This window comes from Hirundo rustica (assembly GCF_015227805.2).
Source record: "Hirundo rustica isolate bHirRus1 chromosome W unlocalized genomic scaffold, bHirRus1.pri.v3 SUPER_W_unloc_1, whole genome shotgun sequence".
NCBI classification, from domain to species: domain Eukaryota; kingdom Metazoa; phylum Chordata; class Aves; order Passeriformes; family Hirundinidae; genus Hirundo; species Hirundo rustica.
Window position 1 is genome coordinate 408204 of NW_026690191.1, and position 72089 is coordinate 480292.

Genomic DNA, 72089 nt, shown 5'->3' on the forward strand with positions numbered 1-72089 from the left:
CACCCAACCAAACTTTGATTGGTGAATGGACTCACAAAAACCAAATCAGCAAACAAAATTCAAAAGAAAAGTGCTGACCAATTGGATCCAAATTGTAATTCAGAAATTTTTCATTGGGCCAAGTCAAAAAGAGTCGCTGTATCCCTGTTCCTTCTGTGGGTTGCAGCAGCCAAGGCTCTAGGTGAATTGGGCCATCTAGAGTGCTAGGTAGTCAAACAGGCAAATTTAACGTCCACCGCCATCAGCTCTCTCCTAGAAGATGAGGAAATTACCAGACAGGCCACTCTCCAGAACCATGCTGCTATAGATTATCTCTTGTTACTTCATGGACATGAATGCCAGGAATTTCAAAGACTGTGTTGCCTAAACGTGACCTCGAAAGCTCCAAACATCCATGCTGACCTTCGAAGCATGAACAGCGTGATTGGACAAGTAAAGCAAAAATCTGAGGACTGGATTAAAAAAGTAGCGACTTACAGGGTGGTGGACTTCTATAGTTAAAACAATTTTGTTTTATCTTGTTATTCTTTTCCTTGTAACAATAGCATTCGGGATCCTACGCTGTTTAATTTTCAAAGTTATCAATAGTCTCATATCTTCTACCTCAGAAGATGAGAAATTAGAATAGGCCAGACAGGAATTAAAAAGATTCAATGAACAAATTTAGGCTGAAAGAAAAGGGAGGGATTGTAACGGGTTAATGCTTTGTTCATTAAACTTGCAAACGCAGGATGACTCATGACTTTTAAGAGAACCTTTAAACTTGCAAACACAGGATGACTCATGACTTTTAAAACTTGCAAACACAGGATGACTCAGGACTTTTTAGACACATGTGCTATTGCTTAACAAGGCTTTTGAGTTCCAGGAGAAGGAACTGTAACTGTTTTCAGAAGATAGAAGACAGTCTCCTAACAACAAGATAAACCGACCGATAACAGAAGAAAAGAACTGTATAAAACAGAACTGAAAGACCGTAACCGCGCGGCAGTTGGCAGGGTGCAGACCCCCTGTCGCCCAGCGTTGTATTTGCTTATGCCCCGCTTGCTGTAATAAATAAAATTCTAATTGGGACTAAATCTTAAGTCGTGCAATTTATAACACATCTATGACAGCATAGCCTGATTTCCTTTTCCCTTCTAAAACTCAGGCTGATCCATCCACGAACCATTTTTCCCCTTCCTCCAGCTCTTCTTCCTCTAAATCTGCCCTAATCTTGGTTTGGAGTTCTATTATTTCAGCGCAATTGTGGGTGAGCCCTTCCGAGGCTTCTCCAAAGAGGAACTCGGCTGGGTTTTTGGCTGTGGTTGTTCTTAGTTCTAATTCAGGCACGTGGCTGAGTATGGCCTCGTATTTTAGGAGACTAGCATCGGTAAGCCATTTATCTGCTTTTTGCGGTAAAATGGTCCTCACGCTGTGTGGGGTATATACTATTAACGGAGACCCAAAGGTTATTTTCTTAGCTTCTTCCACCAGCAGGGCTACTGCCACAATTGCCTGTGGGCATGTGGGCCATCCCCTGCTCACTGGGTCTAGTAACTTGGAAACATAACCTACAGGTTTCTTGTCCCCTGCCTAATCTTGTGTTAATACTCCATGTGCTGTATGGTTGCTAACATCTATAAACAACTGGAATTGCCTTTTTACATCAGGGAGACTCAATACAGGAGCTGCCATCAAGTTCTCTTTTAAGTATTTAAACTCCCGTTCGTCTTGCTTGGTCCATTTCAACTTATCTGTGGTTAGTTTTTCATACAAAAACTTTACCTTTTGTCTTGGTTTTGAAAAGACAGGTGTCTGCTATGGAGAGGCAGGCCCCTCTAGGAAATGAGGAATTTGAATCCTTCCCTCCGTGTTATTATAATTTGGAAGATTAAGAATAAAACTTTTCAGTCAGAGCTATGGGGAAAAAGAATAACAGTCCTTTCCTAGTAAATATAACAGGACAGACAAAAAACAACAGCAATTATAACAATAGTAGAACAGAACTAAGAACCCCGAGGGCAAACAGTGGAAGCTCCGGCGCTGATGGCTGGAAGCCGGGCGCGGTGGACTGTCCTCCGCAGGCAGGGGGTGTCCTCGGCAGGCAGAGTTGGCAGTGCCGGAGAAGCCGCAGCGGCGGGACCCGGGCTCACCCAAAATCCAGCAGGACAGCGCGAAGAAACTCCGAATTCCTGGGCACTCCAACAGATGGTAGAATTCCCAGGACCAGACTCCTTCGTTAACCGTGGACTCTAGCAGCCAGCCGTGGCCCGATCGGTGCTCCCCCCGGAAGAAGAAAAGAGCCGCGAGATCCCCCCACCTTCAGCTCTCTCCGGGAGCTTTTTTCCCTCCCCCAAAACTAAGTTATCAGTTCTTTTGTCCAGGTTAAGCACTCAGCACTTAGTCTCCTAGCAACTTGGGAGGGGGAAAAAATTCTACAGGAGACTTAAACCTCAACATTATCTACCCCGAATTTTTTCCCACACCAACATATTATATTGAATTTAAACCTTTAAATAATATACATATATATACATGTGAATATAAATACAGACACAGTCACAGTGTTTACCGAAAAACAAGGTCCCCTTGAGGTATGCAGCGGGTCTCTCTATCCTTTTGCATCACCCACCATGTGCAGCCAGGTCCCTGAGCAAAAACAACCCCAGGAGCGGGATTGTCTTTGCTGGAGGCAGAATTAATCCAAACAGTTTTTCCCAGCATTCCTCTCATGTGTACTACCGGAACTTTATCTACATCTCTTGTTCTCAGGGGCTCAGATTGGGCGGGGCCTGCTTGGTTGGTGGAACCTTGAGTGTTCACTAACCAGGTGACCTTTGCTAAATTATTCTCCCAGTTCTTAAAAGTCCCCCCACGTAGTGCCTTCAAAGTGGTTTTAAGCAGGCCATTGCATCGTTCAACCTTCCCAGCTGCTGGCGCATGATAAGGAATATGGTACACCCACTCAATGCCATGTTCTCTAGCCCAGGTGTTTATAAGGCTGTTCTTGAAATGAGTCCCGTTGTCAGACTCAATCCTCTCAGGGGTACCATGTCTCCACAGGATTTGCTTTTCAAGGCCCAGGATGGTGTTCCGGGCAGTAGCATGGGGCACAGGGTAGGTCTCCAGCCATCCAGTGGTGGCTTCCACCATGGTCAGCACGTAGCGCTTGCCTTGGCGGGTTTGGGGAAGGGTGATGTAGTCAATCTGCCAGGCTTCCCCGTACTTATACTTGGACCATCGCCTGCCATACCACAGGGGCTTCACCCGCTTGGCCTGCTTGATGGCAGCACACGTCTCACAGTCATGGATAACCTGAGAAATACTGTCCATGGTTAGATCCACCCCTCGGTCTTGTGCCCACTTATAGGTGGCATCTCTGCCCTGGTGACCTGAGGCATCATGGGCCCATCGAGCTAGGAACAACTCTCCCTTGTGTTGCCAATCTAAGTCTATCTTTGACACCTCTATCTTTGCAGCTTGATCTACCTGCTCGTTGTTTTGGTGCTCCTCATTAGCCCGACTCTTGGGGACATGGGCATCTACATGGCGGACTTTGACAGGTAGCTTCTCTACCCGAGTGGCAATGTCCTTCCACTTATCTGCAGCTCAGATTGGCTTTCCCCTACGCTGCCAATTGGCCTTTTTCCACCTGTCCAGCCAACCCCACAGAGCATTGGCCACCATCCACGAATCAGTGTAGAGGTAGAGCTTTGGCCACTTCTCTCTTTCAGCAATGTCCAGGGCCAGTTGAACAGCTTTGAGCTCAGCGAGTTGGCTTGACCCACCTTCTCCTTCAGTGGCTTGTGCAACCTGTCGTGTGGGGCTCCATACAGCTGCTTTCTACTTCCGGTTCATCCCTATGATGCAGCAAGAACCGTCAGTGAAAAGAGTATAGCGTGTTTCTTCTGCTGGCAGTTGGTTGTATGGCGGACTCTCTTCGGCACGTGTCACTTGTTCCTGCTCCTCTTCATCTGTGAGACTAAAGTTCTCACCCTCCGGCCAGTTTGTAATTATCTCCAAAATCCCAGGGCGATTTGGGTTTCCAATGCGGGCGCGCTGAGTGATGAGGGCAATCCATTTGCTCCACGTGGCGTTGGTGGCATGATGGGTGGAGGGAACCTTTCCTTTAAACATCCACCCCAGCACCGGTAGTCGGGGTGCTAGGAGGAGTTGCGCTTCTGTGCCAATCACCTCTGAGGCAGCTTGAACTCCTTCATAGGCGGCCAAGATTTCCTTCTCTGTTGGAGTGTAGTTGGCTTCGGACCCTCTGTAGCTTCGGCTCCAGAATCCCAGTGGTCGGCCCCGAGTCTCCCCAGGCACCTTCTGCCAAAGGCTCCAGGACAGGCTATTGTTCCTGGCTGCTGAGTAGAGCACGTTCTTCACATCTGGTCCCGTCCTCACTGGGCTAAGGACTACTGCATGAGCGATCTCCTGCTTGATCTGGGCAAAGGCTTGTTGCTGTTCAGGGCCCCAGTGGAAATCGTTCTTCTTGCGGGTGACCAGGTAGAGAGGGCTCACAATCTGGCTGTACTCAGGAATGTGCATCCTCCAGAATCCTATAGCGTTTAGGAAAGCTTGTGTCTCTTTTTTGCTGGTTGGTGGGGACATTGCAGTGATCTTATTGATGACCTCAGTGGGAATCTGCCACCGTCTATCTTGCCACTTTACTCCCAGGAACTGGATCTCTCGGGCAGGTCCCTTGACCTGGCTCTGCTTGATGGCAAAACCAGCTTTCAGGAGAACGTGGATGATCTTCTCTCCTTTCTCAAACACTTCCATTGCCGTGTTCTCCCACACAATGTCATCGATATACTGTAGGTGCTCCGGAGCCTCACCCTTTTCCAGTGCAGCCTGGATCAGTCCATGGCAGATGGTGGGGCTGTGTTTCCACCCCTGGGGCAGTCGGTTCCAGGTGTACTGCACGCCCCTCCAGGTGAAAGCAAACTGAGGCCTGCATTCTGCAGCCAGAGGAATGGAGAAAAAGGCATTAGCAATGTCAATTGTGGCGTACTATTTTGCTGCCTTGGACTCCAGCTCGTACTGGAGTTCCAGCATGTCCGGCACAGCGGCACTCAACGGTGGAGTCACTTCGTTCAAGGCACGATAGTCCACAGTCAATCTCCATTCTCCGTCAGGCTTGCGCACAGGCCAGATGGGGCTGTTGAAGGGTGAGTGGGTTTTGCTGACCACCCCTTGGGTCTCCAGCTCACGAATCATCTTGTGGATGGGGATCACGGCATCTCGATTTGTCCGATACTGTCAGCGGTGCACCGTCGAGGTGGCAACTGGAACTCGTTGCTCTTCTACCTTTAGAAGTCCTACTGCAGATGGGTTCTCCGACAGTCCAGGCAAGCTATTCAATTTCTTAATGCCCTCTGCCTCCACAGCTGCTATTCCAAAAGCCCACCTGAGTCCTTTAGAGTCTTTGTAATAACCATTCCGGAGGAAGTCTATGCCCAAAATACATGGGGCCCCTGAGCCAGTCACAATTGGATGTTTCTGCCACTCCTTCTCGGTCAGGCTCACCTCGGCTTCCAACAGAGTCAATTCCTGTGATCCCCCCGTCACCCCAGCAATGGAAATAGGTTCTGTCCCCACATATTCCGATGGTATTAGGGTACACTGAGAACTAGTATCAACTAAAGCTTCATATTTCTGTGGCTCTGATGTGCCAGGCCATCGGATCCACACCGTCCAATAGACCCGGTTTTCCCGTGCCTCTCCCTGGCTAGAGGCAGGGCCCCTCTAGCACCGGTCATTATTCTCCTCCTGGGCATACATGGTAGAGGTTCCTTCACGGGGATCTGACATATCATCCTCACTTTTATAATACCTGGCAGCCTGGTCATGCGATGTCGAGGCTACCTTCATCTTAGTGGAACCCCCTCGGTTAGTGTTTCTCTCCTTGAGCTCACGCCCCTGTGCTGCCAGGGCAGAAGTGGGTTTCCCATCCCACCTTCCCATGTCTTCCCCATGGTCACGCAGAAAGTACCACAGGTCAGCTCGTGGGGTGTACCCTCTCCCTCTAGCTGGGGGCTGTTGAGCTCTGACTCTGGGGCCTGTAACTCGCACCGGTGCCACATGGGAACTGTTCCTCCTCATCTCCTCCCTCATCTCCCTCATCTCCTCTGTCACCTCCTCCATCCTCTCCCTGAGTTCCTTAGCCACGGCAGAGACCTGAGCCTGCATTGGGCCACTGATGATACTCTCATAATTTCTAAGCTTGTTGGCTACAGAACCCACTGTCTCTCGGTTGTTATCAGGATGAATTGTTGCAATGTATGTGGCGTACTGAGATGGTCCTAGAGTTGCCAGATTCCACAGCATTTGCCCTGTGCACCTGACTTTGTCGGGGTCATTATCATGCTGTCCACCCCTCCCAAAGAGTACCTCCAATACTGCCACTTCTCTCAGCTGTTGGATCCCTTCCTCAAGGGTCTTCCAGCGCATTCTATGATGGTGCTCCTGCATTCTGTCTCTGTGGACAAACCTCTCCCGTACACTCATTAAAAGCCGCTCCCAAAGGGAAAGGGGCCCTGGCTCCCTTACGAATACCTGATGCACACCTGAGTCCTGGGTTAAGGGTCCCAAATTCCTTGCCTCACTACTATCTAGTTGCACGCCTGTACCTATAAGGTCCCAGACCCGAAGTAACCAGGCTGTATAAGCCTCACGTCCCCGCCGTGCAAGATCTTTTTGCAGATTACGGAGACTTTCATATGTCAGGGACTCAGTGATGATCTTAACCTCTGACTCCCCCCCGGGTTGTGAGGGCCCTCCTTTCTTATCTTTGTTGCCTGGGTGCTCTGATTTCACCTTATACTTCTTTGTTTCCACAGGGGCCACTGCTGCTGGCTGTGGCTGCCCCTGTGGTTCAGCTGGAACCTGGACGGTTGTAATGTCTGTGGGTTCTGCTGCTGCACCATCAGACTCTCCTTTGTCGGGGCAGGGGGAGGGTTTCCCAGCAGCTGGGGCTAATGAGGCTACTACAGGGGAAAGGTACTCCCTCAGCATCTGGCCCATCTCACGGATCTCCTTCACCCAATCTGGGTGGTTTATTCCTGAGGCAGGCTGTGGGACAGTGTCAGGCTGTGGGATGGGGTCAGGCTGTGGGGCAGTGTCAGGCTGTGGGGCTGTGTCAGGCTGTGGGACGGGCTCAGGCTGTGGGGCAGGGTCAGGCTGTGGGGCAGGGTCAGGCTGTGGGACGGGCTCAGGCTGTGGGGCAGTATCTTTATTCTCTAGGGTAGGTATCAGGGTGGTTATCCGGGTCAGTCTCCCCTTATCTCTAAATGCTAAACAGAACAGGCATACCAGCAACACCAGCTACTGTATGATGTCATTAACATTCAGAGATTTGAACCCTTCAAAGACTGGTGGGGCAGGCCCAAAGAGCTGGGTGAAGGGTTGTGAAAAAATTTCCCCCGGTGTCATTTCTTCACAGTAGGTACCGTTGTTAAAGTAACCCCAGAAACACACCGTTAGTGTATGATAGCCCTGAATCCATGTGCCTGCCTTCCAGAGGAAATTAAAAATCCACGATTTCCTCACTTCGTTAACCCATATAGCAAAATGGATGACAGCCACAGTAACCTTAGTTACAGGGCCCATGTTTAGAAAAGGGCCTGCAAATGGGAGAAATACGGTCACCACCACATGTCACCCGAACCAGGTTAAGCCAGACCACATGATATCCAGTACACAACAATGTAGGCACTTAAGAACTGTTATTCCTTTTTCTCTCAATGCCCCACGTTGGGAACCAAATTCTGTCTTGGTTTTGAAAAGACAGGTGTCTGCTAAGGAGAGGCAGTCCTCTCTAGGAAATGAGGAATTTGAATCCTTCCCTCTGTGTTATTATAATTTGGAAGATTAAGAATAAAACTTTTCAGTCAGAGCTATGGGGAAAAAGAATAACAGTCCTTTACTAGTAAATATAACAGGACAGACAAAAAACAACAGCAATTATAACAATAGTAGAACAGAACTAAGAACCCCGAGGGCAAACGGTGGAAGCTCCGGCGCTGATGGCTGGAAGCCGGGGGCGGTGGACTGTCCTCCGCAGGCAGGGGGTGTCCTCGGCAGGCAGAGTTGGCAGTGCCGGAGAAGCCGCAGCGGCGGGACCTGGGCTCACCCAAAATCCAGCAGGACAGCGAAGAAACTCCAAATTCCTGGGCACTCTAACAGATGATAGAATTCCCAGGACCAGACTCCTTCGTTAACCGTGGACTCCAGCAGCCAGCCGTGGCCCGATCGGTGCTCCCCCCGGAAAAAGAAAAGAGCCGCGAGATCCCCCCACCTTCAGCTCTCTCCGGGAGCTTTTTTCCCTTCCCCAAAACTAAGTTATCAGTTCTTTTGTCCAGGTTAAGCACTCAGCACTTAGTCTCCTAGCAACTTGGGAGGGGGAAAAAATTCTACAGGAGACTTAAACCTCAACACCTTTTCACTATAACCCTCTATCCACTGTCAGCAATATCCAAGGAGCCCCAGCAGCTGTCTCACTTGTTTTTTGTTTTGTGGGGGAGGTAGTTCTATTATGCCAGCCACCCTCTCCGGGTCCAATCTCTTTTTCCCTTTTGTAGTCCAATGCCCCAAATATTTTACCTCAGACTCTGCAAACTGCAGTTTAGACTGTGAGACTTTTAGTCCCTTATCTCCTAGGAAGTTTAGCAAAGATATGGTGCAGGCTTTCACATCCTTCTCCTCCTGTCCTGCAATTAGCAGGTCGTCTACGTATTGCAAGATCTTAGTCCCCTCCTTCGGGGAAAATTGGCACAATAATTATTCTAATGCCTGACCAAACAGGTTAGGTGAGTTGACAAACCCCTGGGGAAGGGATGCCCATCTTAGCTGCTGCTTCCTATTTGTGTCTGGGTCTTCCCACTGAAAGGCAAAAATAGTCTCGGCTCCCTTCTGCCAATGGACAAGTCCAGAAGGCATACTTTAGATCTATTACACTATACCATATATCCTCGGGGGAAACCCGGTTCAAGAGGGTGTATGGGTTTGCTACCACGGGGAACCGTGTCTTGGTTCTTTCATTTACAGCCCTTAAATCCTGAACTAACCGGCAACTCCCATCTGCTTTCCGTACAGCCAGGATAGGTGTGTTATGTCGGGACATGCATGGTTCCAGGATCCCCTTTGCTATTAAATCCTCTATTATGGGCTTCAATCCTCGCCTCCCCTCCAGGGAGATAGGGTATTGTTTCACCCTTATGGGGTCTTCTGGTCTTTCAATTTCGATCGAGATGGGTTCCATCTCCAGCCTCCCTGCTTCCCCTTGAGTGTACCAAACCTTGGGGTTAATCTCTTTCTCATCCTCAAGGGTCAATTTATATAAACTCACTACCAATTTAGAATCTTTCACTGTCAAATTAATTCCTAACGCAACCATCAGATCTTGGCCTAATAAGTTATAGTCGGCCTCTTCAACTAATAGCATGTCTCCCAAACAAATCTTATTCTCAGACTCAATTTCCACATCCCTGACTACAGGTACTTTAAAGGGTTCCCCTTTGACCCCTATGACCATCATAGAATCTTTACTTATTGTATACCCTGGGGGCAATTGTTTAAATGTACTTTTTTCGGCCCCCGAATCCACAAGGAAATCCAACTCCTTCCTTTCGGGTCCTATTTTAAGTTTTACCACAGGCTCTTTAGATGTTATGGACCCCAAAATAAAAAGCCCTCAACACCCCTAGTCTTCTTGGGACATTTTCTCATCCTTTACCCTCTTTTTGCAATCCCTCTTCAGATGTCCCTTCTTTTTGCAATAAAAACATTCGGGACTTTCCCCTTGGTTGTTAGGGGTTCTCCTTGGAGGGGGTGCTGGCTTTTTCTGTGGGGCCCTTTTCATGGTTTTTCCTAAGTCATAAGGACGGTCCTGTTTCTGAGCTTCCCTATCTGCTGCCACCAATACCTTCTCCTGCATTTTCTGTTTTTCTTCATCTCTCCTCATGTAAACCTTCTGAGCTTCTCTCAGCAATTCCTGCAAACTCTTTTCCTGCCAACTCTCAATTTTCTCTAGTTTCCTCCATATATCCTCCCATGACTTCGCCATGAATTGGGATTTTAACAACACCTCCTCCACAGGGGAATTGGGATCCGTCCCGGAGTATACCTGGAGGCTTCTCCTCAGCCTTTCCAACAATTCAGTGGGGGTTTCATCCTTTCCCTGACATTCTCCAAACACTTTGCTCAGGTTCTGCCCCCTTGGCACCGCTTCCCTGATACCTTGGATTATTATGTTCCTCATATCAATCATACTTCTCCTGCCCTCTTCCATCTGAGCATTCCACCGGGGTTCCTGACTTGGCCATTTTTGGTCTCCAGGGGTGCTCTGGGGATTTTGGCGTTCCCACTCCCTTATTCCCGCTTGCCTTATCATTTCCCTTTCCTCGGTGTTAAACAGCGACCTTAATATTGCGGTAAGATCCTTGTATGAGTAGATGCTAGTGCCTAAAAACTCATCCAATCTCTCTGAGACCCCTAAAGGGTCGTCCATAAGTTTACCCATCTCCTTTTTGGAAGTCCTCACATCGCCTGTATTAATTGGTACATTTACGTATCCAATAATTCCCGGACCAGTGGGCACCTCCCGTAAAGGGAAAAGGTTATTTATCTCCCCCTCATTTTCATTTTCCATGTCATTTATCTTTTTCAGCTGCCGCCTAGTTCTCCTGGCAGGTGGGGTATACCCTGCTTCTTGTGGGTTCTGAGGTACCTGTGGAGCGGGGCTGAAGAAGGATGCCAATTCCAGTTCAGGCGATGAGGGATTGAGAAGCGGGGCTTGGGGTGTGGGAAGCTGGGAGCCCTGCCAGAAGGGCTGGGGAACTGGAATAAACGTGAAAGTGAAAATTAAGTTAGAAGATTAGATTACACCATTAGAATGTTTCTCTTAATAATCTTACATTTATATTGTCAGTTAGGTCAAAAGTGGGAAAATAATTTTTTAACCTTAGGGGAAGAAGTAGCAAAAACTACGTCCGGTTGGGTCCCCGCTCCGGGTGGGAGCTAACCCCCAGCTAGCTCGGGTCAACACAGACACAAAGTTTCCAGTTCGTTTTGGCTTCTCGGCTTGGCAGCTGGACCCAAAGGTGACAGTCAACAGCAGCAGAAGAGAAAAGGCTGGCTCTCAGCTTAGCAGGTTAAAGGATGTTTATTAGCAGAGATCTCCAAGCTCCGAGGCGAGCGGCTCGGAGCTTCCAGGCTGAGAACCCAGCGGCTGAGAGAGTTTGCTCCTCCCTCCCACCCCCTATAAGCGGGGGAGGGTCCCAGGGAGGATACAAAAAGACAAAATATCAGGGGTTTCAGGGGGTAACAAGGTGTGCCCACCCCCAAGCTTCAGACCACTAAAATCCAGAGCCAAAGGAATTTCCCCCAGGCTACCTATCACCTGAAGCTCTCTCACGGAGATTTCACAATCCGGGAGGGACCCCGGGAGTGATAGGCAAGCTGCCCCAGAGAGGGGGGTTGGGGCAGAAGGGATGTTACATGTCATGTGAGGTATGGGATGATTGACACAAAACACCTTATTATACAGACAACACAAAAGGGATACAGAATTGGGGATACAGTGAAACGAACCATAACATAAACTTCTTACAAAAATCTAATAAAACAGTTCTGCACCACTACAAAAAACCTTTAACCTTAGCAATTGTTAGGTCTGCAGAGGGTCAGGGGGACCTAAAGACTGGCCATGGGTGGCCAGCCCAGTCGAACCCAAATGGTGGGTTAGCACCCTAAGTGAGGTCCATAATGGAACAGGATTTTAAGATGAAGAAGGAAGTCCATGGCAGCTATATTCTTCTAAAAGAGGCATTTATTGTCTAAATAGAACAGGAAGCATATATATGGGGAAAAGTGTTTGTGGCTGGACTTTAAGTTTAGATTGTTAGCCCCCCAACTGCCCTCCTTATGGTTGTTCCAGATATCAAGGCAGATAGAATCAAACACATGTTAAGCTCACTAATAGTAGCTGGGTAAGGTGTTCCTTCCATAATTACCAAAAATATTTTGAATACTGTAAAGCAGTGGGGAAGGATAGGTTGTTTTTGGTTTTTTTTTTACCTTTTATTTTTAAGCTACCCCCAAGATAATTCCACAAGTAGGACACATGTTGTCTGTGACTATCAGTAGAAATGGCAACACCGGAATAGAACTCAGACCCTTTTTAATAGGTTCTTGTTCAGATCCAACAAAACAGATCTGGGATGTAACTGCAAATAGAAACCTTATGTGAGAGCTTAGAAATGCAATATTCCAACATCAGATAGTACTAGATTATTTATTAGCAGAAGAAAGAGGAGTGTGTGGCAAATTAAATGACTCAAACTGCTGTTTGCAAAGAGATGACAATAGAAAAGTAGTAAAACAAATAACAAAAGGAAAAAAAAGTTAGCTCATGTGCCAGTCCAAACATAAAAAAAAGATGGAATGGGACAGGTTTTCATAGTTACCCGGTGAACTATGAGTTAAAAAAATGTTTTTCTTTCCTCTTATGTGTTGTCGCAACTCTTATCTTTTTACCATGCATGATCCCTTGCTTAGTACAACTTATTCAACATTTTATCAAAGGGATGCGGGTAGTAGCCATGCCTACTGATCCAGAGATGGCTACAAAAGGACAGAAATTAATGTCATTGCAAATAATTGCAAAACCAAAAAAGACCCAAGAACAGAAAATTAAGTCAATGATAACTAAAGTTTGTAAAGACAATTATTAAAAATAAAAGAGGAAGGATTGAGAGGAATGACAAGATTTGTCTTTACAAACAAGCCCTGGGTCTGCTGGTAGATAAAACTAGCACTGAGAGATAAGAGAAACAATGGGAAGGATTCTATTGATTGATGAATGGAAAAGAAGATACTTGCCTTTACAAACAAACCATAAGTTTGTTTGTAAATGAAATTGAATATTGAAAGATGAAAACAACAATGGGGGAAAACCATAAATCCCACAAAATTAAAAAAATTAGGGAAGTTATACATTAAAAGGGGAATCTTAGGCATTTCGGGATGTCTGTACCTCTCAAGTACCTCAGCCAATGGGGAAAGAGAGAGGGAAATGCGGCCAGGAAAATAGGATAAAAAGGAGGCTGTGTCCTCCGAAAAACTGAGAGACCCCAGGGGAAATGCCCCATGGCCTCTCCCTTTATTCGAATAAAGTAAAAGGACTCCTCTGTGTCCTTTTTGGACATAAACTTCTGGTGTTCGTGGATTAATTTTCCTAACAGGGAGATTATTGATGTTTGTAGATTTCATCTATTCTGGGGAATCTTACAGGGCTGAAAGAGTTAATTTCACTCTGGCTTTGCATCAAATTGTCTCTCACTGTTGGTCATGTGATCTCTGCCGGACAGCTGCTCCAGGTGTAGGATTCCAGCAGCCGCGCTGGGGGGCGCCTGCCCCCAGCCGCCAGGGGGACCGGCCAAGATCTCAGTGGCCTGCACCGTGGCCCAGCCCAGCCCGGCCCCAGTGGCAGAGCAAGGCCCAGCCAGGCCTTGACCCCAGCAGAGCCAGCCCAGCTCCACGACTGCGGGTGGGGCTCAGCAACGGCAAAATTTCAGAAGCCCGAGCCACGGCTTGGCCAGGGCTTCCCTTCCCCCCTCATCCTGGAGGCCATGTGGGTCTGGTGCTGGCCAGCCTTACGGGGAAGGGGGGGGGAAAGGCGGGGGAAAGGCTTACACTCTCTTGCAGAAAAGCAGGAAATAAGAGAGCTTTTCACGCTTCTTCTGTTTTAAATATGGTTCATAGAGGTGTGTTCGGCTTCTCTAATTGGTTCTCTCAGGCACAAAGGAAGCTGTAATGTTCCTTACAGGGAAAAATGTCTTTGTGGCTGATGGATTTTTCCCTTAACTCAAAATCAAGTTATGTCAAATCATGACTGTCTGGGTTTAGGGACAAATTTGGGAGAAAACTCCTGAATGGGATCCCTTTGGGGAGTAAACTTAAATGGCCCTTCTCTCTTAGTAGTCCAGTAAAAAATTTCTTCGGAGAAAAGTGGAAAAAACTATTTTACTTAACAAACAAAGTGCATACAAGTATAAAGAATGAAAAATATGAAATAATAAAACCTCTTCTTCTGGAGTGAGACGGCAAATTGAGAAAGTTCTTGCTGTGGGTGTAGCTCGGCTCTCTCTCAGTATTTGATTAGTCTCAGTTCCTCTGGTGCTGCTGGAAAATGCTGAGGTCCAGGCCCCGGTGGGCTTCAGGTGCAAGCCCCGGTTCTCCCCTGGGTTTTTCAGTCCAGAGCAGGTTTAAACAGTTCCAAGAAAAAAGGAAAAAAACAGTCCAGGGAACTTCTCTGCCTTAGCTAGCTGAAACTAACTAAAAGTTAAAAAAAATTTCTGTCCTGCAGTTTCTCTAAGCCTCTGCCGAACACCCCATCCGGAGAAGAATGTGTAGGAGTCAGGCCGTTTTCTCAAAACAAACTCTGCACTTCTCCTTGCTCTTAGAACCAGTCTTAAAGGCACAGAACTCAATATACAGCACAAACAGAACAGATGATTGTGGATACAAGCATCATAAAGTCACCCTAGGACATTCCACCCCTTATCTCCATATCGTTAACTTACTAAAACTAATATATATATATTAGCTTTATACACACATACACTACGCATACATATATCTATATAAAAACAATATACAATATACAGCTACATACAGACAATGGTAGTGACATTTAGCACATAGTGATAATTACACACAGTTCTTACCCAATTATCCGATTTCCTTGAGGTACACATTGTGTGGTTTTATCTTTTTGCATTACTCACTATGTGCAACCTGGTCCTTGAGCAAAGACAATCCTACGGATGGGCCTGTACTTGAAGCAGAATTGATCTAAACTTTCTTATTTAATAAATTTTTTATATGTACTACTGGGTTTTTATTTCTATTTACTGTATGTAGGGATTTAGATTGGGCGGGGTCTGCTTTGATGGTGGAACCTTGGGTGTTAACTAACTAGGTGGCTTTTGTAAGATGCTGCTGCCAGTTTTTGAATGATCCCCCACCCAGTGCTTTCAGGGTGGTTTTTAACAGTCTATTGTGTCTTTCTACTTTTTTTGAAGTTGGTGTATGATAGTGGATATGGTACACTTACTTAATGCTATGTTTCTTAGCTTAGTTGTTGATGAGGCTGTTCTTGAAATGAGTTCCATTGTCTGACTCAATCCTCTCAGGGGTACTATGCCTCTAAAGAACTTGTTTTTTAAGGCTTAGAATGGTGTTCCAGGCTGTAGCATGAGGCGTAGGGTAGGTCTCTAGCCATCCCGTGGTGGCTTTTACTATTGTGAGTACATAGTGCTTACTTTGGTGTGTCTGGGGCAGTGTAATATAATTAACTGCTAGGCTTCTTCATACTTATATTTGGACTACTGCTCGCCATACTATAGGGGCTTTACTCGCTTGGCCTGTTTGATCCCAGCACACGTCTTACAGTCATGGATAACTTGAGAAATACTGTTCATGGTTAGATCTATTTTTTGGTCTCGTGCCCACTTATAGGTGGCATCTCTGCTCTGATGATTTGAGGCATCATGGGCTTATTGAGCTAGGAACAACTCTTTTTTGTGTTGTTAATTTAAGTCTATTTTTGATACTTTTATCTTTGTAGCTTGATTTACTTGATGATTGTTTTGGTGCTCCTCATTAGCCTGACTTTTGGGGACATGGGTATCTACATGGTGGACTTTCACAGGTAGCTTTTCTATGTGAATGGCAATGTTTTTTACTCATTAGCAGCCTAAATTGGTTTTCTTTTATGCTGCTAATTAGCCTTTTTATACTTTTCTAGCCATCTCCATAGAACATTGGTTGCTATCTATGAATCAATATAGAGGTAGAGTTTTGGCTATTTGTTTTTTTTTTAGTAATGTTCAGGTCTAATTGAACGGCTTTGAGTTCAGTGAGTTGGCTTGACTTACTTTCTCCTTTAGTAGCTTGTGTAACTTGTCGTGTGGGGCTCCATACAGCTGCTTTCTACTTTCATTTTATTTTAATAATGTGGTAGGAACCATCAGTGAAAAGAGCACAGCGTTTTTCTTTTGCCGGCAATTGGTTGTATGGTGGAGCTTCTTCAGCATGTGTTACTTGCCTTTGTTCTTTTTTATCAGTGAGACTAAAGTTTTCTCTTTTAGGCTAATTTGTAATTATTTCTAAAATCCCAGGGTGATTTGGGTTTCGAATATGGGTGCACTGTGTAATGAGGGTAATTTATTTGCTCTATGTGGCACTGGTGGCGTGGTAGGTAGAGGGAACCTCTGCTTTGAACATCCATCCCAGCACTGGTAGTTGAGGTGCTAGCAGGAGTTGTGTTTCAGTGCCTATTACTTTTGAGGCGGCTTGGACTCTTTCATAGGCAGCTAAGATTTTTTTCTCTGTTGGAGTATAGTTGGCTTCAGACTTTTGGTAGCTTCGACTCTAGAATCTCAGTGGTCGGCCTCAAGTCTCACTAGGCACTTTTTGCCAAAGGCTTTAGAATAGACTATGGCTCCCAGCTGCAGAGTAGAGTACTTTTTTTACATCCGGTCCTGTTCTGACTGGGCTAAGGGCTACCACATGAGCAATCTCTTGCTTGATCTGGGCAAAGGCTTGTTGCTGTTTAGGGCCCCATTGGAAATTGTTCTTCTTGTGGGTAACCAGGTAGAGAGGGTTCACAATCTGGCTGTACTTAGGAATGTGCATTCTCTAAAAGCCTATGGCACTTAGGAAAGCTTGTGCTTTTTTTTTTTTTTGTTGGTTGGTGGAGACATTGCTGTGATCTTGTTGATGACATCGGTGGGAATCTGATGCTGTCCATCCTGCCACTTTACTCTCAGGAACTGGATCTTTTGAGCAGGTCTTTTAACTTTGCTCTTCTTGATAGCGAAGCTGGCTTTCAGGAGAATCTGGATGATCTTCTCTCCTTTCTTAGACACTCCATTGCTGTGTTCTCTTACACAATGATGTCATTGATATATTGCAGACGTTCTGGAGCCTCACTTTTTTCTAGTACAGTCTGAATCAGTTCATGGCAGATGGTGGGGCAATGTTTCTACCCCTGGGGCAATCAGTTCTAGGTGTACTGTACACCCTTCTAGGTGAAGGCAAACTGAGGCCTGCATTCTGCTGCTAAAGGAATGGGGAAAAATGTATTAGCAATGTCAGTTGTGGCGTACTACTTTGCTGCCTTGGACTCTGTGTTGCTGTGTCCCTCACACCTAGCAGGCGTTGACCACAGGCTAGCTCAGTTCTGCACTGCAGCAGCGTGGATCGGTTGGGGTTACAGGCAGGGCAAGTAACCTCCTCCCAGTGGGTTCTTGGTTCCCCACAAAGGCGAGTGGACCTGACGGCATAACGACTGCTGCGACGGAAAAAGGGTCGACTCTCTTGAGCAGGGTAGAAGGTAGTTTATTAAGGGGAGTCTGGCAAAGAGCTCCACCTCAGACCACTGCTGCCGAGAGAGAGCATAGATCAAAGCCTTGCGGCCACTTATAAACAGGGGAGGATCCAGGGGTGGTGACAAAGGGTCAGCCAACCAGGGAACACAGAGTGTAACATGGGGTGTCAACTTCTGAACCATTAACAAATCACAGGAGGGGAGGAGGGGATTCCCAGGGCACCAGCCTATCACTCGACACCTCTCCTGGATCTTTCCAGAATCCAGGGAAGGGTCTCGAAGTGACAGACAGGGCGACGAAGAGGAGAGAGGGGGGATTGACAGGGATAGGTGCAGGGGAGGAATGATTGGCATAAAACGTCTGGTTATATAACTAACTCATAAGGGGGAAACTCTTACAGAACACAGGGGGGTACAGTGGACTGAACCATTACAAAAATAACTTATAATTCTTACAAAAATAACTTAATAACTCAATAAAACAATTCTTGCACCACTACAGGACTCCAGCTCGTACTGGAGTTCCAGCATGTCTGGCACAGCAGCACTCAATGGTGAAATTACTTTATTTAAGGCACGATAGTCTACAGTAATTTTTTTCTTTTTTTTCAGATTTACGAACAGGCGAAATGGGGCTGTCGAACGGTGAATGTGTTTTGCTGACTACCCTTTGGTTCTCTAGCTCACACATTATCTTGTGGATGGTAATAACGGTATCTCGAGTTGTTCTGTACTGTTGGTGATGCACTGTCGAAGTGGCAATTGGCACTTGTTGCTCTTCTATTTTCTGAAGACTTACAGTAGATGGTTTTTCTGATAGTCTAGGAAAGGTGTTTAGCTGCTTAACACTTTGTTTTACAGCTGCTATCCCAAATGCCCACCTGTATCTTTTTGTGTCTTTGAAATACCTGTTTTGGAGGAAGTTTATGCCTAAAATGCATGGAGCCTCTGGGCCAGTCACAATAGGGTGTTTTTTTTACTCATTTCTAGTCAGGCTCACATTAGCTTTTACTAAAGTAAAATCTTGCAAACTCTTTGTCACACTAGCAATGGAAACAGATTCTTCCCCCACATGTCTTGATGGGAGTAATGTGCACTGTGCACCAGTGTCAACGAAGGCTTCATATTTTTGTGGTTCTAATGTGCTAGGCTAACGAATCCACACAGTTTAAAAAATACGGTTTTCCCTAGCCTCTACCTGGCTAGAGGCAGGGCCCCTCTAAACCTGGTTATCTTTATTTTTTTGGGTAACTGGAGTTGCTTCTTTTTTGGTAGAACTTCCTCTTATAGTCTTGCCGTCCAACAATTCAGGCAGCCATTGTGCCAGAGCATCAGTAGATTCTCTATCTTAGCTTCTCATGTTTTCTTTACAGTCATGCAGGAAGGACCACAGCTTAGCTTGTGGGATGCTCTTTCCCTCTCTCTCTGGGGGATGCTTGAGTGTGGTGCTAGAACTTGACCTGTATTGCAGAGATTTGGAGAAAGCCTTTTTTAATCTTTTTTTATTTTGTTTTTTAATTTTTGCCTATGTGTTTTCAGAGCTGCAATTTTTGTATGTGTTGGACTATGCATGGCATTTGCATATGTTTGGAGTTTTTTCACCATATTAAGTATATTTTTTTCTGTGTCATCCCGCTTTATTATTGCTAATGCAGAAGAGTATTCTCGTGGCTTAAGTTGTACAAGTTTTTGCCACATTACAGGTGTACATGGTACTAAGTCAGGGTTTCTAGTGTTTAGGTTATCTGAGAAGACAATCTCTGCCACTGTTATTTCTCTCAAGCACTGAATTTCTTGTTTAATGGTCTTCCACTGGGTTTGTTGCATATAGAGATCATCTGCACAGATATTTTTGTGCCACACTTCCCAGGACCTGTTCCCAGAGACTGCAAGGGTGAGCGTCCCTCATCATTTCTTCGTTGATAACTGGATTATGTGACAGGGATCCTAAATGCTTTGCTTTAGTGCCATCTAGCATTGTAGCCTTGCCTGCAGCATCCCAAAGACGGACTAAATAATTATAGATTTGTCAGGTTGTTGAGTGTAATCCTTTCTTAGGCTACGAAGGTCCTTCAGGGAAAAAGACTCAATAGCAGTTCCTGATCTTGTACTAGTTGGTTGGGCTCTTGATTTTGTGCCAGTTGGTTGGGTTTCTGATTTTGTGTTACTTGGTTTGGCTTCTGACTGTGTATCATTAGTTGCTTCAGCTTCTGATTGTGTGTCAGTTGGTTCAGCTCCTGATTGGGTGTCAGGAGGCATTGAGGATCCTTCACCTGGATCATCATCCACTGGTCAATTGGTTTTGTGTGTGTGTTTTTTTCTTTTCTTTACTGCAGCAACTGCCGGTGTCAGCCTCACTGTCTGGTTTAGCTGCAACTTTAGCTGTGGGGTTGGCTGCAGCCTGACTGATTTATCTCCCTGCTCCCCTGCCTCTATCTGCTGCCCTACAGTATCTAGCAGTGTGCAATAAGTATATGCTAGGGGCCAGCTTATAGCAATGATCTTTTTTTCTTTAGAGTCATCATAGCAGTTCTCCTCTAGATATTTCCCCACCTCGTCTGGGTTTTGATTTTGTTCACATGAAAATTCCTAAGCTGGGGGATTAGAAAATTCCTTTAAGGTTCATCTCATTCTTTCTTATTCTCCACACTACTTAGGATTTTCCACAGTTGAGTTTACTTTAGGGTCTATTTTGGGGTCAGCAGGCTTATTAGCTCCTCTGGAAGACTCAGCCCTCATTCTAGAAAAGTTACAAACTATATAGAGGAAGGTCACTAGCTGAAATACTAGGAAGGTTGTTGTATTTCTCCACGAGATTAGACGATGGCAAAAGTAAAAGAGTCTGCTCTGTCTCACTGGGTGGGATATTACAGCTTTTATTCTCGAGTCCTGCCCTGCTTGGCTGGAGCCCTTCCTGATGGCTCACCGGTGCCAGAGAGAGGCAGCCCCTCCTGTGCTGGGGCTTTTTCCCCAGGGGGCAGGGCCCAGAGGCAGGGAGAAGACACTACCCAATCAGGGAGAAGTGGGGGGGGGAACAGAGTTAGGTTACATTTCAGTGTGGGGGATGGGCACTGCTGGGCAGGGACAGATCACATGATACAGAGAAAAAACATTACAAATCCGATGAAATATAAACCAAATTAATGCATTACAACAGAAGGTGGTCTTTTTGACATTCAGGGGACACTGAACATTCTCTAAAAGTTATGTAACTGACTTAGAAGAAGGAAAGGAGAGGTTGAAAAACCTAAACCCCTACTCCTCCTCTAACAAACTGGGTGCAATTATAGATAAATCTCTAAAACATGCTGCTGGAACTAGGATGCAGGGTAGGATGAAGAAACCATAAACTAAACATACTTGGTACAAACTGTAGTATTTTTATAAACTTTTTGTAAATTATAATCACTGAGCCCAACAAAATAGCTATTTTAATTTGTGTATCCTTCATGTAAAAGCTATGTGTTAGGGACAACATTGGAGATATTTCTGGATAAGAAAACAAACTTATGGACTAGAAAGGTATTAAAACCTCAAAAAAAGCTTAGGGAATAGAAACACAGAAAGGACTCCATTCTAAGAGACATAAGGAATTCAAGAAGCAACATGGCTACTGACTGTTTTGTCCCCACACAAAGGACAACTAAAATGCAATTAATAATCAATACAAGTTTTTTCTACTCTCTCGAGCCCGGCACTGGGCGCCAATAAAACGGTACTGTCCTGGTTTAGGGACAAATTTGGGAGAAAACCCCTGAATGGGATCCCTCTTGGGAGAAAACCCAAATGGCCCCTCCCTCTAACCAGTCCGGTAAAAAGCTTCTTCGGAGAAAAGTGGAAAAAAATTTTTTTCTTAACAAAGTGCATACAAGTATAAAGAATGAATAATATGAAATACTAAAACCTCTCATTCTGGACTGAGATGGCAAATTGAGAAAGTTCTTGCCGTGGATGTAGCTCAGCTCTCTCTCAGTCTCTGATCAGTCCCAGTCCCTCCGGTGCTGCTGGAAAATGCTGAGGTCCAGGCCCTGGTGGGCCACAGGGGCAAGCCCTCAGTACTCCCCTGGGTTTTTCAGTCCAGAGCAGGTTTAAACAGTTCCAAGAAAAAAGGAAAAAAAAAAACAAAAAAAAAAAAAACAGTCCAGGGAACTTCTCTGCCTTAGCTAGCTGAAACTAACTAAAAGTAAAAAAAAATTCTGTCCTGCAGTTTCTCTAAGCCTCCGCTGAACACCCTGTCTGGAGAAAGAATATGTAGGAGTCAGGCAGTTCTGCCAAAACAAACTCTGCACTTCTCCTTGCTCTTAGAACCAGTTTTAAAGGCACAGAACTCAATATACAGCACAAACAGAACAGATGATTGGGGATACAAACATCATAAAGTCACCCTAGGACAATGTCACAGTCACTGCCATGGGAAAAAAAGCACAAAACCAAAACCCATCAGCCGGTAGATGTTATAACTATTTAAGTATTTTTTTGGCTTTCACTATTATATATTGGTTTTTGCAAAATATTTTCCTATTATATATTTGATATTTGATATATATTATATATTTGAGATATATATTTTATATGTATATTTGATACAGCTTGCAATCTCTTTTTTACTGCTTTTGATATAGTATAATTTGTCAGCCTTTTATGGTTGATACCCTAATCCTTGTGTAGATTGTATATTTTAGTGTGATAAATATATATTATGATTTAGGCTTTTGCAAAATATAAAAATAGAGGCTATGTGCTGTGTATTATAGCATTACCTTTTCAGAAGTAATTGTAGTTGTGAAATAATAACTAATGCCTTTATTTTTGTAACTAATTGACAGCAGTGAAATAGCTAATATTGATTGAAAGTACTTGTAAAAATAGTTAAAACATCTGTATGATAAGATAACATTGAAAAGAACCAGGCAAATAACACCGAAAGAGCAAGGAGGAATCTACCACTGACCATTTGGCTATCAATAACTGTCAAACCACAGACCAGGGGGCCTTGTGAGGAAATAGAATGCAAGACTCTCAAAATCACATCTGCATTGTGGCATGTACTCTAAGATGATGAGGTCAGGGGTAAAAGTAAGTCAGAGAATTCCTGGAACATGTGAAGTTGCAAAAATGTTTGTATATACATATATAATCTTCATGAATATGCATTTGACCAATGCAATGAAAAGGTATATAAGAAGAGTTGTTATAGTTAATTGTGTGCATCTGGCTATGGCTATGCACCCAGCACTGTTACTTTTGCTTTATCCCTTATTATACTTTTAAAAATTTTATAGGGTGAGCCTCGTTCCTCACGGTAGATAATGATGATGATACAGAGAAAGGACCCTCAAGGACAGCAATTAACTCAAAATCAAAAGTCACTATTGAGTCCTTTTCCCTGAAAGACCTTAGTGGCCTAAGAAAAAATTACATGCAATGATCTGATGAATCTATAATTAGTTAGTTAGTCCATCTTTGAAATGCTGCAGGCGAGGCTACAACTATAGATGGTACTGACGTGAAACATTTGAGATCCCTGTCACTCAATCTGGTTGTTGACCAAGAAGTGGTAAGAGAGACTGACTCTCAGTCTCTCAATACAGATCTTAAGAAGTGTGGAGCAAAAATATCTGTGTGCAGATGATCTCTATATGCAGCAAACCCAGTAGAAGACAGTTATAAGTGTATATTATAAAGTTGGCTTTTCGCAAGATCTGTGCTATATGATTAATAACTTTGTTGTAAGGATATAAGTTTTTATTTCTGTTATTAGTAAAAAATTAGGCATAGTGGTAGTAGTTGATACAGTATGCTTAAACTGCCTGTTTGGTCGGGATAACATCCAATGAACATGTAAAGAAGACCCTGCTATTGATATACTGTGGCCGTGCTCCTTTCGTACCGGGCGGACGCCAGCCTCTGGCTGGCTCAGATTGATTTATTAAAGAAATATGGGTATTGATCTAGTATCGATACCCAACTGCGACGGACAAAAACTCTCTAACAGTTTAGAGTTAGAAAGTGTATGTTTATTACGGCCGGGCAGCATGCGGGATAGTTCCCTAATTCGCACTGCGAAATTCACAGGTAATTACAAAGTCTTTTATTTACAAAAGTGTTGAATATCCAAAATACAAATGCATATTCATACCCCTGTCACCTCCCATTCCTCGCTTCGTATGCTAATTGGCAAAAAGGCTATTAAGCATGCATACTTTGTTTCTTAAAATGAGTCGGGGGTCTATTTTGGGGAGGGGTCACATAAAATGAGGAAGTAAGATGAGTCTTCCTCGTCTTGACCTTTCTACCTTTTCAATGCATTGGTGACAAATGATTCCTTGGTAGAACTTACAGTTTCCTGTGTTCAATGGGTCCTTTAAGCAGGAAATCTGCAGCTATCTTATGTCTTATTTACCACATTCTGTTTTTCATGACAAGGACAACTACATAAACATAAACCTGACAAGAAATGAGTTACAAGATCCGGGGTAGCTTATCTAAGATCCGGCTTCTGTTAACTGCGAACAAAGATTACCTATCTGTTGAGAGCTTATCAGAGCAGTGGCTCGCAGAAAAGGGACATGACATGATTAAACTAGTAAGAATTTAGGCCTCAAGGATATGCTATCCTTGAAGGAAGGCTTATGTGAAGAACAGGATGTAAGCCGGATGTGAAATTAGTCAAGTATGGGAAAACTAAAGATATGATGTACTGACTTTAGCTGTTTTGCAATTATTAAGGTCGATGCTAAGTAATGCTTGCGTTAATTAGTTATGTCCAATGATGAGCTTGGCTTTTGCAATATGTATGAGCTAATTATGAAAAGTATAAAAATGTAAAGCAACCTTAATAAAGTGAGATCTGCTGACCATGACAGCATGAGGCATTTCTCCCGCTGCTCCGGTAACCCGACCCCGACACCTATCTACTTCAGCTAGTTCAGCAACTTATTATCTTAACTTTCCTAAAAAATCCTTAGTTCCTCAAAATTAACGTCTCAAGATCTGCACAGAGACCAGGACGCTTTCAGTCCGGATATGCAAGCAGGTTATCTTTACCTGCTGGCTCGGCTTCTCAGCAGCAGCTGGACCAAGTAGTGTCGTGACAGCAGCAGCAGTAAGAAAAGGATGGCTCTTGACTAGGCAGGTTAGAAGATGTTTATTCAGTCCAAACCCCAGGCCAGAGAGAGTTTGAAATTCCCTCTCCCATCTTATAAGCGGGGGAGGGATCAGGGGAGGTTACAACAAGCTAACAAATCAGGGGATTCAGGGGGCAACAAGGAGTGTCCACCTCCAAACCTTTGACCACTCACACCCAAAAGAAAGGAATTCCCCCCGGGCGACCTAGCACTCGACGCCCTGCCTGGGGATTTCCCAATCTTGGGGAGGGGTTCCGAAGTGATAGACAGGCTGCCCCAGAGCAGGGGGGGGAAAGGGGATGGACACGGATAGGTGGGGGGTGGGATGATTGACATACAACACCTTGTTATACAGAAAACTCAAAAGGGGATGGACTGTTACAAAACTGGGGATACAGTGAACTGAACCATAACATAAAACTTCTTATAAAAACTTAATAAAACAGTTCTTGCACCACCACAATATACCAGCTGTCAGCATCTACCATCTGAGGAAAGTATGGACCAAGGCCCAAACTGGAGGTGATAATGAAGACACAGCCAAGAAACACACATGCTCCAAAAAGGCGGACCCAAGGAGGGACTGTTGCCGTATTCTATTAGCCTTCTGTTGTAGATATTGTTTCGCTGCAGACTCCAGGACAGTGTGGATGAATGTAGATGAGAGATCTCTGAGGTTGGGTTTTAGAAGATGAGGTTTATTGTAAAGGATGTGAGGCCTTGCTTTGAGCTGCCAGGCGCAACTCGTGGCAAGGCCTAGGGGGTGGGGGAAGGGAGAGGTAGGGAGTGGGGGAAGGGAGATGTAGGGAGAGGAAATTCCAAGAGAGGAAAGTCCTCAGGGAAGGGTGCCAGGCAAAAAGAGAGTCCAGCCCCCTGGGGACCCCTTATCAGGGGGCTTCAAGGTGGGCTGGAACAAGACTTGGGCCAATGGGGTTACAGATGCCTGATACTTCAGGGGAGGGTTACAGATGTGGGATGGACCATATGTTGGGGGGTGAGACAGAACATTCCATTTGACCTTTGGCTGGCCATATAACTGTTTTCCCAGACATCCAGTAGCTAGGACATCTCAAACATCAAAACTTGCTTTCAATTCTATCCCACCTATAGGTTTCACATTCTCAGAATTCAAGCAGTCATATTTATAGGGCTTTCTGGCTTCATCCTCCCCGACATTCAGTGAATGTTTATATTTTTGTAGTGGAGTCTTCTCACGCTTGTAACATAAACAAGTGGTTGTTTTTCACATTCCTCTCTGATGAGGGACAATTGATTAATTCTGGTTCAGCAGGGAATTGTTCTGGCTTGGACAGTGAGGCTGAGGGGGAGGAACAACCTCTCTCGGAAGCCGAGGCGGACCCCTCCCTTCCCCCCCAGGCCGCTGCGCGGGGGAACATTCCCATCTCTGATCACAGTATCGGTTTGTCACCTTGGTTTTTCTGAGTTTTTTAAAGCCTTTTGATTGTTCATAAAATGGAGTCAGACCTTTTAGCTACTGCACAATATTAGGAGCAGTTTCTACCTTTTTCTCACACATGTAACATAAACAAATCCTTTGTTTTTCATTCTCTGTCCTTTGTTTGCATATTTCTAACCTGAAAACAATTGTAACTGACAGCTGGTTTGGCCATTCGGCTGGGAGGTGAAAACTCCAGAAGCCAATCCACAGCCAGACCCACAAATGTATAAAAAGTAAGAAATAAACAGGCTGGGAGCTCTCGGCCTTGGCTCAGCACTGAGCTCTCTCAGAGGAACTCTCTGCCCTGCAAAAATCTCGTCTCCGTGCGATTGCTTTGCGTATCCCGATCACATTGGTTCCCCGGGGGTGGATGGGGCCCCCATCCAGTTGGTCCCAACCAACCAGCAGATGAGCGGGGACCTGCGGTTCTCTAGCGGTCCCGTGGAGATGGCTGCGCTGACTCCACCCCTCCCCGAGCCCGGGAGGCAGGAGAACGGGGGGCAGCCACCCTCTCTCTATGCTTTCCTGGCGTTGGGGGGAGGCGGGGGGTCGCGGGCCCCGCCCACAGCTTTGTTGAACTCTGACTTGGTGATGACACAGTGTCTGAACTGTGACATTGCCATGAAATATTCCCTTGCATCTCCAGAAGATGGGGTGTTGATAGACCTTCTGTCGGACCCGGTCCCAGTGGGCGGGGCACCCATCTCGCTCTGTATGGAGCGGGCGGTGTCCACTGTGGGTTTCCGTGTCACAGATGGGACACTGCTGGGGGCGGTGCCGGCCGCTTCCCTCCCCGTGCCCTCCCTTTCGGCCAAGCCTGCAGTGATGGCACGAGACAGAGCCACGGCTTCCTCTGCGCTGCGTCCCACCTCCCCCGCGGTCTTCCCCTCCCGCGCCGCCCACATCACCCCTCCTGCCGGCCAAGCCACCAGCAGTATCAAGGGACAGACCCCTAGCTTGGCAGGCCATGCCCCTCCCTGCATCTCATTCCCTCCTCATGCTGGGGGAAGGAGGCCCCGGGCAAGCACCGCTCCACCCCAAGTCGGATTTGCATGCCCTCCCAGGGACGGCAGTGGCGCCTGCAAGTGCAAGTCCTGAGGTGTTCACCTTTGACACAGGCGGAGACACGGCCGTTATGAGGCCGGTGCCTCCCTGGTGCAGAGGGTCCCAGGCTGGTAGGTGTTCTTCAGCTGGTTTGTGGACTTTACCCCCGTGTCAGGTCACTGTACATCTGAGAAATCATACGCGATTTTGGAGGGATGTGAAAGCCAAAGTCGAGAAGATGGGTGATTGTGACTCAGCACATCGCCCCCTGGAGGGCAGAGATGGATTTTCTAGCCCTGCTGGTGCTGCAGAGACCATGATATCGGGTGGTGTTGAGGTGCCCCCCAGTCAGGCATCTGCCCCTGTTCCTGTGGAGTCCACAGGATGAGATTTAGCAGATGTGGCAGCCTTCCCAGGAGGCTACCAGGCCTTCCCTGTATTTCAGGGAGCAAATTATAACACCCATCAAACTTTATCATGGAAAGCCTTGATGGATCTCTGGGTTAAGGTTGGAAAATATGGGCTGGGATCTGTTGAAGTCATGCAGGTGCTTTGAGTTATTAATGCTGATGTATTGCCACCCTGTGATATCTGGTGTCTGGCTCATGTTCTTTTTCAGCCTGTCGAATATGACATCTTTGAATCCAAATGGACTCAGTTGGTAGGCAGTCATAGTGCAGAATACTGCTTTGGGTCAGCAGGGTCCCAGGTGTGTGATTAGAACTGATGAGCTGTTGGGTACAGGCAGTTTTGCTGATCTTATCAGGCAGGTTGCCCTTGACCCTCTTGTGCTTGACCTGTGCCAAAAAATGGGCATGGCAGCGTTGGTTCAAAACATAGAAATGGCTGCTCCAAAGGAGTCCTTTGTGACTGTTGTCCAGGGGGCTGAGGAACCCTTTCTGCGATTTGCAGAGAGGCTGACTGCATCTGTGGAGATGCAGGTGGAGGATCTGAATGCGAGGCTGCTTTTACTCAAACACCTTGCGAGAACCAGCTGCAATGCCGATTGTAGGAGTATCACTGAGGCCCTTCCAGGTGATCCTTCTGTATCGCAAGTGGCAGAGGCCTGTGCAAAGGTAGGCACCACAGGTTATAAGGTGGCTGCCGTGGCTACTGCTCTGCAGCTAGCCTGGACTGGGCCACAGGGAGGACAGCAAAAGCAGGGGAATGCTCAGGCCAGCAAAAAACAGCGAAAGAAAGTATAGAGGGTGACAACTCCCTTGTTTTTGTGTGGAAGGCCAAATCATACTGCGAATATCTGTAAGGCGACAGTTCATGCTAATGGTCAGGCTTTGTCAAGCTCGGGAAATGGAAAGTTGCGTCCGGTTGCGTCCCCGTTCCGGGTGGGAGCTGACCCCCAGCTAGCTCGGGTCAACACAGACACAAAGTTTCCAGTTCGTTTTGGCTTCTCGGCTTAGCAGCTGGATGCAAAGGTGACAGTCAACAGCAGCAGAAGAGAAAAGGCTGGCTCTCAGCTTAGCAGGTTAAAGGATGTTTATTAGCAGAGATCTCCAAGCTCTGAGGCGAGCGGCTCGGAGCTTCCAGGCTGAGAACCCCGCGGCTGAGAGAGTTTGCTCCTCCCTCCCACCCCCTATAAGCGGGGGAGGGTCCCAGGGAGGATACAAAAAGACCACAAATCAGGGATTTCAGGGGGTAACAAGGTGTACCCACCCCCAAGCTTCAGACCACTAAAATCCAGAGCTAAAGGAATTTCCCCCAGGCTACCTATCACCTGAAGCTCTCTCACGGAGATTTCACAATCCGGGAGGGACCCCGGGAGTGACAGACAATCTGCCCCAGAGAGGGGGGTTGGGGCAGAGGGGATGTTACATGTCATGTGAGGTATGGGATGATTGACACAAAACACCTTATTATACAGACAACACAAAAGGGATACAGAATTGGGGATACAGTGAAACGAACCATAACATAAACTTCTTACAAAAATCTAATAAAACAGTTCTGCACCACCACAGAAAGTGGAGCGCGAAAGGGAGACGCACTCAGACACAAGTTCCTCTCCAAGCCCCGGAGGTGATGGAGGTCTGCTTGGCCAGCTTACAGCCAGCACCTGTGGCTCAGCAGGTCTCGTTGTCTGCACAGCAGCAACGGTCATCTTAGACTCTTGTGGAGTGCACAAAGTTCCCCTGGATGCCTCTGGTCCTGTGGGTGAGGGCATGAGTGCTTTCCTCATGAGGAGGTCTAGTGCCACTGCCCAGGGTATCATGATGCACCTGGGACTCATGGATGCAGATTTTACAGGACAAATTTATGCCATGGTTTCCACACCCACTCCCCCGTCACTATCCGCGTGTCATGATCCGCTCGTACAAGCGGGGGTCGTGATGGTTCGTTTACTGATCTCAGAGTGCAAAACACAACACAGAGGGGATTTCAGCATTAGGGGTATTTCCCCTACAGTAGGGAGGTCCACCAGAGCAGGTTGTCCAGGATAATGTGCAGGATTCTTAGGATCATCAGGTCCTTGTGGTGAGGGAATTATGCTTGGAGGTGTAGGGCAAAAAGCAGTGATTTTGTGGCACCCATTTACCGCCCACTTATCATTCACACCTTTCACAGCTTCTTCAGTTATTGAGAAGATGTTACAGTAATGTTCAATCTGAGCATACCACTTTCTTACTGAGGCCCCCTGGGCCACCCCGTCAGGTGGGGGGGTCCCAGTAGTGACTGTTTTAATCACTTCAAAAGGGCCTCTCAAGACAATTGGTTGTTGTTGTGCATCCTTCTCCACTTCTATGACAGCTAAGCTAACCAAAACCAATCCCTTTCCCCAGGTAGTATATCTTTTTTCAGCATCTTTGAAACTATGGGAATAAAAACCAACAGATCTCATCAGACCCTCAGGACCATGCTTCCATATGTGTACAGATAGCCCTGAGGAGGCAAATCCCCATTCTACCTGGAAAGGGTCTGTAGGGTGAATAGGACCCAGGGCTTGATGAGCTGTTACTTCAAAAATCAGCAAGTGCATTTCTTCCTCCGGAGCAGGGATCCAATCCGATTTAACCCTTTTCCTCAGTAAGTCGTAAAGGGGCCTGGCAATTATTGAGAAATCTGGAATGTGTTTTTTCCAGAACACTAATAGTCCTAGAGCTTGCTGAAGATCTTTCTTGGATTCAGGCATTTTAATCTGATCTAAAGAGGTTGTGGTATCCGGTGGAATACGTCATAGCTCCTTTCCACCAAATTCCCAAAATCTTCACTTCCTGAGAAGGTTTTTGAATTTTCTCTGAGGTAACCTGCAAATCAAGACTTTCTAAGTGAGAGATTATTTTCTGTTGGACATCTCCCACTTCTTCTATTTCATCTCCTCCCACAAGGATATCATCAATGTATTGATAGACAGCTACATTGTGACCTATGGGTATATTTTCTAACTCTTGGACATCCTGAGCTAGGGTGAGGGAATGTTTGTACCCTTGGGAAAGCCTAGTAGAAGTGTCCTCTGGGGATTTTACAGGTCCATAATTTTTACTGTAATTAATGAGATCTGCTGCAAGCTGACTCCCAGTCCAAACTTTATGATCACCAGCAGATGAATCAGACTGAGAAGCTGGCAACTGAGAGGGGATTGAATATGGAGCAAACCCAGGATCGGTAGATCCAGTTTGGTTGCTTGGGTTTCCAAGGAATCTATCCAGCCTTTCCACAGGACCTAATGCCATTATGATCTTTTGTAAAGTAATTGCTGTAGGTTTGAGTGATTCTGGAAGCCCCCGAATCAAAGGGGTCATCAGTTCTGGCTTCACTGATAATTGCTTTGGTGATTCATAGCCAGAAATTAATTTTTTTTCATGTATCATTTGCAAGCAGGCAGCTTTGTGAATGTTTTCTAGCAGTTGGTCAGGGCCACCGATTATAGCCAAAGGATCGCCCCTTTCCAAGGGGCTATGCCCCCCTGCCCAATAAGCTGCAAACTGAGTCAGGGACCACGGAATATGTTTATTTCCTGTTGTCAAGAAAACTCCATGTCCCCGATATCCACTGGCCTCATGTTCAGTTAATTTAATTTGATCTCCACCCGTGAGGGACACTCGGAAGACATACTGTCTCTGATTCTTGTGGGAGGCAGCTGTATTCCTTTTTTTAGCTTAGCCAATTCAGTAGTGCTGTATGGTATATGTTTGGTTGTGATATGTGGTTCAAAATCCTCATCATTTATATAATTATATTCTGTTTTAACCAAGGGTCTCAAGTGAGGACAGCAGATTTCCCCGCAGTTTTTGACTGCTTCAAGTTCCTTATGGGGATAAATTTGTTTAATGTGAGGAGTTTCCTTCTCCTCTGTTTCCATAGAGGAATCAACATTATAGGAGTTTTTAACACATTCCTCTCTAAGGGCAGCTCTCAGTGCATAGATCTCATTCCTTTCTTCATTTAATTGTTTTTGCAAAATTTCAACTAGGTTTTGAAGGGAGTCTATTATAGCTTTTTCCTCACTTCTTCTCTTAAAGCGACTTTCTACAGCTGCTGAAAGACAGGCTCCCAAAACTGAGCAGAGGATAGTTTTGTTTTTGCCCAGTTTAAATTTTGTTTCATGTTGTAAAGAACATACTCTATCAATAGTATTTTCCAAATTAAACCAATTACATTGTGCCCACTTTTCTCCTCCCGGAGAAGGCTTGGCATTGTGTTTAGCAAGTAATGCATAAAATGCAGCTTTGTCTTTTGCACTAAGATTTTCAGTCATTTTGTGAAGGGATCAAAACCACAACAGGGAGGAAATACTTAGTTACACACACACACACAGCTCAGCTGTGTCTCCCTTCGCTTCCCTGAGTGGGTGAAGAGACAAAATCTGCCTGGGAGGCCCTGCTTAGTTTCTTCAGGTTGTCCCTTCCTTCCCAGACAGTCCAGAGATGTACAAACACAAAAACAGTTTCCCCTTTTTGCACTAAGAGATCTTTTGTGAAATTCTGAAGACAGAACCCTCAATTGAGTATGGGGGTGCTTATCACTTAGGCGTGTGCAGTTTGCGGGAAATTCGAGTCGCCCCCCTTGCTTTCTAGCTCTGTTCAACCCTTTCGGGAATGACAGGCTAGGTGCGGCTGGAGCGAAACATCCTTCCGCTATTACAGACTACACATGACCCTGCAAACCCCTCTGTCTATCAGAATCCTGTCCATGACGCCAATTTAATGTCACGATCCACTCGTACAAGCGGAGGTCGTGATGGTTCTTTTACTGATCTCAGAGTGCAAAACACAACACAGAGGGGATTTCAGCATGAAAATAAATGCACCTTTTATTGATTGACCATAGCAGATGTGATAGAGGGTTTAAGAGTGAGAGAAAGAGATAGAGAAAGAGATAGAGGAAAGGGGGGGGATATAGCTACGAAACGTGGAGACGGAGTCCTCGTGGTCTGGTCGATGGGTCCGCCTGTCATGTCAGGGAGAGTCTCTCTCAAAATCTCTGGTTAACTCAGGGGTTTTTATTATAGTCCTCAGTCACGGGGGGAACAGGTAAATCTATTGAAGCCACCGAGGGGGAGCAGGTAGTCCATGTTCTTAGCAGTAAGCTAAGAGCCATTGTCTTCTTGGTCCAACAATCACACCTCCAGGCAAACTTCTCGCTTTGGTTAAGTCAGCCCCCACCCCCTGTATTAGGGTTGTAGGGGTCTCATGTCTCAGTCCTTGAGAGGGGCTTCATATAGGGGTCTCAATCTCAGTCCTTGGAAGGGGGTTTTGATCTCTGTCTGTCACGGTGGTTATGAAGCAGATGAAGGATTTTCCATGGGGGACCACCAAAGTTACCCCAGAAAGTCCCCTTGGCCAAGAGGTGGGGAAATTCATAGGCTATTGTCATGAAGCAGGGACCGTGAAGCAGGTGCAATCTTCAGGTACAGAACTACCATTACACTGCTCAAAGCCCGTGTACCGTGGCGTGGTGACACAGGAAAATGAGCCTGCAGACGATTGGCAAGCATCCACCTCGAGCAGGCCAGAACTGCAGTGGGGTCCTCAGGGTCCTTATGACGATCGTGAGGCAAATGAGGGGAACTTCAGACAGACTCTTACACCCCGAAGGGACCAGAATTGCTCAACTTGTGCCTTTTAAGTCTTCTGTTCACAGGGCAGAGAACTGGTTGCGGGGAAACGGCAGCTTCGGATCCACTGGACCGCCTCAGGTTCCCTGGACTGCTGTCCTGACCAAAGACTGTCTTGAGAAGGTATGTACCCTGTCCATCCCTGATGTGACACCATCAGAGATCCACCTCCGCGGGCTCCTCGATACTGGTGCGGACATCATGATTCTCTCCCTTGCCACTTGGCCTCCAGAGCGGATTCAGTGCAGACGTCTGTTGCAGGGTCTGCAGGAACGGTGCAATACTACGTGAGCCAGAGGCCTGTGATGATCACGAACACAGAGGGACAGACGGCCATGGTTTGGCCTCATGTCACAACCAAAACTCATACCAATCTCTGGGAGAGGGGTGTTCTGGCAGCATGGGGAGTACGCATCAGGACAGATTTTTGATGGGGGTCACTGCAATGAAAGGTGCAGAGTGTCCCTCTGTCTTGGTTTGAAAAGACAGGTGTCTGCTAAGGAGAGGCAGGCCTCTCCAGGAAATGAGGAATTCAAATCCTTCCCTCCATGTTATTATAACTTGGAAGATTAAAAAAAAAAACAAAACAACTTTTCAGTCAGAGCTATGGGGAAAAGGAACAACAGTCCTTTACTATTAAATATAACAGGACAGACAAAAAAAACAACAGCAATTATAACAATAGTAGAACAGAACCAAGAACCGCGAGGGCAAACAGTGGAAGCTCCGGCGCTGATGGCTGGAAGCTGGGCGCGATGGACTGTCCTCGGCCGGCAGGGGGTGTCCTGGCAGGCAGAGTTGGCAGTGCCGGAGAAGCCGCAGAGGCTGGACCCGGGCTGACCCAAAATCCAGCAGGACAGCGAAGAAAACTCCGAATTCCTGGGTGCTCCAAGAGATGGTAGAATTCCCAGGACCAGACTCCTTCGTTAACCGTGGACTCCAGGCAGCTAGCAGCCGCACGATCTGTGCTCCCCAGAAGACTGCCAGCCGTGAGACCACCACCCTCAGCTCTCTCTGGGAGCTTTCTCCCTCCCCCAAACTAAGTGATCAGCTTCTTTTGTCCAGGTTAAGCACTCTATAACTACCAGCATTTAGTCTCCTAGCAACTTGGGGGGGGGAAAAATTCTACAGGAAACTTAACCCTCAACACCCACGCCTCCTATATTGTGGTGGTGCAGAACTGTTTTATTAGGTTTTTATAAGAAGTTCATGTTATGGTTCATTGTGGTGGTGTGAGAATTGTTTTTATTAAGTTATTAAGTTATTTTTGTAAGATTTTAAAGTTATTTTTATAATGGTTTAGTTCACTGTATACCCCTGTGTTCTGCATTGGTTTTCCCTTCTGTATCGGTTGTTTTGTCTATTGTAAAACCAGACGTTTTCTGTCATTCATCCCTTCCCTGCACCTGTCGCTGTCAATTCCCCCCCCCCCCTCCTCGTGGTCGCCTGCCTGTCACTCAGAGACCCTTCCCTGGCTTCTAGAAAACTCCGGGAAGGGTGCCGAGTGATAGGCTGGGGCCCAGGAGACCCCCTCCCCTCATTTTGTGATTGGTCCCCAGTTCCATGGTTCACACCCCCGGTTAACCCCCCCGATCCCTGTGACTGGCTGACCGGTTGTCGCCACCCCTGTTTCCACCCACCCTTAAAACCTGCCGCACGCCTGGCCTCGGGGTCTCTTCTGGGCGGTGGGTCAGAGAGTGCTGAGCCCCGTGTTGCCTCTCCCCCTGAATAAAATCCTGTTTAACTGAGCCCAGAGGAGTCCGCCTTTTGATTGGCTGCCGTGGGTTGCATTTGTCATCTGCTGACCGTCGCTGTGAGGGGAACCAAGGCCCCACAGGGAGGAGGTGGCTCGCCTGGCTTGCCACCCCGACATCATACGTTGCTGTGGTGCACGAGACTGAGCTAGCCCGTGGCCGCGCTCATCAGCGCGAGGAACAGCACCGCGACAGTTCATTTCACTGTATCCCCAATGTTGTAACCCTTTTTGTGTTGTCTGTATAATAAGGTGTTTTGTGTCAGTCCTCCCACTCCTCACCTGACTTGTAACATCCCCTCTTCCCCAACCCCCCTCTCTGGGGCAGCTTGTCTGTCACTTTGAGGAGCCCTCCCAGGTTGTGAAATCTCAGGGAGAGGGCTTCAGGTGATAGGCCCCCTGGGGGGAATTCATTTAGCTCTGGATTTTAGTGGTCTGAGGCTTGGGGGTGGGCACACCTTGTTACCCCCTGAACCCCCTGATTTGTTGTCTTGTTGTATCCTCCCTGGAACCCCTCCCCCGCTTATAGGGGGTAGGGGGGAGGAAAAAACTCTCTCAGCTCTCAGCCTCTCAGCCGCTCAGCCACTCAGCTCGGAGCTCTGAGCCTCCCTGCTCCTCAGCTCTTGAGCTAATAAACATCTTTTAACCTGCTACGCTGAGAGCCAGCCTTTTCTCTTCTGCTGCTGTTGGCTGTCACGATACTATTGGGTCCAGCTGCTAAGCCGAGAAGCCGAAACGAACTGGGACCTTCTGTGGCTGTGTTGACTCGAGCTAGCCAGAGGTCATCTCCCGCCCGGTGTGGGATGGAACCAGATACACTATATGGTGTCTGGTGGACAAACCTGTCTGGGAGGACCAGTGGCCCCTTCCTCAAAACAAGATAGTAGCCCTTTGTGATTTAGTTCAGGAGCAGTTGGACCAGGGGCATCTGGAGCCTTCTACCAGTCCCTGGAACACTCCTGTCTTCTGCATCAAAAAGAAATCTGGGAAATGGAGGTTGTGCCAAGACCTCCGGAAGGGCAGTGCTGTGAAGGAAAGCATGGGGATGTTGCAGGCTGGTATGCCGTCGCCCACCATGCTTCCCGCAGATTGGCCAGTCCTCATTGTGGATCTGAAGGATTGTTTCTTTACAATTCCTTTGCATCCTGATGACAGACTGAAATTTGCCTTCTCGGTGCCAGCTACCAACAATGCTGAGCCCGCACAGCGATATCAATGGAGGGTTCTTCCCCAGGATTGTCACAACTCCCCAGCCATATGCCAATGGTATGTGGCCAGAGCGTTGTCATGAGTTTGCAAGTTTCCTGATTCTCATTTTTATCACTATATGGATGACATATTGGTGGCTGCGTTCAGCCAGGATGAGTTGCTGAGGATACAGCCTCAGTTGCTCAATGCTTTGCATTCTCATGGGCTGCAGATGGCTCCAGAAAAGATTCAGCTACAACCTCCTTGGAAATATTTGGGAGTCAAAATTTTGGAACGAACGGTCCAACACCAAGAGGTACAATTTGTACATTTGGTGAAGACACTGAATGATGCCCAGAAATTGGTGGGTGTTATAAATTGGTCGCATCCGTATTTGGGGCTGACCACGACACAACTGTCTCCTTTGTTTGATTTGTTAAAGAGAGACTGATTTGAAGTCACCTCGCACATCGACCCCTGAGGCACGTCAGGTGCTGGAGGAGGTTCAGTGAGCTGTTTCTGCTCACCAAGTTTATCGCATTGACCCCTTTGTTGATGTCACTGTTTTCATCACCACTCCAGATTTTCATCCCACAGGCATCATTGGCCAATGGAGTGACAAATGGTCTGATTCCTTGCACGTCTTGGAATGGGTCTTCCTGCCCCATCAGCCACAGAAGATGGCAACCGCGTTGTTTGAGCTGATTGCTCATTTGATAATCAAATGCCGACAGCGGTGTTTGCAATTGATGGGTGCGGATCCCGCAAAGATCATACTCCCGGTACAGCGGGAGGACTTTGACTGGAGCTTTGCAAACTGTATTTCTCTGCAAAGTGCTCTGGAAAACTTTTCTGGGCCGATCACTTATCATCTGCCCAGCCACAAGCTATTGCAAGTGGCAAAATTCACAGAAATTTCTTTGTGGTCCAAAACTAGTCAGGAGCCTGTGCAAGGACCCACTGTTTTTACTGACGGTTCGGGAAGGACAGGTAAGGCCATTGTTACTTGGAGGGATGGATCTGAGTGGCAGGTTCTGGAAGGTCATGAGGATGGGTCAGCCCAATTGGTTGAATTGAGGGCTGCTGTCATGGCATTTCAAAGATTTTCCCAGCAACCTTTCAGTTTGATCACGGATTCCGCCTATGTGGCCGACATAACACAGCGGTTGGGTCATTCAGTTTTGAAGGAAGTCAGCAATGCATCTTTGTTTCATTTGCTGAGGACCCTGTGGTGTGCCATTCAGGCCTGGGTTCATCCATACTACATTCTGCATGTGAGGAGTCATAAGAATTTGCCAGGGTTCATAGTGTAAGGTAACACGAGGGCCGACAAGTTGGCTAACCCAGCGTGGGTTGCACCTCAGCCTGATACACTCACGCAGGCCAAGGCATTGCATGGGTTTTTCCATCAGAACGCACATACCTTGCAGAAGCAGTTTTAGTTGATGCCAACTGAGGCCTGTGACATTGTCGATTCGTGTGACAACTGTCACGTGCTTGCTGCGCCTTTGCCGGCAGGGGTAAACCCCAGAGGTCTTAGGGCCTTGGAGATTTGGCAGACTGATGTCACTCAAATTGCTGAGTTTGGCTGGCTCAAGTATGTGCATGTCACTGTTGACACTTTCTCCTCTGCAATGTGGGCTTCTGCTCACACTGGAGAAAAGACCTGCTATGTCATTGCCCACCAGAGGCAGGCCTTTGCTGTTCTAGGCATACCTTCTGCTGTGAAGACTGACAATGGTCCTGCTTACGCCTCCCAGAAGGTGCAGCAGTTCCTGCAGTTGTGGGATGTGTTCCACAAGTTCCCTCATTCTCTGACTGGTCAAGCTATTGTAGAACGCACCCATGGTACTCTAAAGCAGGTTCTTCAAAAACAAAAATGGGGAATGCAGGGTGAAACCCTGCACAGTTGGTTGGCAAAAGCTTTGTATACCATCAATCACCTTACGGTGCCGCAGAATTCCAATAATCCTGTCATTTTGAACCATCATCTTTTGCTACAGGCTTCAGACGAGATGCATCAGCCTCCAGCGAAGGTTCGGGTGTGGAATTTAGTCACCAAACAGTGGGAAGGTCCCTATGACCTTATCGTTTCGGGGCGTGGGTATGTGTGTGTATCCACAGATACTGGGGTATGCTGGGTACCTGCGAAGTGTGTTTGTCCTGACCTGTGACTGCAAAGGAAAAATCCGGCCAATAGGCAAGCTGGAGACTGTGACCAAAATGAAAGTCATTAAGTGGATGAACCATCAAGTGATGACTCCGATGGCCCCTCCACAAGCAGACACTGAACATTGTTCATTTTTCTTTTTTTTTTTTTTTAACGGAAAAAGGGTGAGATGTTGCCCTAGTCTTTTCAGCCTTCTGATTGTTTGCATTTTTGTAGTGGAGTTCCTCACGGACTGTAACATAAAAAAAGTGATTGTTTTCGCATTCCTCTCTGGAGTAGGGACAATTGATGGACTTCTAGTTTGACCAGTGGGGTTGGAGAGGTGGCAACCTCATTCTCCAATCCCTGGTCATTGTCCAGAAACTATATAAATCGAGGTCGAAAATAAACTTCTTTTTGCTCTGAACTTGACTGCGTGGGTAAGTATGATTCTTTACGTGTCCTCAAGCGGCACAGTGGAGCAAGCGTGAAAGAACTAATAGTGATTATTAGAAGAGAGATTGAGGATGTGGACATTTTTAACTGGACTTCTCTGGAGTAAACTATGGAGAAATAGACTGTTTCTTATAACGTCTTAATGTTGTTTGGGGGAATACTGGTTCTAATAAAAATTGGGGATTGATATGATTGCGATCTAAGTGGGAATCTTAAAGCCCCTCACTCCTGGGGTAAAAGGAGGTCTCTACCTTTGAGATGAAGATGATTTTAGAGAGAAAGTGATTTGAAGACCTCTGCTCCTGGGGTAAAGGGAGGTCTCTATTTCTCTTGAGATCGAAACAATTTTGGAGATAAAAAAGAATCCTTATTTTGTACTAGTACAAGCATTCTTAAACAGTACCCCAGATGCACTGAGAAGCCCATGAGTAGCCAAGGTGTGGTGGTGCAAGAGTTGTTTTATTAAGTTATTTTTGTAAGTTTTATAAGAAGTTTTTTGTAATGGTTCATTCTACTGTGCCCCCCTGTTTTCTGTAATGGTTTCCCCCCTATGAGTTGGTTATATAACCTGTCGTTTTATGTCAATCATTCCTCTCCTCCACCTGTCCCTGTCAGTCCCCCTCTCTCTCCTTTTGGGCGCCCTGTCTGTCACTTCTGGACCCTTCCCTGGCTTCTGGAAAGATCCAGGAGAGGCGTCAAGTGATAGGCTGGTGCCCGGGGAATCCCCTTCTCCCCTCTTGTGATTCGTTCGTTGTTTAGAAGTTGACACCCCCTGTTACACCCCCGTGTTCCCTTATTGGCTTACCCGTTGTCGCCACCCCTGGATCCTCCCCCGTTTATAAGTCGATGCAGGGCTTTGATCTGGGCTCTCTCTGGGCAGCAAGGGTCTGAGGCAGAGCTCCTTGCCGGACTCCCCTTTAATAAACCACCTTTAACCCTGCTCAAAGAGAGTTGACCCTCTTTCCGCCGCTGTAGTCATGACGCCATCAGGTCCATCTGCCAGTGTGGGGAATCAAAACCCACAGGGAGGAGGTTACTCACCCTGCCTGTAACCCCGACCAATCCGAGTTTGCTGCAGTGCAGAACTGAGCTAGCCTGTGGTCTACGCTTGCTAGGCGTGAGGGACACTGCGACACCAAGGGAAAGGGTGCTAATGGGTAGAACAGCGCAATCTGCAAAAACTCCAGGCCGTTGCAGATTTGTGACATTGAGAGCCACAAGACTGTTTTTGTCTTGTGGCGAATGTCTCCATAAGACTCTAGAGAGACTCCTCTCCCAAAGTAATGAAAGATTACATTTAAATGGTGAAACTGACTGAAAATCACAGGTTGTCTCTCTGTGTTGTTTGTAAGAAAGTTAACAGTTTGTAAAAGGGAAGAGTGTTTTGAAGTTTGACTTTTTTTTGTTTTTTCCACTTTTCCATTCTTTTAGTATGCGTTAATAAAACTGTTTATTTTTAAGCTTAAGCCTGATTTGCTTCTCCTGAACTTCTCCCACAAAAAGAGAATAACCACTAAGACCACTACACTAAATTTAGCAAACAGAATTTGGTGAACGTGAAACCACTACATTCATTGGTGTTTCTGCCCCGTCTCAAACTAAAACCACTACAGTTATGAAAATGGATCACCACAGTTAGTAGAACTATGTGCTGTGGCTATGGCTTTCCAACATTTTCTCCACACTCTTCTAAATGTTGTAACTGACTGCCTATGTTGCTATCACACAGAGATTAGATCAAGCACTACTAAAGGAAATTGACAATGCACAACTATTTAACATACTAAAAACTCTGTGCCATACTATCCTAGCCAGAACTTGTCCCTATTACATATTACACGTCAGAAGTCACACAAATTTACCAGATTTCATCACAGAGGGCAATGCTCAAGTAGATAGGCTAGCTAGCCCTACTTGGACAGCACCACAGCCAGACATGCTGGCACAAGCAAAGGCATCACAAGATTTTCCACCCAGGTGTTCGAGCATTACAAGGACAGTTCCAGCTGTCAAACACAGAAGCTCGTAATAGAGTTAACACCTGTGCTGACTGCCAAGGCCACACTGCACCATTGCAGATGAGGGTAAACCCCAGTGGACTACATGCTTTGCAAGTCTGGCAAACTGATGTCACACACATCCCTGAATTCGGAAGTCAAAAATATGTATATTTATCCATTGACACCTTTTCATCAGTGTTACCTCCGCTAAGGCGTAGCGACCTGGTTCAGGAACGACACGGCAGCCACACCCAGGCTGTTCGGACCACCAGCTCACAGACACCAGTGTGGTGGACGGCTAATGGCGTTTATTAACTGGTTACATGGAGTTACAAAACCTCTGTTTGCTACATCACTTCCATCTGCTTACGTTACAAGTTAGGTATTGCTTACCTTATCAAGGACACTAACCAACTAAGAATTGAGGGAGGGGTTCTGTCTGCCCGTACAACGCGATATCTTCCGACCGCCTGTCCCTAATCTCCCACATTTCCCCCCCCCTCCCATGACTAAGTAAAAAAGTATAAAAGTATAAATGTTATAAAAGTATAAATGTCATAAAAATGCAAAAGCTGTTAAAGTTAGTATAATAGAATACAAAAGTGGTATAAAATGTTAGCAACAGGCGCACTTCACGGTAATTGCATGCGTTTGACAAATAGGATGTCGACTTTCTCTAAACGTCTTCTAACAAATGACACTAACTTGTTCAAAATGCAAGGCCCAAAAATTAATGTCAGGAGTATCATGGTGAGAGGGCCTATTAATGTGGGAACAAGGGTGACTAGCCATGGGGACTGATTGAACCATGACTCGAACCATCCTTGTTGGGCCTCTCTCTCTCTTTCTCTGGGCCAGTCTTTCTCTCAGCTCGGCCATGGAGTCTCGCACGACTCCGGTATGGTCTGCATAAAAAGAGCATTCTTCTCTCAAGGCGGCACACAGGCCTCCTTGCTGCATGAGCAAGAGGTCCAGTCCTCGCCTGTTCTGCAGGACGACTTCCGAAAGCGAGGAGATAGATCTTTCCAGAGAGGAGATGGATTTTTCAATTCTCAGTAAGTCTTCGTCAATTGTCATTTGCAGCTGAGAAAGTCTTTGATGTTGGGTCACGAGAGCTGAAACACCTGTGGCTGTGCCAGTGGCTCCTAGGCCAAGGAACATTGCAATGGTTATACCTGTCATTACTTCTCTTTTGCGGAGCAGGATGGTTTCTTCTAAAAAGTGATACATTTCTTCTTCTTGGTGATACAGGACTCTAGGAACAATCAGAACTTGGACACAAAAGTCAGCAAGGTTATTGAGTTTGCTAAGGTACACACAGGAAGTGATTCCGATTTGTTGACAGACCCACATTCCTGATAAGAATGGAACTGCCCACTTATCAGTCTTTTGACTAGGTTGGATGAACTCAGTACAGATATTTCCCATCTGCTTTGCTACGGTTACACTGCCAAAGCATTTGCCTCGGCCTGTGACTTGACTCAGGGTAATTTCCCTCCAGGGGGTGTCCCACTTACAGTTGTGTGGATTGTTTGCTGCAGAATATTCAAAAGGAGCATCAAGGGCGACACCCTCATAAAAAGGAGGTTCTGCATTATAACATAACCAGCATGATTTTGTAAAGTTCGGATTGGATTGGTTCAATGACAAAAAGGTAGCATTTAACACACTAAGAAACAGATTGCAAGGATCTGACTTAGGTTTTTGGTAGATAGCTAAAGGACGGGATGAGGAGGAGGTGCCAGGTGTGGCCTCTCTCCTGTGTCTGCATGCTGTGAGAATCTGTTAGGGTTTGAATGACTGGGGCACTGAAAGTGGGAGTCTGATAATTTGCACATTTGCCCAATTTAAATGCCTGGCTGCATTTAAAGCATGCCATTTTTATCTTCTTCCAGTCTGTGAGAGGAGTTCGTTCTTTTTCTGACTTCCCCTCAGCCCAAGTAGAAACATTGTTGTTACTGATTTTATATACTGTTACTTCTTCTTTGTCAGAGCCAGAGCCAGAGCTGGCAGCAGAGGACTGGCTGTCCCAGTCCCAGCTGAAGTCTCAATCAGAGCCGGAAGTCGACTGACTGGCTGCTTCCGGGCTCTGGAGCCGTTTGGCCGGGCTCCGACCCCGCCCCTTTCCCTCAGGGCTGGGCCGCTCCTTCTCCCTGGGCCCCCGCCCCTTTCCCTCAGGGCTGGGCCGCCCTTTCCCTCTTGGCCCCCGCCCCTTTCCCTCAGGGCTGGGCCACTCCTTCCCCCTGGGCCCCCGCCCCTTTCCCTCGGGGCTGGGCCGCCCTTTCCCCCTTGGCCTCCGCCCCTTTCTCTCAGGGCTGGGCCGCCCCCTGCACCTGCGCTCCCCCCGCCTCCGGCTGTGGGAGCTTCTTGCCTTAGAAAAACATGCTTTTTGGCAAAGATTAGCTTCAGCTCTCTCTTTGCGCTCTCCTCCCTTTTTCTGCTCGTGCGCCCCCGCATTAGCAAACGAGCTCTCTTTGTTTTCAGCGCTATCAGTGAGCGACCTTGAGCTTGGAGGCTTTGAAGTGAGCTCTTGATTTTCCGAGCCTGAGCCTATGCATTCGGCCAAACTGACTTCATCAACACTCTGAGCATTATCACTAACATTCAGACTACATTCTTTTACACTCTGAAAATTCTCAACAACAGTTCCCTCTGAGAAAGTTTGCGTCGCTGCTGCAATACCCAATTGGGGGGAAACCTTTAAACAATTTCGGGCAGCTCACCAGGTGTCCTGTTCATGCAAAGCCTTCTGCAGTGCATCTACGACCCTTCCCCATGCCTTAAGATTTTTCCCCGAGCCGGAAGACATTGTGTCTTCGGCAAGAGCCTTAGTACATTGATCCCAAACATCTGGGTGGAGGATATCCACCGGTCTATCAATAATACTAAGTTGCAAAAGCCTCGTCACTGCGAGGGTAAAATCTTTTGCTTTACAATCAATTCCCCACTGCTTATGAATCTGAGAAACGACCTTCACGAGAGCTTCCATCCTCTGCGTGGGTCTGGAGGCGTCCCTCCCGCCGAGCTGGACCCGCCGCTCGGCCATCGTTCACCCGTCCAGGCGACTCCCGTTCTCCCGGGCGACTCCCGGGGTTTCGACACCACTTGTTACCTCCGCTGAGGCGTAGTGACCTGGTTCAGGAACGACACAGCAGCCACACCCAGGCTGCTCGGTCCACCAGCTCACAGACACCAGTGTGGTGGACGGCTAATGGCGTTTATTAACTGGTTACATGGAGTTACAAAACCTCTGTTTGCTACATCACTTCCGTCTGCTTACGTTACAGGTTAGGTATTGCTTACCTTATCAAGGACACTAACCAACTAAGAATTGAGGGAGGGGTTCTGTCTGCCCGTACAACGCAATATCTTCCGACCGCCTGTCCCTAATCTCCCACACATCAGCAATATGGGCTACAATACACACAGGAGAAAAAATTCGGGATTCCATTGCACATTGGAGATAGGCCTTTGATGCTTTACGTATCCCCTGTACCATCAAAACAGACAATGGTCCTGCATACGTTTCACAGAAAAAGACATTTCCTACAGCTCTGGGGTGTGTCACACCACACAGATATCCTCCACTTAGCAACAGGACAAGCCATCATGGAGAGAGCACATGGCACTTTAAAATGTTTACTTGAAAAACAAAAGGCAGGAACATGTACTGAATCCCCACAGAGCAGGGCAGCTAAAGCTGTCTATACACTAAATCATTTGAGAGTATCAGAAAAGTCCCAGAACCCAGTAATTTTAAATCACTTTCTGTCACTACAATCATCTGGTCACCCAAACCCAAGGTAATGGTACGAGTCCTTATCACCAATAGGTGGGAAGGCCTGTGGAATCTCATTACCTGGTGACAGGGATATGCCTGTGTTTCTACAGACACTGGAACACATTGGGTACCTGCCAGATGTGTCTGTCCTGCCCTACATCCTGCCTGGGACCACAAGCAGCATCCTCCTGAAGGCCCATCAAACAGATATCACTGAGCCATGTGTGGAACAGTGATGGAAACAACTTGTTCACCTACCTCATGGAGATGTGGGTCTCTTGAAGTGACAGTTCATTTGAGGATTCTATTTCTTTACAAATTGTTTTTTTCTGTTTCCAAATTGTTTTCTGGCTTAAATTTGTTTTTCTGGTAGTTGGGGGTTTTTTTGGTTTTTTTTTTTTTTTTTTTTATTTTATTTTTTATTTTTTCTAATGGTTCTAAGGGTTAAATGGTTCTTTGGTTTTAGTGTTAAGTTGTAACTTGTAATGATAAGTAGTTAACCTATGGCATATTAGCCTGAATGATTGTGATGTCGCCTGACAGCTCCTGGAAGTGAGTGCTGCAACTACAGTGGTACATATGACACATTGCTGGCTGAGGGGAATTGGGTTTGTCAAAAATCTCATTCAAATTAGATCCATGCTGTCTTCTGTCACCCTGTCTGCAAAGAGCCCTTGCAGGTAGGATAACAGAGAACACTTTGCATTTTTTTATAAAAATGGAGGAATTGTGGTGGCACAGCTGGTCTGTAGCTGGACAAAATAAATCTGGTCATAACAAATCCAATTCGGCCAACCTGACTCATTCTAAAAACAAGTCCCTGGGTGAACAATGGAACTCATACAGGGACCTCAGCCAATCATGTTCAGTTCAGGGGGCAGACATATCAATGGTCAGGGAGCTGGGCAGTATTAAAACCCAGACCAATCAGTTGTCTGGACCCAGGAGTTTTGAACTACTATATGAGAAGGATCCAAACAATAAAACGTGCTGTTTGCCGATGACCATCAGTGTGTACTGTCTCATGTGCCTGTCTCCAACCCATGACCTTACATAAAAATTATGCATCTTTAAATAATATGTTTTCTTTAGGAAAGGTATAAAGACATTACCTCAAGGCACCAAGGTAAACTATTTTTTGTTCATTTAGAAGTTTCTGTTATTACCTTCTCATGTATAGTTTTTAACTTTTCTGTAGTCTCAAAAAACTTTAGTTTTGTGATTATTGTATCTTATACTTAGTTGCAAGAACTGAACATTAAAAGCCATGTTTTTATTTTAGGTTAAAAATAAGAAAACGTAAATTAGTATTTTAGTGATAGCAGTGACAGACCTGCTATATTCAGAAACTTGCTATTGACTTTAACAGTAGTTGGCATAAGTGAAATATGAAAGGTAGTTGTTAGTGGTTTTCAGCATGAAAATGCTTTTGTAGACATTGTAAACAAAGTGATAGGTGGAAAATATTTGGTTAGAAAACTCTATAACTGAAATTTGCTAATGAAATACTTTTCTTCAATACCACATTAGTACCTCTATGTTTGCCCTTAAGAACCCAGAATGTTCCCCTTAGGACCTCCAGAACAAGTATAACTCTAATACTTCTCAGTACTTCTCAGGGTCCTGCCCTGTTCAGATAAAGGGCTTAAATTACGCAGCGAGACAACTTCCCTAGACATGCTTTGTAAAATAAAATGTTTAATAACAAGGAAAATAATAAACATAAACAGGTAAAAAACCGCAGGTCAAACAGTGCAGAGACCATTCTGACACTATTATGGCAGTCCCGAAAAGCTCTTTGGTTTCTTTGTGTAATCCCTTTAGTACTTAATAGTCTAGGTGGGTTCCACTGGTAAATTGCCGATAAGGAAAGGTACAGACTTTGAAGGACAGTAACAAGGTCCAACAGGTGCTTCTCTCTTGGCATTGAGCCAGTTACAAAGAGAAAGGCACAGAATTTTCTAGTTTGGTTTCCTTATATGTTTTAGGTAAGCTGAAACCCTTTTCCTTATACAGAAATGCCCACTCGGGAGTGGGGGGTGCATGACAACAAACAAGTAATATCTTTGAATTCCAAAATGTCACAAATATACAAGGTGTTATGTTACCAATATCTAGAACTATTACTAAATGTATTTAGTTAAATATTGTTTTATCATCTGTATCTGCATTTGTAAGTAATAACACCATAAGGTAATGAAATCTAGGTAAATATTACCATGAATATTATATTAATATGATGTATGTATCAGTATGAGTGTTTAATAGGTTTCCTTTTGGTGCTGACTCAATAATCTTTTAAGCTTTAGAGCTTTACATTATAAATTTGGCTGATTTGCTATAGATTTGATAATTGTTAGATAAACTAAAAATAGTTAACAGTTCTCATCTTTGAATAAAATATTTACACAGTTTTAGACGATTGAGAACAAAGCTTAATTCGGAGTTTTGAAATCCCATAACTGAAATAGTAGGATTTTTGGAAGAGGAAAGTAAATACCTTTATGTTTCTTTTTTCTTTGGAGGATAAAAATAGCCTGGGAATTACTGTGAGTTTTATACAGAAGAAAATTTCAAAATTAAACTAAAATCCATAAATATTACACAGTATGTCCTGGGTTACAATGTAAGATGTGCCCAAAGTATGTATTCTATCACCATCTACATGAAATGTTGAAACTAAGTTGTGCACTGTTTCCCTTGCCCCCTCCCTCCAGACTATCTTCTGTTAATGGCCCATCAATGCCCTGCTGCATGACTCATAGATAACTCCCTCCAGGAGCTATCTCTGTTTAACAGGCAATCAAGGACCCATTACAAAACTGATAAAATGACATCAGTCCATTGTGAGATGCTCCGCCAAGGGGGAGGAGCCAAGCATTCCCACCTGGATATAATCTGGGCCTTGGGACAGCACAGGCAGCCTTACCCACTGGATTCCCAGAGGACAAGAGCTACCAGACCTTTCTGGAGGAACACTGCTTCAACAAGACCACTTCATCTGGACTGCTACCACCACGGTTTCAGGTTGTATTCTGACTCTGTCAGTGACCTTTTGTACCATTGCATGTGTTTTATTTTATTTTATTTTACTTTTTTTTTTTCTCTCCTATTAAATTGTTTTTTTCTGACTTGGAGTCTCTCGCTGGTTTTGCCTTCAAGCCAGCACACACAGTATTATATTGAAATTTTTATGCACACCTGAAAAGACCAGTTCAGTATTGTTAGAACTAAAGTTGTTGAGAGTACCTAGAAATCAACATTAAAATGGGTATCTGTTTCTATGGCAACTATTTGTTGTGTCCAATTCTTGAACACATTACCTGTGGCCATGCAAGAATTGTTTTATCAAGCTTTATAAGAAGTTTTATGTTGTGGTTCATTCCACTGTGCCCCCAGTTCTGTAACGGTTCCTCCCCTTTGAGTTTTCTGTATAGCAAGTTGTTTAATGTCAATCATCCCACCCCCCCCACCTATCCTTGTCAATCCCCTCTCCCCTCCCCCCGCTCTGGGGCATCCTGTCTGTCACCTCGGTACCCCTCCCCAGGCTAGGGAAATTCCCAGAGGGGCGTCGAGTGATAGGCTGATGCCCGAGAAATCCCCTTTTTCCCTTTGGTGAGTGGTCCAAGGTCTAGAAGTGGACACCCCCTGTTATCCCCCCGAATTCCCTGATTCACTAACCTGTTATTGCCACCTCTGAATCCTCCCCCGCTTATAAGTTCGGGGAGGGAAATTCAAGCAGTCTCTCTGGCTGGGCAGGTGGACGAGTGGCATAGCTCCTGCCACTCGGACCTGAATAAACCATCTTTAAACCTGCTTAGCTGAAAGCCGACCTTTTATCCACCGCTGCCGTCACGAAGCAATTTGGGCTAGCCGCCGGTGGGAAGTGGAGTCCCTCAGGAAAAGGTTGCCGGCTTGCAACTGGGGACTGAAACGCTTTGGCCGCTGTGCAGATCTGAGCCAGTCGGTGGCCCACGCCTGCCCGGCGTGGAGGGGCACAGCCACAAAGTGATTGGCGCCCGAACGTGGGGCTCACCCATGCCGGCAAAGCGGCTGGCACCACGTGGGGCCCCCCTGGCGATCAGGTGGACCCTGTGAACGGACTGGGGCTGAGAGCCTGAAGAACAGTCCTTGGGCATCGTGCACCCCTGGTGGAAGCGGCTCTCCACAGAAAGCAAGCCCCCAGGGGAGAAGGGGACAGCTCCGACCGCCCACGGAGTCCTCTTCAGGCGGTGGACCAACCTACCCCAGGCACCCCCACATCCCAGGAGGCGGTGAGTATCCCCGCGAGCGGTGCTTACCGGAGGTGGGGTTCCCCCGGAAAAAGAGAGGGACCCATTTGGGAGGAAAAGTCCTCAAGAAATAGCTGTGCAGCTAAGGCAATCCTCCTGTTGGGTTCCGCGCGGACCGGGTTTGTGCGGGGGTGCTGAATTTGCCTGGGTCTGAGTTGGGGGCAACACTGAATCGGGAAAGATGGGCGGGAAACTTTCCGTTGCTCAGAAAGGCTTGTACTATAGTTATAGTTCAATTATTCAGAATGCCCAATTGAATATTTCAAAGGGCTAGTTAAGGCATTTCATTCGCTGGCTTCATTTGTGTGAAAAGTGCATATTATATGGCTCTACGCAAGATATTTACTATATGTGTTGTGTTAATTGTTGGTGTTGTATTAATATTTTGATAGTATAGTAAATGAAGTTTTGTAGTTAAAGTGTAGTTTTTGTATGCCAACCACAGGAAGACGTAAATCTTTCAGAGAAAAAGAATTTCCTACTTCCTTATCAGAAGAAACCAACTCCTTCTGCCTCTCTCAGCCTTGAGAATGCCACAGAGATTAAAGGAAAAAGTGATACTAACCAGAGACAGTTCTTTGTTTAAATCAAGTTTATGCATCATGTATGAAATATATGAATATTCAAGAGGCTATTGCTTTTAAGAGATAGTCCTTTGTTAGCAGGGGTCCTTCTCCAGAGCTTGTGGCTTGGGAGAGGCACCCAGATGTCTGTAACTTTGTTTTTATTGTCTCGTATTGTCCTATCTCTAAAATTGTTCAATTTTTACTCTAATTCTATTTTTATAACCATCTTATTTACTATTAAACTTTTAAAAATTTAAAACAAGTGATTGGCGTTTATCACAATTTGCATTTTCCCCAAGCATCCCCGGAAGAAATCTGCAGCGCCGAGTTTTGGGTGCCGTAGAAAGGAAAATAGTCCAGCTAGTTCGGGCAGGAGACAAAGACGCTCCGAAGTATTTTATTATAGCCGCGCAGTTGTGTTCCGCGATCCGGTCTCAGAAGGGAACGCAGAGACAACCGAGTCACGAACGGCGCCTCCCCCGCTCCCCCCCTCCCCTTCGCCCCAGTCCCCTTGTCCCCGAAAGAGCGTTCTGAAGGGAGCAGCAGGGACCCCGCCTGCCAGCTCAGGCTTCCTCAGAACCCTCTGATCCCACAGCCCGCGCGGCTCCCCTAGCTCGCGCCGTCCGAGCAGCCCAAGTGGTTTGCCCGGCGGGCGCAGCCCGCGGAGCCAGCGCTGGTGAGACAGGGAAAATAAAGCAAGGGTGCCTGGCAAGAGCACATGATATTAACAGAGAACTCTTCTTTAAAAGCACCAGTCTGTCACATATTAGTTTCAAGTCCCCCAGCAGATCAATCTTCTCTCTGGCCCCAGTGGACCTCTAAATTCCTCCTTTAGGGCTCGGGTCACTGTTATGCCCACCTGGTACTGATTATCTACGCATTCTTTGGGCCCCAAAACGGAAACATGATATAGGAGATGGCCAAAGGAACAACAGAGCATGCGCAAGGAGACAAGTTGAAAAGTTCAACTCAGAGGATGACTATGTGCTTCATCCCCACAGACCCCCGACGACCACCGGAGTGATCAATAAGGAGCAGTGCGCAGCCTCAAATAGGCGTGGAACTAATTTTAATACGAAGCGGGGACAGGCGGGGTTAGGAAATAAATATGTATTAGGCGTATCGTATAACCCTAGTTTGTAGAGATAAAAAGGGAGAAACAAAGCTCCCAGGTGTGCATGTCTTTGAGGAGTTATCCCCATGCACCTCAGCGCTGAATAAATTCATACCTACTCTCATAACCACTCTGTGAGTTATAGAGTCTTCTCTCCGCACATCATTTTGGCGAGCCAGGCAGGAGGATCTCTGTCCGGCTGTGGGAGCAGCCGAGGAGCGGATTCCCTGGAGCGCCCCCAGGACCTTCCCGGGAGGGACCCCGGACCTCGGCTCGCTCACCGCGGGGACAGACAACGACCTGCTGGCCTTGCTGATAAAGGTATGAATTAAATATCGGGGAAGGGGCAGCTGATAAGTCGTGCAGAGACGTCTGACGCGCAGCACAGTCCCGGTGGGCTTGCAAGCAGCCGGCCAGGGAGAAGCCGGACACAGAGGGGGAGGGATCGATCCCCGGACGATAGAGCGGCCGATGAGAAGGGGTCTCACTGAGCTGATAGAGCAGCCCGCTAGCGACTCAGGGGGTGAGTCGAGTGAACCCTTGTTTTGCTGCTATTTTGTGTGAATGCTAAGTCCGGACACGTTGAGTCATTGAGTATGATCAGTGAGTGAGTGAGTGAGTGAGACGCACCAGAGGTGCGGAGCGATTGTGGAGCTCTATCCGCGTTTCCGGCCTCGGGCGACTGAGGCGGCCGGAGAAAGGCAAAGCGACTGGAGTCAGTGTGGGGCAAACCCGAGTGTGAATGAGGGGCATTATGTTTGAGTGTGAAGTGGTTAACATTTGTTCCAACCGTGAACAGACAAATTGACGGAGTCTCTCCTCAGCAGTGGTTTGGGCTTGATCCTTGGGAATTGATTGATCCAGTGAATTATTGGCTAGGAAGAGGGAATAAACGGGTCTATCTAGGAAGAATATACAGAACTTCTGCAGGGAGATTGGTGGCCTTGGACTGGGAATAACCTGCAGTACAGACCCTAAGTATTCCAGGGGAGGTGAATGGGATAGCCTGTTCTTGTGGGAGACTTAGAGCTGTCAGAGAATCAGGACATTGGCATCTGGCATGGATATTATTGCAGTGTAGAGATTGTGAAAAACGTTGGTATTGTTACTCTAATAACCAGCAGGGCATATGCCCCCTGTGTAAGCTGAAATATTATCTTAATCAGGTTGACGTTGAACCTAAAACTTTGAAGGTTGCATGTGGAAAGTCACATTGTGTGCCTGCAAATTGGGGCTGTGTGTGGGAAGATAATTGGGAAGTGACTCCGAAATTGTGTGAGGAAAAGTTTGGGTGAAAACGGGACGGAACAAGGAGGAGGAGATAATGGGTATTGAACAAAGCAAAGAGATCCCCAAAGCGAGTCCGTTAGGTTGTATTATTGCACATTGGAAAAATATTGCTGGACGTGGGGGAACTGAGAACAAGAGAGATCTTATCAGATTTTGCAGATTGGTGGCCACGCTATAAATTAGATGATGGAGCGAGGTGGCCACCTAGCGGAAGTTTGGATTATAACACGCTATTGCAACTCATGCTATTTCTCAGGAGAGAAGGCAAGTGGACGGAGGTGTCATATGCCGATATGTTTTTCTCCCTTCGAAATCACCCCGAATGGCAGAGGGATTGTAGGATCAGGGCTCCATCTGACCCTCTGGTGTTAGCCCTGGAGAAAGAGAATAAGACTAAGAGAGGAGGGCTTAAACGGTGTTGTTCAGCATGTAGCATAGGGCAAAGATGTACAAAATCAGACAAGGTTTACCAAACTGTGGCCCAGGAACAAGACCTGGTAGATGATTTGCTTAAGCCTCCCCACATAAGACAAGAAAGGGATGAGGAGGAGGATGTAGACTCAGAGGGTGCAGACACTTCCCCGATTGCACACCGGACTAGACAACAGACACACATATTACAGGCACCTCTGCGTGAGGCAGTGGGAGCAGAGGGAGGAGTGGTATTAGTTAAAGTTCCCTTCTCCACAATTGATTTGGAAGCATGGGAAAAGGTCGCTAAAAACTATCGCAGTGATCCAGTTAACACAGCCAAACGTCTGCGATATATAATAAAACAACACAATCCAGATTGGAGCAATATGCAGTTATTATTGGATGCACTGACTGAGACAGAAAAACAATTAATCATAAAAACAGCAGGGGATCTGGCAGAGGATTATTATAAAACCCAACAGCTGGATGTGAAAGATTATTTCCCACTCCAAAACCCACAGTGGGATCCAAACAGAACAGCAGAATTGAAAAAATTGGAAAGCTATCAGGAGTGGATCGCAAAGGGGATGGAAAGAGCCATTCCCAAAACAATAAATTGGTCAGCCTTATATGCAATCAAACAGGGGCCCTCTGAGTCGCCATCTGAATTCCTTGAGAAATTAAGAGATGCCATGCGTCGTCACACATCACTGGACCCTGGGTCTGAATTAGGGATACAGCAGCTAGTTAATCTATTCCTAGGGCAGTCTACAGGCGACATAAGGCGTAAACTTCAAAAGCTTCGAGGAACAGATGGGAGGAACTTAGAGACTTTGTTAGATGAGGCGTGGAGAGTCTTTAGTAACCGGGAAGAGGGATATAAATAAGGAATGAGGAAGCTTGTAGCTGTTGTAAGTGAAAGAGAGAAGGGAAAATGTGGGCAGAGACCACCTAGGCAAGGCCCGTCCCAGCTGGGCAGAGACCAGTGTGCGATCTGTAAGAAATATGGTCACTGGAAAAATCAATGCCCAGAACAAAGACGGGGTGGCTTTCAGGACAAGGGAAACCGAGAGAAAGGAAAGGTGACTGCATATGTGGAAGAAGACTGAAGAGGACCAGTAGATCTCACCCCAGAAGATCCACTGGTTATAAAATTGGAACTGGGGGAAAAAGGGAAAGAAGTAGAATTCCTGGTTGACACAGGAGCAACGTATTCAGCCTTAAATAAGACTTTGGCACCTGTGGGGACGAATTATGTTACAGTGATAGGAGCAACTGGCCAACCTGAAAAAGCATATTTTTGTAAACCATTAAAGTATAAGCTTGGAAAGCAATGGGGCATTCATAAATTCCTATATCTGCCCAGCTCCCCGAGACACCTTTTGGGGAGAGACTTGCTGGAACAATTACAAGTAGCCATTAAATTTAAAAATGGGGAGGTCACTCTGGAGGTAAATGATGAACAATATATAGAGGCATTAAGTTTAATGTTGACAACCGTTCAGACAGAGGGGGAAATTAGCGAAGAAATAATAAATCAAGTGTTTCCTGGAGTATGGGCCTCCAGTGTACCAGGGAGAGCGAAAAATGCACTTCCTATATTAATCAAACTTAAGGAAGGGAAACAACCCGTTAGAATTAAACAGTACCCCCTGAAGAAGGAAGATAGGGAAGGAATTAGTCCCGTAATTGAAAACTTTTTGCAATTAGGGTTGTTAAAAGAGTGCCTGTCTGAGTTCAACACTCCCATTTTGCCAGTCCGGAAACATGATGGATCATACCGGATAGTACAGGATTTAAGGGCTGTTAACAAAATAACTGAGGACCTCTATCCTGTGGTAGCAAATCCATACACTCTGTTAACATGCCTAACACCTGAGTTAACTTGGTTTACTGTTTTAGACTTGAAAGATACCTTCTTTTGCCTCCCTATCCATGAGGACAGCCAGAAAATTTTTGCATTTGAATGGGAAAACCCCAAAAGCGGGTGCAAATCCCAGCTCACATGGTCAGTTCTACCTCAAGGTTTTAAGAACTCTCCCACTCTGTTTGGGGAGCAACTTGCCAAAGATCTGGAATCCTGGGAGGCTCCCCCGGAAGAGGGAAAGTTACTGCAGTACGTGGACGACATCCTCATAGCTACCCGGACGAAAGAGGCATGCATAGCCTGGACAGTAAGTCTTCTAAATTTCCTGGGACTACAGGGGTACAGGGTATCAAAGAAAAAGGCCCAGGTTGTGAAGCAAAAGGTAATCTACCTGGGTTATGAAATCAGTGCAGGACAGCGGACCCTAGGGCAAGATCACAAAGAAGCGATATGCCAAACCCCGAGGCCTCAAACGGTAAAGGAACTGCGAACATTCTTAGGAATGACAGGATGGTTGTGGGAGATTAGGGACAGGCGGTCGGAAGATATCGCGCTGTACGGGCAGACAGAACCCCTCCCTCAACTCTTAGTTGGTTAGTGTCCTTGATAAGGTAAGCAATACCTAACCTGTAACGTAAGCAGATGGAAGTGATGTAGCAAACAGAGGTTTTGTAACTCCATGTAACCAGTTAATAAACGCCATTAGCCGTCCACCACACTGGTGTCTGTGAGCTGATGGACCGAGCAGCCTGGGTGTGGCTGCCGTGTCGTTCCTGAACCAGGTCGCTACACCTCAGCGGAGGTAGCAAGTGGTGCCGAAAACCCCGGGAGTCGCCCAGGAGAACGGGAGTCGCCTGGACGGGTGAACGACGGCCGAGCGGCTGGTCCAGCTCGGCGGGAGGGACGCCTCCGGACCCACGCAGAGGATGGAAGCTCTCGTGAAGGTCGTTTCTCAGATTCATAAGCAGTGGGGAATTGATTGTAAAGCAAAAGATTTTACCCTCGCAGTGACGAGGCTTTTGCAACTTAGTATTATTGATCGTCCGGTGGATATCCTCCACCCAGATGTTTGGGATCAATGTACTAAAGCTCTTGCCGAAAACACGTCTTCCAGCTCAGGGAAAAATCTTAAAGCATGGGGAAGGGTCGTAAAATCTTCACAGAAGGCGTTGCAGGAACAAGACACCTGGAGAGCTGCGCGAAATTGTTTAAAGGCTTCCCCCCAATTAGGTATCGCAGCAGCAACGCAAACTTTCTCAGAGGGAACTGTTGTTGAGAATTTTCAGAATGTAAAAGAATGTACTCTAAATGTTAGTGATAATGCTCAGAGTGTTGATGAAGTCAGTTTGGCTGAATGTATAGGCTCGGGCTCAGAAGGTCAAGAGCTTGCTTCGAAGCCCCCGGGCTCAAGGCCGCTCACTGAAGAGATAAAACAGATGCAGTCATTTTACAACGGTCTAGCTGAAGAAGCTAGGAATGCTGAAAAAGTGGGGGAGGGACCTCCACCTTATGCGCCTCAAGATAGCGCTGAAAACAAAGAGAGCTCGTTTGCGAATGCGAGGGCGCGCGAGCAGAAAAAGGAAGGAGAGCGCAAAGAGAGAGCTGAAGCCAATCTTTGCCAAAAAGCGCGTTTTTCTAAGGCAAGAAGCTCTCACAGCAGGAGGCGGGGGGAGCGCAGGTGCAGGAGGCCCAGGGGGAAGGAGTGGCTCAGCCCTGAGGGAAAGGGGCCGGGTCGGAGCCCGACCAAAAGGGTCCAGAGCCCGGAAGCAGCCAGTCAGTCGACTTCCGGCTCTGACTCGGACTTCAGCTGGGACTGGGACAGCCAGTCCTCTGCTGCCGGCTCTGACTCCGGCTCTGACAAAGAAGAAATAACAGTATATAAAATCAGTAACAACAATGTTTCTACTTGGGTTGAGGGGAAGTCAGAACGAACTCCCCTCACAGACTGGAAGAAGATAAAAATGGCATGCTTTAAATGCAGCCAGGCATTTAAATTGGGCAAATGTGCAAATTATCAGACTCCCACCTTCAGTGCCCCAGTCATTCAAACCCTATCAGAATCTCGCAGCACGCAGACAAAAGAGGGAAGCCACATCTGGCACCTCCTCCTCATCCCGTCCTTTAGCTATCTACCAAAAACCTAAGTCAGCTCCTTATAATCTGTTTCTTAGTGTGTTAAATGCTACCTTTTTGTCATTGAACCAATCCAATCCAAACTTTACAAAATCATGCTGGTTATGTTATAATGCAGAACCTCCTTTTTATGAGGGTGTCGCCCTTGATGCTCCTTTTAAATACTCTGCAGCGAACAATCCACACAACTGTAAGTGGGACACCCCCCGGAGGGAAATTACCCTGAGTCAAGTCACAGGCCGAGGCAAATGCTTTGGCAGTGTAACCGTAGCAAAGCAGATGGGAAATATCTGTACTGAGTTCATCCAACCTAGTCAAAAGACTGACAAGTGGGCAGTTCCGTTCCTATCAGGAATGTGGGTCTGTCAACAAATCGGAATAACTTCCTGTGTGTACCTTAGCAAATTCAATAACCTTGCTGACTTTTGTGTCCAAGCTCTGATTGTTCCTAGAGTCCTGTATCATCAAGAAGAAGAAATGTATCACTTTTTAGAAGAAACCATCCTGCTCTGCAAAAGAGAAGTAATGACAGGTATAACCATTGCAATGCTCCTTGGCCTAAGAGCCACTGGCACAGCCACAGGTGTTTCAGCTGTCGTGACCCAACATCAAAGACTTTCTCAGCTGCAAATGACAATTGACGAAGACTTACTGAGAATTGAAAAATCCATCTCGTCTCTGGAAAGATCTATCTCCTCGCTTTCGGAAGTCGTCCTGCAAAACAGGCGAGGACTAGACCTCTTGCTCATGCAGCAAGGAGGCCTGTGTGCTGCCTTGAGAGAAGAATGCTGTTTTTATGCAGACCACACCGGAGTCGTGCGAGACTCCATGGCCGAACTGAGAGGAAGACTGGCCCAGAGAAAGAGAGAGAGAAAGGCCCAACAAGGATGGTTCGAGTCATGGTTCAATCAGTCCCCATGGCTAGCCACCCTTGTTCCCACCCTAATAGGCCCTCTCACCATGATACTCCTGACATTGATTTTTGGGCCTTGCATTTTGAACAAGTTAGTATCGTTTGTTAGAAGACGTTTAGAGAAAGTCGACATCCTATTTGTCGAACGCATGCGATTATCGTGAAGTGTGTTTGTTACTAACATTTTATATTATTTTTGTATCCTATTATACTAACTTTAACAGCTTTTGTATTTTTATGACATTTATACTTTTATAACATTTATACTTTTATAACATTTACACTTTTATACTTTTATACTTTTTTATTTAGTCATGGGGGGGGGAAATGTGGGAGATTAGGGACAGGCGGTCGGAAGATATCGCGCTGTACGGGCAGACAGAACCCCTCCCTCAACTCTTAGTTGGTTAGTGTCCTTGATAAGGTAAGCAATACCTAACCTGTAACGTAAGCAGACGGATGTGATGTAGCAAACAGAGGTTTTATAACTCCATGTAACCAGTTAATAAACGCCATTAGCCGTCCACCACACTCGTGTCTGTGAGCTGATGGACCGAGCAGCCTGGGTGTGGCTGCCGTGTCGTTCCTGAACCAGGTCGCTACACCTCAGCGGAGGTAGCAGATGGTGTAGGCTCTGGATACACAGCTATGGGTTCCTCGTGAAACCTCTGTATGCACTCATTACAAATGGGAACAGAAACCTCCAGTGGACAAAAGAGGCCACGCAAGCTTTTCATCAGCTGAAGAATGCTCTAATGTCAGCCCTGGCTCTCAGACTCCCGAATGTAAGTAAACCGTTTTTCCTGTTCTCCCATGAAAAGCAGGGAATTGCCCTGGGGATACTGGCCCAGGACCTGGGTCCATACCGGAGAGCAGTTGCTTACTTCTCCAAGCAACTTGACACAACAGCCAAGGGATGGCCAGGATGCCTCAGAGCTGTTGCAGCTGTGGTGCTGAATATTCAAGAGGCACGCAAATTCACTCTGGGCCAGAAAATGACCGTATTTGTGTCTCACACAGTGTCTGCAGTCTTGGAAGTAAAGGGCGGGCACTGGCTTTTCCCACAAAGGTTCCTGAAATATCAAGCCATCATGGTAGAACAAGACGATGTAGAGATAGTTGTAACTAACATTATCAACCCAGCTTCTTTCCTTAGTGGGAATCAAGGGGAGCCAGTACACGACTGCTTGGAGACCATCGAAGCCTCCTACTCCAGCTGCCCGGATCTGAAGGACGCCCCTTTGGATGACCCAGAAACCTGGTTCACTGATGGGAGCAGCTACGTCATCAGTGGAAAGCGACATGCTGGGTATGCAGTTACCACCTGCAGAGAGGTAATAGAATCTGGACCCTTGCCAACAAATACTACTGCACAAAAGGCTGAGATAATCGCTCTAACCTGTGCTCTAGAGATCGCGAAAGGAAAGAAAGTAAACATTTATACAGACTCAAGATATGCATTTGGTGTTGTACACACACATGGAGCCATTTGGAAAGAAAGGGGACTGTTAAACTCACAAGGGAAAAACATCAAGCATTCTCAGGAAATATTGCGGCTACTGGAAGCAGTCCAGCTACCTGAGCAGGTAGCGATTATGCACATCAAGGCACACCAGAAGGTGAGCTCTGAATTGGAGGAAGGAAACGAGCTGGCGGACAGAGAGGCAAAAGAAGCAGCAAAAGGTGAGATAACGATCGAGGGAGCCTTAATTCCTGATGGACAGGTCTCCCTGGAAGGTAAGCCAGTATATACCAGAAAAGATAGAAAATTAATTCAGGATCAAGGAGGAAAGTATAACCAAGAGGGATGGGCTATTACTGCAGGTGGGATAATAGTCATCCCTTCTCATTTGTTATGGTCTCTAGTAAGGGAGGAACATCAGAAAACACACTGGGGAATAGAAGCCCTGTATAACTATCTAATTGAAAAGATTACTGCCAGGAATTTATATTCTACTGCCATTCAGGTAACCCGGCAGTGTGATATTTGCCTCCAGACCAAACCCAAAAATACTCCCAAACCAAAACTAGGTCAAATTGGAAAAGGCCACGGGCCTGGACAACAGTGGCAAATTGACTTTTCAGAACTCCCAAGAAAAGGGGGGTATCGATACTTGTTGGTTTTAACAGATACCTTTTCAGGGTGGCCAGAGGCTTTTCCCACCAGGAGTGCCAAAGCCCGGGAGGTAACCAAAGTATTACTACAAGAGGTAATACCACACTTTGGAGTTCCAGCCACAATATCTTCAGATAGGGGGGCCACACTTTATTTCAAAAATAGTACAGCAAATCAGTCATCACCTGGGCATAGACTGGGAGCTCCATACCCCTTATCGCCCCCAATCAAGTGGCCAAGTGGAAAAAATGAACCATTTAATAAAACAGCAAATTGTTAGGCTGGGACAAGAAGCTAATTTACCCTGGCCTCAATCTCTCCCACTGGCATTGCTGCGGATCCGAACCAAGCCTAGAGCTAAAGAAAAATTAAGTCCCTTTGAAATGCTTTACGGGAGACCATATGGCGTGCAAAAGGGATTGTCCACCCAGGTAGGGGAGGAGAGGCTGACTGCCTATATGATAGCCTTGAGCAAACAGCTCAAAGCAATTGAGAAACATGTGGCTGGAACTCGGAGCAGAGGGCTGGATGGGCCAGTGCATGACATACAGCCTGGAGATTATGTGTATGTTAAGTCTCTTGCAGAAAAAACTTTGGAGCCACAGTGGGAAGGACTGTTCCAGGTGCTTCTCACCACCTTCACTGCAGTTAAAATCAAGGAACAGAGCGCCTGGATTCACCATTCTCGAGTGAAGAAGGCTCCAGAAACTCCTTGGAAAGTAACCCCGGGTGACAATGAACTGAAATTAAAACTTACTCGGGCATAATGAATACATTGTGGTTGAGAATATTCCATAATTTAGCATACAGGAATCCAATCAGTAGAATTGTTTTGTTTGTTTTGCCTGTAGCTATAGGTGCAACCCAAGAATTGGAAAGTGTCTCTAACCAGAAAAATGCTGAATGGCCTTGGTCCCAGGCTTTCATTCAGTATACTGGATCCATGGGAAAATATTCCGACATAAAGGATTTAAACCTATCAACCGTGGTTATGCATGAAAACCAGATATATGAAAGGCGAGAATGGCAGAAACAAAAGCTGTGGACCCTTCAAGGGACTATAGGGGAGGTAGTCAGAGTAGGATGCCGAATGATTAACGGGACTAACTATGAAAAGGCAATTCAAATTAGTGTCTCGACTTCTCCTGCAGATTATCACCGGGAAATTTGTGATCGTCTAAGTAAATCGGATTGTTGGTATAATTTTACGTTAGTACAGACGGTGAATGTGATCTGCCTTTGGGGTCGTGGTAACAAAGGGCTCTCATTTAAATTTAAAATAACAACTACACCTATTGCAACAACCAAATCAACTGTAACCCAAGCTCAGGCCACACTACCTAAAATTGAACACAAAATTTATGAAATTGGCCCATATGTAATAAGGAATACGGGGCAACAACAACTGTTATTTAATCCAGAGTGGTCTCTTAAGCGTATTGAAGTACTAATGCAAACAAACATTTCTGAGATTCAGCCAGCCTGTTCCTCTTTTCTAAGAACATCATCCGAGGGCTGGACAACATGGTTACAAAGGCAAGTGCACTTCAGAGGCAGAATGAGAAGAGATTTAACTGGAATATTAGGAACAGGATTGGGGGTCTTAAATGGAATCGATTCAGAAATATTAATGAACAAATTAGCCACTGCCACAAATGATTTGGTAAAACTAAGACAACCCCTGCAATCCTCTTTATTAGCACTAGGAACTAGCCAATGGGAAATTTCCAAAATACTACCAAAGTAGAAAGAAGCTGAGGACCAGGACCATAAGCTAATAATAAACGCACTAAATATAGCCCAAAACAATGTGTCGTTAGCCCTCAGCTGCATACAGGCACAATTATGGATACAATCAATCGTTGCTCTAGTAGTAAGAGAGGGAAATGAAGGTACTTTTCCAATTGAAATTCGGAAAATTGTCTGGGACAATGCAAGCAACCTAGAAAGAAAACTTCAGTCTTGGTGGACTCTGGTAAATTTTACCTACGACCCTACCACCGAAATAGCTACTACTTTTGTACTGACTATACGCAATGCCACAATTTATAATATCCACCCTATTATTGCATTAGGATTAAATCATGAAAAAACAGTGCTCTACCCCTCAGAACATAGAGCATGGGCCCGGATAATGAATGAAAAGTGGCAAACTGTGAATTTGGAATCGTGTGTTACCCGGGAACAGCAAGGGTTCATCTGTGACACTAACATGATCGATGCACAAGATATATGCCTAGACACTGAGCAAAACATTTGCCACTTTGAGATTCACCCAGATACTACTCAAAAGACTATGCTTGTATATATTGGCCTAGGCTGTGTATGTTTAAGAACTGCATGTGTTTCTGTAGAAATAGATGATAACAATGTAACCTTGACTACTAGGAACCATTCCAATTTTTGTGTTTGTAATTTTGTTAGGATTGTAGGGTGTGATTTTTCATATTTAGCACCAGTTACATCCCACCAGTTGATAAGATCCAATTACACAATGTACCATCAGTTATCACCAGCACCCATTGGAATGAACCTTACATTAGTAAGACAACTAATGAACCACCAAGACCTGACAGAAATCCTGAAAGAGATTCAAGAAAAGGGGCAAAACACTCTGGTTACTGTCTATCATGATGTAAAAGAGATAAGCAAAGTATTACAAAGGGTAAACCAAGACACAAATCACCACTGGTGGGATGCACTCTTTGGATGGTTGCCGACTGCAACTGGGATTTTGAACACACTTTGCCACCCCATCATTGTCATACTGACATTAGTAGGTATAAGCCTGGTGCTATCAATTGCAATGCTTGTTTGGAATTGGAGAATGTTAAAACGGATAGCGGCACTGACTTCCCTAGCAGCAGCCTATGGTAATGCAATGAGGGATATGTATCGAGATGGGCGGGCTGCTGAGGTGGATTGGGAAAGGAAAAAGCATCAGTATTGCTAAGTAAAAGAATTTACTGATTTTCTAGAAAAGGGGGGACTGAGACAGAGAAAATAAAGCAAGGGTGCCTGGCAAGAGCACATGATATTAACAGAGAACTCTTCTTTAAAAGCACCAGTCTGTCACATATTAGTTTCAAGTCCCCCAGCAGATCAATCTTCTCTCTGGCCCCAGTGGACCTCTAAATTCCTCCTTTAGGGCTCGGGTCACTGTTATGCCCACCTGGTACTGATTATCTACGCATTCTTTGGGCCCCAAAACGGAAACATGATATAGGAGATGGCCAAAGGAACAACAGAGCATGCGCAAGGAGACAAGTTGAAAAGTTCAACTCAGAGGATGACTATGTGCTTCATCCCCACAGACCCCCGACGACCACCGGAGTGATCAATAAGGAGCAGTGCGCAGCCTCAAGTAGGCGTGGAACTAATTTTAATACGAAGCGGGGACAGGCGGGGTTAGGAAATAAATATGTATTAGGCGTATCGTATAACCCTAGTTTGTAGAGATAAAAAGGGAGAAACAAAGCTCCCAGGGGTGCATGTCTTTGAGGAGTTATCCCCATGCACCTCAGCGCTGAATAAATTCATACCTACTCTCATAACCACTCTGTGAGTTATAGAGTCTTCTCTCCGCACATCACTGGGCTGCGTGGGATCGCTCGGGCGGCCCTGGCCAGACCGCCCGAGAGCCTCCCCCGCTCCCACCTTTCCCAGTTGAAAAAATCCGAGTTCATTTTTCTGTTGGGGGGCAAGCTGAGTCTCAAGCCGAGTTTCACGTCCCAAGTCCCCAAGATGGCGGCGGCCGCGTGGCGAGACAGCCGCCGTTCCCCAGCCCCTCCCCCCGCAACCCCCCTGCCCCGCCCTACCCCTGTGACGTCGCGTGCCCGCAGCGCCGGGGTCCCTTTGAATCTGCGCCGAGCAACGCCTCCCCGCCCCACCCCTCCCAGCCCCTCGCCCCGCCCATCCCGGTGACGCCGCGCCGGGCCGCACCGCCCCGCCCGCCGCGTCCGGGCCCCTCACTCCCCCCTATCCCAGTGACGTCGTGTCCCCGCCCCGCACGAGTGGCCGCGGGGCCCCACTTCCCCCCTCCCCGCGTGGCCGCTGCCCGCTGCCCCCCCCAAGGCGCCGCCGGCCGGCGGCACCGCCCCGCCCGCTCTGCCGCAACCCGGCCCCGCTTCCCCGGGCCCCCCCCATCACCCCTACCCCTGGGTGACGTCACCCCTCGAGCAAACCACACCCCTCACTGGAACGCACGCGCTCCAGGGTCCTAGCTTCCCCGCACCTTTTTTCGGTTCCCACGGTCCAAACCCGGAAGCTGCAGAGCCGGTGCAAGGGCCGATGTGGCAACTGCAACCCTCCCCCCCCCGTTCCTGCCCTAGCTCCGGTCACCTACCGCAATGCACGCGGAGGTAACAACGTCAGAGCAGCGTACCACCCTTTCCCACAAGCCACCGTAAGAGAGCTCTGCAAAGCCCATAGAGCATATGGGCCAGACGGGCCCTATTTTAGGGGCGTTCTCTTAACTGATCTATCCGGTGCAGCAGTGGTTCCTGCTGATTTAAAGCAACTGTTTTCATGCTTGCTTAACTCCACAGAATATAAACTCTGGGAGGCAGCATGGAAACAGCTGCTCAGAGATGCCCTGCCAGGGTTTCTGAACAATGTGGACACTAGAGTAGATGATCAGGGGAACCCTCTCACTCTTGAACATATCGCCGGTGAGGGGCAGTGGGCGGAAGCCACTGACCAAGTGTCCATTCCTTCCCAGTGCCTCCACGTAGTGAAAGAGGCAGCCTTAACAGCATTTTTTGGCATGCAGCCTCATGGTCCTGTCATTCCGTATTCAAAAATGAGACAGGGCCAAAGTGAATCATTTACGGATTTTGTGGAGAGGCTGACCAGAGCCACTGAGGTCCAAGTCAAGAATGAAGGGGCACGGGAGGACATCCTAGCCGAGATTTCATTTTCGAATTCGAATGATTTATTTCGTGCTCCACCCCTGGCCCTGACCTTGTTGGTGCCGTCCCCCCACCCCATCCCCCCGATGGCGCCGCAGGCTCCTCCCCCCCCGGCCCCAGGGTGAGGTGTCACCCTGGTTTTTCTGAGTTTTTTAAAGCCTTCTGATTGCTTGTAAGATGGAGTCAGTCTCTTTAGCTTCTGTACAATATTAGGAGCAGTTTTCCCTTTTTCTCACACATGTAACATAAACAAACCCTTTGTTTTTCATTCTCTGTCCTTTGTTTGCATATTTCTAACTTGAAAACAACTGTAACTGACAGCTTGTGATAAACATTAACTATTTTTTGTTCACTGGAGATCAAATAACTCAAGATAACAGGAAGTTACTATGTTACTATCTAAGCTTATAGGCAAACATACCCTTGCCCAATTTCTTTTCTCTCTCTCTACTTGCTTAATCAGCTTTAAGTTTCAGGAATTCCAGCTTAGTTACCATATAAGGAAGAGGACAACTATAGCCTTCATCTCTGCGACCACCGAGAGACAGAAAGAGACTCTCCCAGCAACACGTCACACATACATCATCGGAGGAAAGAAGCAAGATAAAAGCAAGACTGAAAAACCTGCCAATTCACGGCAGTTGGTGGAGCGAGACTCCCCCTGCCGTCCAGCGCTGTATTTGCCTTTGCTTTGCTTGCTGCAATGTAATAAATTCCTATTGGAACTTTTCTTCGTGTTCATAGTCTATTACAAGCTGGTCTGGCCATTCGGCTGGGAGGTGATAACCCCAGAAGCCAATCCACAACCAGACCCATAAATGTATAAAAAGTAAGAAATAAACAGGCTGAGTGCTCTCGGCCTTGGCTCAGCCTCGGGATCTCTCTGAGAAGCAACTCTGCCCTGCAAATCTCTAGTCTCCGTGTGGTTGCTTTGCGTGCCGTGATCACAGCCCTCCACCTTAATTGATGGTGAGCCTGAACATAACTGTTTACAGACAATTGAAGAAGTCTATTCCAGTCGATCTGACCTAAAAGATGTGCCCCTGGAAAATCCCAATTGGGAGCTTTTTACAGATGGGAGCAGCTTTACGAAAAATGATAAAAGGATGACAGGTTATTCAGTAACCATGCAGGATAAGGTGATCGAGGCAAAGACCCTGCCAGCAGATGTGTCATCACAGAAAGCCAAATTGATTGCACTAACGAGAGCCCTAGACCTGAGCGAAGGGAAAAAGGTAAATATATGGACTGACTCTAAGTACCCATTTAGTGTTGTCCACGCCCATGGAGCCATCTGGAAAGAAAGAGGACTTCTGAACGCTCAAGGTAATCAAATTAAACACACTGGACAAATACTTGCTGTTATAAATGAAATCGACCAAATTCGATAAATCAAAATTTGGAATTTTTATTGTGAGACAGAATAACAGTCTCGGACAGCCACAATTAAAAGGACAGCATCGAGCCCGGGGTCGCCGCTGGGTGAACAATGGTAACACACTCTGTCAGTTTGTTACCCCCCCAAGTTCACATTTTTGGTTTGCAGCAGTCTCTTTTTATACACTGGATCGCGGAGAGAGGCTCGGGATGTTGACGGTCCTCCCTCCGAGGCATCTTCATTAAACATGCAGGTTTCAGTTCTAAGAGTCTGAATGGATCAGCGGAGGAGGACAATGCTGTTAATGGTTGGGACCAGGTGTGGTGTGGAGATGTTAATTCCAGACGGAGACCATCTAGATACGGATCTGATACAATCATCGGGTCCTCCAGGCTATCATCCCCATTTTCCGTTGCCTTTTGTTTCTTTTCAACGATTCCTGGCAGTGACAGTTTTCTGTCCTCCTTTCTGGTAATTCTAATCAAGCTTTCCTCGTGTCCCTCCCATGCCTTTTCAGGCTAGAGAAATTCTTGTATTTTATTAAGCCACCTTCCCCTGAGTTAACTCACAAAATGCTATTTTAAACAAAACTTCCAACATGCTAGTTTATACAGAACTTATACTTATATAGTTTGTATTACATTTTATATTCTATTAACACGAATTAACTTTAGGACATATATTACATTCCTTTTTAATTATTCCCAGCAGAGGCATGTTTGTGTCTCCCCTTTCTGGTAATTCTAATCATGTTTTGTCTCATGTCCCTCCCCTGTCTTTTCAGGCAAGAGAAATTCCTGTACCTTTACTGAGCTACTTTCTTCTGAGTTAACTCATAGCATATTGGATTAAAACAAAACTTATACTTATAGGGATGGTATTACATTTTATATCTTTTAACACAAATTAACTTTAGGACATATATCACACTTGCCCTCTCAGAAAGCATTAAAAAACCTACCAAAATAGCTACCATGCATTGTAGAGGTCACCAAAAAGGGAAAACAACTCCAGAATTAGGAAACTGCTTTGCTGATAAAGCAGCAAGAGGGATTGCAGAAAAAGGTATTTTCGCAGTAATTCCACCAAAGGAGATTGATTTTTCAGGGTTCACCCCAAAATATGACCAAGCAGACCACAAACTAATCAAGTTCCTTGAAGCTAAGATCACAGAAAGTGGGTGGGCTGTTACACCAGCAAACCAGGTTGTAGTCCCACCCCTGATCCTGCGGGAACTAGCTCAAAGAGAACACAAAACCACACATTTTAGGGTTGAAAACCTTCTAAAACATCTAAAAAAGGTAGTAATAGGAAAAGGAATGACTGACATTATACAATCAGTAGTGAGCAAATGTGAAATCTGCTGTAAAAACAATCCTGATACGAGGAAAAGAGTTGTATTAGGAGTAACAAAAGCAGGGGATCTTCCTGGAGATTACTGGCAAATAGATTTTGCGGAGTTGCCACGCAAGGAGGGATGCCGGTACGTACTGGTGTTAGTTGACACCTTCAGTGGATGGCCAGAGGCTTACCCTGTCGCACTAGCCAAAGAAGTGGTAAAAGTTTTGTTCAACCATATAATTCCAAGGTTTGGGGTTCCCTTAGGAATATCATCAGATGGGGGACCACACTTTGTTACAACAGTAGTTAAAGAAGTTAGCCAGATTTTGGGAATTACTTGGGATCTGCATACACCTTATAGACTCCAAGTGAGTGGTAGAGTCGAACGTATGAATGAGACACTAAAAATAGAAATTAGCAAAATTTCTCAAGAAACCTCTATGACATGGGTTCAGGCCTTGCCTATAGCTTTACTGAAAATTCGCATACAACCAAGGAGGAAGGGCAACATTAGTCCCTATGAAATACTATATGGCAGGCCATATCAGATCCCACATATTCCGGATTAAATTCACATGAAGGGGAAACTTGATTTACGGAGATATCTAATAGGTTTAGGTTCTACTTTGCAGAAGCTCCAGACTTACATCATGCTATCCAGGCCCATAGGACTCGATACACCTGCACACCCCTTCCAACCTGGAGATTGGGTCTATGTTAACTGGTGGGACAATGATCCTCTACAAGCCAGGTGGAGAGGACCATTCCAAGTTCTGCTGACCACTCTCACCACAATCAAAATTGCTGGCAAAGGGCCCTGGATTCACTACTCCAGAGTTAAGAGAGCTTCTGCTCCTGAAACGACTGTAAATACAGAGACTGATGCAGATGAAAACATGCTTTAAATAATTTCTCCTCTGTACTTGAAGAACTGGGCAAAATAATAATTATTCTTCTTTGCCTGATACCGGACTACACAGGACATTACTATTGCTAAATGTTTCTGCTGTTGTCTATTATTTTATTGTTACTAGATATTTATCTATTATTATATATTTACTAGTGTCAGATGCTTACTATTATTAGATGTTTATCGATGGTTAGATGTTTATTATTTTTAGTTGTTTACAACTGTTAGATATGTATCTGTTATAGAATATCTGTTGTTAGTAGATATTTGAAATAGAGGCTTGACAAGGAAAAGGCCTTGTCAAGCCTCTAAAGGGGTTAAATGATGCCTTAAGTTTTAGCTTTCATATTTTCAGATTCTGCGCTGCCTAGGGATGTAGCTCTGAGCCTCATATTAAGTGCCAGTAAGCTCTCTTCACAGAGTAGGTAGACTGTTGTTGTGTATTATTTGGGTTTATATTGTATTTCATTTTTATATTGGGTTTTGTAGTGGTTTCATCTGTACTCCCCTGTTCCCCTGGAAAATGTATCATTCCGAGGTTTGTCCTTGCCCCTTTTCTCCACCCATTCTCCCACACCAGAATGTAATCCAACTCTGTTCCACTCCCACCTTATCCCTGATTGGGTAGTGGCTTGTCCCCGCCTTTAGCCCCTTCCCCTGGATATAAGCCAGAAAAAGCACATGGAATTTTGCTTGGTTTGGGGACAGGGACCGGGCTCCTGACCCAGGCAGGGGCAGGACCACAGGAGAAAGACTGAATAAAGCCCTGATTTCTCCTCGGATCAAGTGCAGACCCTTCCTTTGCCATCAACAGGGACCTGCTCTCTCTAAAGGAAAAGGTTCACAGCTACTCCTGGGATTTTTGGGTCCCTGAGGGAAAAATCCTCCCAACACTGGTTAGTCTCTCGAGCTAGCCAGGGCTCTGAGAGAGAGACTGACACAGGAGACAAAACAAATCCTTTTCCTGCTGCAGACCAAGGACAGCTTTCAGTCCAAAAGCACAAACAACAGTGGACTGAAGGGAGGAACAAGAAGGATGGGACCTCACAACCTGAAGCTGTAATTGAACAATTAAACCCCAATATGCAATACTTATAAAAATGTAAGATCTTGTGACCGGTTAGCCATCTTTCTTTTGTGACCACTCTGGGTGCAGCCTTGGTTAGTCTCCTGTCTTGCCCAAGGTGGATCCTGGAGGCCTTTCAATAAATATCTTTTTTTCTAGCTCTGTCCAGTCTCTGTTTATGGTCAGCCTTCTTAAGGCATCAGCAGCAGCAACAAACCCTGAGTGATGGTAAAACATATAGGCAGTTTAAAGTTTCACCTTATTAATTTTGTTCCGGTTATAATAGTTAAAACAAAGAAAGGTGAAAAGTGTGGGGTGGGTGTATACCCCCCTCAAGAGTCTTAGGTGTTCTCATGTTCTTAGGTTTTTCTAAGTAAAAGATTGTCAATAGTAAGACAATTTGCCCACCACTTTACTTAAACTCCAAGACTCAAACATTTGGGAGACATCAGGGGCAGAAAGATGTGTATTTTCATTGAAATCATTTTAAGTTAAATTGTTTACTGTTTTCTAGTGTTAAGTTGTAACTTGTAGCTTCTAGGCAATTGACCTGTGACATGCTAGCCTGGAAAATTGTATATTAGTGGATCTCACCTAACAGCTCCTGGAAGTGAGTGCTGCAACTCCAGTGATACATAAGATACATCACTGGTTGAGCAGAATTAAGTTTGTCAAAACCTCATTCAAATTAAACCCATGGTGTCTTCTGTTACCTTATCTGAAGAGGGCCCTTGCAAATGGGATAACAGAAAAAAAAAGCATATTTTAATAAAAACAAAGGGAGGAGATGTAACAATATACAGCTGGTTTACAGCTGGATATTATGAGTCTGATCAGAACAGACCCAACTCGGCTGATCTGACTTGTTCTAGAAGTCCCTAGGTAAATGGGAGAGCTCGTACCGACACCTCAGCCAATCATAGGCAGTCAAGAGAGCAGACATATCACTAGTCAAGGAGCTGGACAAGGATAAGACCCAGACCCATTAGTGTCTAGAACTGGGAGTTTTGAACTTCCTATATAAGGGAGTTCCGAACAATAAAACGTGCTGTTTGTCTCATGATCAAGAGGTCTCGAGTCATGTTTTCTGTCTCCTTACCAACAACCCCCTTGCATAACAGTAGATGGTGGTAGAATTCATACTTTTGGTTACATCAGACATGGTAATAAGTCATTGAAAACCAATATAATCAAGGACAAAGACCCTCTAACTAATTAGATTTAGAAAGTGGTATGTTTATTCACCGGCAGGCGGCACAGGAGTCATCTCCAAAAGGCGTGGCAGTGTCGAACAAGACTCTTTGCTCTCTGTTTATTTTCCAAGATCTTACAGTACATATGCATAACCCCAGCACCTCCCATCCCCTCTCTGTATTAAAATGAGGCTATCAGTCCTTCACGCGTGCGCAGTTCTTCTCTTGAATTGGGTCGGTGGTCTCAAATTGGGTCAGTGGTCTCAAAGGATGAAGTCAGGAGAGTCTTCATCAGGTTTCTGTGACCCTCTGGCACGATCCAAGGTCCCCTGCTTCGTGATTGATTGATATGAAGTCCAGGTGCTGGCCATTGTTCTTAGTGGTTTCAGCCTGTTCTTATGACGGTTCACTTACTCCACTTTTTCTATAAACAAGCTCATAATATAACAGTTAGATCTAGCTTAGGCATCTAATAATCATTAACCTACCATTTACTAATCTAACTTACATCTTGATCAACATAAATTGCTTCTAACCCTTAGCTAAAATCTTAAATTTTTAAAATCATGTTTCAGTAACCCAGGACACAGGCTCACTTCATTTTCCAGTAATCTGTTGGGAACCCCCTGACATCCCAGAAATAGAGATGGAATCTGCCTTTACATATCTCAATGGCATCAGAGTACATCATGCGCTGATGTCAACCACGGTCTTATACTCTTGTGGGTCTGATGTCCCAGACCATCAGGTCCACACAGTCCAATAGATCTGATTGTCCTTTTCCTCCACTTGGCTGGAGGCAGAACCACTCTAGTTCTGGTCATAGTACTCATTGCTCACTTTTTGTAAATATGAACTGGAGGTCCCTTCAAGAGGATCGGGCATAACATCATCCCTTCTACTCTGCCTGAGGACTTGCCCACTGGAAATTGGAGTGGCATTTATCCTTGAATTTACTGTGGTGGTTGTTCTTCCTCTCAGCTCACATACCTATGCTCCTAAGGCAGAGATGGGTTTTCCATCCCACCTCCTCATGTCCTCTCTGTGGTCTTGCAGGTCAAACCAAAGGTTACCTTGTGGTGTGGACCTTCTCTCTTGAGCAGGAGGATGCTGCTTCTTAATAGCAGAGACTCTGCTCAGTACTGGCGAGGCATAGAACATTTCCTCTCTAGTTTGCTCAAGTCTTTCGAGTCTGTCCACAGCCTTGGACAGTCTTTCCACAGCTGAGGCACAGGTCAGTAGGGAGGAAAAAAGATTATCTTCATATTGCTGGAGTTGGGGAGTCACCTGAAGCACTGTTTGTTCTCCTTTTTTCCTTGACATCAATGCCAATGAGTTGATGTATGGTGATGGCATGGTCTGTTGCTGCCTCCGCTGAGGCGTAGCGACCTGGTTCCAGTAACGACACGGCAGCCACACCCAGGCTGCTCGGACCACCAGCTCACAGACACCAGTGTGGTGGACGGCTAATGGCGTTTATTAACTGGTTACATGGAGTTATAAAACCTCTGTTTGCTACATCACATCCATCTGCTTACATTACAAGTTACGTGTTGCTTACCTTATCAAGGACACTAACCAACTAAGTATTGAGGGAGGGGTTCTGTCTGCCCGTACAACGCAATATCTTCCGACCGCCTGTCCCTAATCTCCCACAGTCTGTACAAACTTTCACCACATGAATTGTGTACACCGGACCTCTAGATCTATATGGGACTGTTCCTTATTTGAACCCCTATAGAGTACCTCCAGCACAGCTAATTCTCTCAGGTACTGGATACCTTTGTCTATGGCATTTCCCCTTTTTGGGAGCACTATTAGATCATCCTTGAGAGAATACCTTTCTGTCATGTTTAACAGGAGTAGTGTCCAGAAGCTGAGAGCTGTCCAAGTGCCGAGTGCTGCATTTTGGCCAAAATAACCCCCTGCGACGCTATAGGCTAGGGACGGTGTGGCTGGATAGTGCCCAGGCAGAAAGGGACCTGGGGGTATTAGTCGACATCTGACTGAACATGAGCTAGCAGTGTGCCCTGGTGGCCAAGACAGCCAACAAGCATCCTGGCCTTTATCAGGAATGGTGTTGTCTTGGTTTTGAAAAAGACAGGTGTCTGCTATGGAGAGGCAGGCCTCTCTAGGAAATGAGGAATTTGAATCCTTCCCTCCGTGTTATTATAATTTGGAA